The sequence below is a fragment of the Vombatus ursinus genome, unplaced genomic scaffold, assembly GCF_900497805.2.
Source record: "Vombatus ursinus unplaced genomic scaffold, bare-nosed wombat genome assembly UNPS02014932.1, whole genome shotgun sequence".
NCBI lineage: Eukaryota > Metazoa > Chordata > Mammalia > Diprotodontia > Vombatidae > Vombatus > Vombatus ursinus.
In genome coordinates, this window is record NW_020954710.1 from 4,780,047 (window position 1) to 4,846,953 (window position 66,907).

General features: G+C 43.9%; 3 protein-coding genes across 10 annotated transcripts; 1 reads left to right on the forward strand and 2 right to left on the reverse strand.

Annotated features, from left to right (window-relative positions):
• Nucleotides 1-230: 230 nt before the first annotated feature.
• On the forward strand, nt 231-19,125 carry MAD2L2 (mitotic arrest deficient 2 like 2). Of its 2 annotated transcripts, XM_027843875.1 has the most exons (9): nt 231-328; nt 1,666-1,717; nt 1,853-1,971; nt 7,670-7,741; nt 8,835-8,935; nt 9,958-10,052; nt 10,916-10,989; nt 17,847-17,939; nt 18,783-19,125. In XM_027843875.1, exons 2-9 carry the CDS (start codon nt 1,678-1,680, stop codon nt 18,822-18,824), a joined length of 636 nt encoding a protein of 211 aa, XP_027699676.1. In that variant the 5' UTR covers nt 231-328; nt 1,666-1,677; the 3' UTR covers nt 18,825-19,125. The 2 variants fall into 2 exon arrangements, with proteins under 2 accessions (XP_027699676.1, XP_027699674.1); XM_027843873.1 differs by having other exon boundaries at nt 17,847-19,125.
• A 130-nt stretch (nt 19,126-19,255) lies between these two features.
• On the reverse strand, nt 19,256-30,353 carry LOC114029432 (F-box only protein 6-like). Of its 5 annotated transcripts, XM_027843869.1 has the most exons (7): nt 29,778-30,353; nt 29,064-29,131; nt 26,664-26,990; nt 24,133-24,259; nt 22,282-22,377; nt 20,048-20,183; nt 19,256-19,526 (listed from the first exon to the last, which is right to left on the reverse strand). In XM_027843869.1, exons 3-7 carry the CDS (start codon nt 26,920-26,922, stop codon nt 19,341-19,343), a joined length of 804 nt encoding a protein of 267 aa, XP_027699670.1. In that variant the 5' UTR covers nt 26,923-26,990; nt 29,064-29,131; nt 29,778-30,353; the 3' UTR covers nt 19,256-19,340. The 5 variants fall into 5 exon arrangements, with proteins under 5 accessions (XP_027699670.1, XP_027699672.1, XP_027699669.1 ...); XM_027843871.1 differs by lacking the exon at nt 29,064-29,131 and having other exon boundaries at nt 29,823-30,353; XM_027843868.1 differs by lacking the exon at nt 29,064-29,131 and having other exon boundaries at nt 29,778-30,229.
• Nucleotides 30,354-43,319: 12,966 nt separating this feature from the next.
• Nucleotides 43,320-55,611, reverse strand: LOC114029396 (F-box only protein 6-like). 3 transcript variants are annotated; one of them, XM_027843804.1, is made up of 6 exons: nt 55,389-55,611; nt 54,080-54,342; nt 50,580-50,703; nt 44,869-44,964; nt 43,784-43,919; nt 43,320-43,684 (listed from the first exon to the last, which is right to left on the reverse strand). In XM_027843804.1, the coding sequence occupies exons 2-6, from the start codon at nt 54,336-54,338 to the stop codon at nt 43,499-43,501; spliced, it is 801 nt and encodes a 266-aa protein (XP_027699605.1). In that variant the 5' UTR covers nt 54,339-54,342; nt 55,389-55,611; the 3' UTR covers nt 43,320-43,498. The 3 variants fall into 3 exon arrangements, with proteins under 3 accessions (XP_027699605.1, XP_027699604.1, XP_027699606.1); XM_027843803.1 differs by having other exon boundaries at nt 50,580-50,706; nt 55,389-55,601; XM_027843805.1 differs by lacking the exon at nt 55,389-55,611 and adding an exon at nt 55,165-55,229 and having other exon boundaries at nt 50,580-50,706.
• Between the last annotated feature and the right edge of the window lie 11,296 nt (nt 55,612-66,907).

Sequence of the window (66,907 nt, forward strand, 5' to 3'; positions counted from 1 at the left end):
GTAAAGCATCCCCGGCTTCGCGGCTCCTTCCCACCTGGCCAGATGTCGCCAGCATCCCCGCCGCAGGAGGCTCCGCGGAGCGCGAAGGGGAGGGGCGGGGAGAGGCGTTGGCGCGGGCCCGGGATAGGGGCGGAGCCCGCTATCTGGCGGGCGCTAGGACCCGGTGGGAGGCGGTGGGACGTCACCCCGCCGCGCGCCTGGAAGAGCGGGGTTCCGCGCTGGGGCCGCGGGTAGAGAAGGAGCTGGAGGCGAGCCGGAGCCGGAGCCGGAGCCGGAGCCGGAGCCGAGCGTCTGGGTTCGTTCGCCCCGCGCTGAGTGCCAGCAGCCGGTACTGGTCCCCTGGGGTCGAAGGGAGGAGGGGTGCCGGGCGGGTGGGCATTGTATAGCGGAGAGGGGTGCAGGGCGCTGCCCAGCTGCTGCTGCCGCTGCCAGTGTGCCCGCTGTGCCCTGGACCCGCCGCCGGAGCCAGATGTGCACTGTCCGAGCGCGGCAGGGAGGCTAGCAGCCTTTCCCCTTCCCAGATCGCCCTCCTTTCCAGGATGCTTCTCCCCCGCCGCCTCCACGGCAGCTGCATGTTCCGGGGGTCCTCATTTTCAGGCGACCCTTCTAGGGGCGCCCCTTCCTGCCTCCCACCTCCTCCGACCCCCCACCATCCTGGAAATCCCAGGAAGGGAGACGTGGAGACTGAACTTTCCTGGGCCCTCTTCTGCCTGCAGACTTGGGCGTGGGAGGGCCTGGGTCCAGATGACCGGTTTAGGCTTGGCAAACGCGAGCCCCTAGCTACACTCCAGGCGCCTGGAAGAAGGGGGCCATGCTCATTTTACCGTGGGACCCCTCTCCCTCCCCAGAAACCTGGTCACCCGTCCCTACTACCCTCGTGTTTGTTTGGTCCCGCGACTCTGGTCAATTTTTCTTAAACTTCCTGGAGGCTGGAGACGGTTTCATTTCATTTTTTTTGTCTTCTCATCCCCATCCCTTACACAGAATTGGCTTCTGAGGCCTTAGAGTGTGGGAACCTGGAGGGTGAAGGCTAGTCTGCTCACTCATTTATTCAATAAACGTTTATTAAATGCTAACTACGTGTACTAGGTACTGGAGATACCAGAACAAAGGCAAAATGAAACAGTCCCTTCCCTTGAGGAGCTCATATTCTTATAGGATTGTTAGGAATCAAATGAAATAATACATGTGAAGCACTTTGCAAACGTCGCTATATAAACGTTAGCCATTATTATCATTGTTATTATATAGGAATATCATTGCAGCCTAGGCTGTCCTAACGGTGTCTCCAGCTGTTAGGATTCAGGGGAGTAATAGGGATGGTGCTCAGCAGTAGGGTTTTGTAGACTTTCCTTTACCATTTGGAAGAAGGGATCAACAGCAGTCTGAACCCACCAGTCTGGGTGGCAGATAAAGTCTCCGCTGGAAGTATAAGGGCTTCTTGAGTTCTTAATTCAACTTTAATTAATTGTATAAGTTTGATAATTTAATAATAATTTTCTTTATTTATATAAATTTAAATCTGTATAATAATAATAATAATTTAGGGTTCTATTTCTTTACCTATGTGGATCTAAGCACCCCTTTGCCCCTTTGGGTTTGGTGGGCCAGTGGGTACAATTAGGCTGAGCCGTAAGAGACTATGCCTTCTTTCTCCTCTCCCAGGTGGCCAGAAGAATGACCACTCTCACTCGGCAGGACCTTAACTTTGGACAAGGTAAGAGCTCTCAGTTTTTCAGGGGCTCCTGCTGGAGAGCTGACGCCAGGCTGGCTGTGGTGTTGGGGTCACTGGGTGTGAATCTTGCCCGTTGCTCACCCAGAAGCACCTCAGAGCGTGTTTCTCTGTTTCCAGTGGTGGCTGATGTTCTCTGTGAATTCTTGGAAGTGGCTGTGCATCTCATCCTCTATGTCCGAGAGGTTTACCCTATTGGAATCTTCCAGAAGAGAAAGAAATACAATGTGCCTGTCCAGGTAGGGGATAGAGCTGTGAGGATATTTGGCTCTTGGTCAACTCATTTTATGAGGGACATTGTTGATAAACTCACTTGGGTCCAGGGGGAGGAGGGGACGAGGGGACAGGAGAGCATGCCGTATCGGTGTCATTTCAAACACGCTTGCCAGATGTCTATTTTCATAGATCAAAGGATGCCTACGTGGAAGGGGGGTTTTGACTTCTTCTTTTGGCCCCAAAAGATAGAACCAGGTGAAAGTGGCAGAGAGGCAGATTTTGGTTGGATATAAGGAAAATTTTCTAACAGCTGTTGAGAAGCAGGGTGGACTTTTTTAGGGGATAGTGGGTGCCTTGTGACTAGGAAATCGTCAAGTGGAAGCTAGATGCTCACTTTTGGGGGTGTCATAGCTCCACAGCAGGAAGGAGCCCCAGGGATTATGTGATTCAATCCTCTTCGGTTTAGAGGTGAAGAAACTGAGGCCAACAGAGGTGGCATGGCTCTTCTCTTGTATCCCCAGCACTTGTACTGTGCCTGGCAAAAGTAGGTACTTAATAAATGTTTATCGAATTGTCCAAGGTCGGGAAGGTAGTCAATAAACATTTATTAAGCACCTACTTCGTGCCAGGCACTGTACTTAATGCTAGGGATACAAATAAGAACAAGAATGACAGTCCCTACCCTCAACAAGCTTACAGTCAAATGGAAGGGAAGGAAGCCGGCTTAGCTGGGGAAGTTCTGAGTTCAATAAAGGAAGGCTTTGTGAGGAGTTTGCTGCCCCTCCCTCCAGTCCGTGGGGAGGGGCAGCTGTGGTGATGAATGTCCAGGCTGGATTAATTTCCAGGATGATGAGATTTCAGGTGATGAGCTTACCCTGGGGGAGACCTGGTGTTCCAGAAAAGCAGTTGATGGGAAATGAAAAGCGGTCACTGACTGCATTTCCAACGTAGTTTCTCCTGCTCCCTGATTTGATGTCTCTTGGGGAAAATGACATGGATGTAGGAAATACAGAACAAATACAGGATAGCATTTCAGGGGGAAGTATTTAGCAGCGGAGGGATACAGGAAAAGCCTTGCGTCAAGCTCCCACACTTGGAACTGAGCCTTGAAGGTGTTGGTGGGATTAGATCACCTCTGAGCTCCTTCCAAGTCCGTGGTTCCGAAAGGAAGCTTCAAAAGAAATCACTAAACAGTAGCACCTTGCTGGGGACTAGAAGCAGTCTTAAAAAATAACAGCTAGCATTTATGTAGAGCCTACTGTGTTCCAGACGCTGTGCTCAGTGCTTTCCAAATATTATCAGATTTGATTCTCAAAACAACCCTGGGAGGTGGGGACTATTATTATCTTCATTTTGCAATTGATAAAACTGAGGCAAATAGAGGGTGAGACAGGGTCAGATGGCTAGTAAGTATCTGAGGATTTGAACTCAGGTCTTCCTGACTCTAGGCCCAGTAGGATACCTAGCTGCCTTGATCCTGGACTTCCACGGTGGGTTAGAGAGTTCGGGAGATGAGGGAGGCTCCAGGAATCCTCAATGGGTCTTTGGAGAAATATGGTGGGGGTTGGGGGCGGGGGCAGACCTGTGTCTTGGGTTTCTTTGGGATTCCTTCTTGGCACAGGTTTGACTAGCTGCCCTCTTCAGTCTTTCCCACCTCTGAGATTCTTCTAATCTGTGGAAGTTTTTAGAGTCCTGTTCTGAGAAAAGGAATGTCCCAGGTGAGAAAGGAAGAACAGTGAAAGCTGAGCTTCACCCTCTTGTCTTGGAGGGCTTCCTGACTTTTCTCCTGAGCCCTCGAGCCCTGGGAAGCTGACCGCTGGTCCTTCCTTGGCATCTGAGATCCCCAGATCCCTCCATTTTTCCTGACCCACTTAAAAATGAAATCATCCTTCCCCTAATCTCCTCTGAAATTGTTGACTGGGAAAGAAAAAATTTCCTAGATGATCTCAGGGAGAGAAGACAGCTAAGTCAGAGAAGCTACCCAGAAAATTGTTCTTTCATTCATTAAGTCTCCTTGTCTCTGAGTGCCTGGTTGGGCTTTAACCAATCCTAAACCTCCCTTAATGTCGCCTAACCAGATTTGGAATGGGAAAGAGATAGGAAGCGTCCACCCCCTCCAATGCTGGGGCCATAATCAAATCAGCTACTGCTGTGGTCCATGGAAAGAATGTGTCAATCTACTGCTCTTTGTTGGCTCGCTCCACCATAACTTTCCTAACCAAAATGGCCCTCCCTGGTCACTACTCCCTTTTATATGCTCTCTTCCCCTTATTTGATAGGAGCAAACACAACAGTTGTATTTCTTTATCCTTCCTCCCTTCTTCCTCTACCCCCTAACCCCACCCAACTTGGAAAAAAGGTAATAGATGGATAGTGTAAGATCAATCAACATTTATTAGTATTGTTATTATCATGGACCTACTTTGCACCAGGTGCTGGGGATACAGAGGCAAGTAAAAGAATCTTGCCCTCAAAGGGTTTATATTCTTTTTGGGAAAACAAACATGTGTGCATGTATATACAAAATAAATACAGGATAATACTGCAGGGTGATATGGGCAGCTGACATAGGTGGGAGGTGGGGGGAGGTGGCGGGGATAGTACGCAGAGCTCACTGGTCTGGCCTGGAGTCAGGAAGACCTGAGTAAAAACCAGCCTCAGACATTTACTAGCGAGTCACTTTACCCTGTTTGCCTCAGTTTCCTCATCTGTAAAATGAGCTGGAGAAGGAAATGGCAAACCGCTCCAGTATCTCCGCCAAGAAAACCCCAAATGGGGTCATGAAGAGTTGGACACGACTGAAAAACAACTGAACAATATTACAGGGGAATGCACTGGAGACTGAAGGATTCAGGAAAGGCCTCTGGGTTCCCACATAGGGCTTTTTGGCCCTATTCTGATTTTGAGAATCAGGTGAAGCTTGAAGCCCTCAGAGAAGCAGCTGGCATAGGGAGTAGAGAGCTGGCCCTGAGTGCGGTTCCGACCTCTGACACCTACTGGCTGTGTGACCTTAGATGAGTCAAGACTTTAGTGTCAGAGAAGATGAAGGGGCTGATCTGCTTTGGTGGAGGGAGTGCTTTTTTCCCCTTTGAAGAGTGGAAGTCGAGTCTTAAGAAGGATAGAAGATCTTCCCACTTTGCACAGCAGCGAGAAAGCATGGGATCTCCCCTCCTTGATGACAGCGTGGCTTCATTTTGTCTCTCTAATCCCATTTCCTAGCCTATTCCCTGACATGTAATGGATGAAGACATCAAGCCCTGAGTTCAAATCTGGCCTCAGATACTTACTGTCTGTGACTGTGGGCAAGCCACTCACCCTCTGTTTGCCTCAGTTTCTTCAGCAGTAAAGTGGAAATAATAATAGCACCTCCCTCCCAAGGTTGTTGTGAGGATAAAAGAAGATCACATTTGTAAAGCACCATGTAAAGGCTTACTGTTAATAATGAAATGCTGTTCTAGGATGGAGACTGATGTTTTTTGTAGTTGTAATTTTTTTTTTGTTAAATTGAATTAAGTTGGAGCTCAGGTGGTATGAATGGATGAAAAGCATTTATTAAACACTGACTGTGTTTAGTATAAATACAGAATCAAAGAAGCTTAGATTCTAATGGGGGAGACAACATATGGAAGGGTTTTGTTGTTGTTCAGTCTTTTCAGCTGTATCTGACTCTCCCTGACCCCATTTGGGGTTTTCTTGGAAGAGATACTGGAGTGGTTTGCCATTTCCTTTTCCAGTTCATTCTATAGATAAGGAAACTGAGACAAGCAGGGTTAAGTGACTTGCCCAGGATCACAGAGCTAGTAAGTGTCATAGGCTGGATTTGAATTCAGGGCTTCCTGACTCCAGGCCTGGCTCTCTGTGCACTGTGTCACCTAGCTCCCCTTGGAAGGGTTAACATTAAGGGAAAATTGGGCTTATTGGGAGGGTATCCTTGTGAGAGTGGTGGTGTCCCCAGTGGTGAAGGATGGCTAGGCCTTCTTCTAAATATCTCCATTGTCCCCTCATTAAAGATAGAACCTTGAACTGTTCTAGGGTGGTAGCCTTTAAATCTTTTTTTTTTTTTTTTTTTGCTAATGCCACAGTATTCTTTGCCTTCAGGGCATGCGGAAGATTTTTTTTTCTATTTTTAAAAATATATTTTCATTTATTTCATTAAATATTTCCCAATTATGTGTAAAAATATTTTTAACAATCATTTTTCAAAAATTTGCATTCCAAATTCTGTCCCTCCCTCCTGCTGCCTTTCTCCCCTCCTTGAGAAGGCTGATTTGATATCAGTTATGCGTGTGTAGTCTTTCAAACTATATTTCTGTACTAACTGTGTTGTAAAAGAAAACGCAGAGAAAAAAAATATGCTTTAATCTGCATTCAGAGCTCATCAGTTCACTCTCTGGAAGTAGATAGCATTTTTCATCATGGATCCTTTGGAATTGTCTTGCATCATTGTCTTGATCAAAATTGCTAAGTCATTCACAGTTGATCATCTTTACAATGTTGCTGTTACTTTGCACAATGTTCTCCTGGTTCTGCTCACTTCACTCTGCATCAGTTCATGTGAGTCTTCCCAAGTTTTTCTGAAGCCATCCTGCTCATCATTTCTTATGGCACAATAGTATTCCATCACATTCCTATACCAGAACTTATTCAGCTATTCCCCAATTGATGAGTATCTCCTCAATTGCCACAAGGAAAAGTTTTTTAACAGTAATCTATTTTTAATTTTTTTTCCACTTAATAGTATTTTGTTTTTCCAATTACAAGTAAAGATAGTTTTCAACTTTCATTTTTATAAGATGTTGAGATCTGAATTTTTTTTTCTCCCTCCTGAAGATGGCAAGCAATCATGTTAAACATATTTCCACATTGGTCGTGTTGTGAAAGAAGAATCAGAACAGAAGGGAAAAGCTATAAGAAAGAAAAAACAAACAAAAAAAGGGAAAATAGTATGCTTTGATCTGCACTCACACTCCATAGTTCTTTGGATGTGGATAGCATTTTCCACCATGAGTCTACAAAAAAAACCCTCTATAAATATTTTAGTACGTATAGGTCCTTTTCCTTTTCCTTTGATCTCTTTGGAGTACAGACCTGGTGATGGTATTGCTGGGTCAAAGGGTTTGCACAGTTTTATAGCCCTTTGGACATAGTTCCAAATTGCTCTCCATGCTGAAGATTTAAATTGGCAGCTGGGAGGCATGTGATACATACACAAAGTTTTCCCCTCACTAAGAGCTGCCATTTTTGTTTCTTGTGAGTTCAAGGCTCTGTGTGTTCTGAGGTGTCTTGAGCCTATGGGTAATGGGCAAATTGTGTTTTTTTTTTTTTAATTTTGTGAATACTTGACTCACTTTGGTGCATATGCTGGTAAAGTCAAATTTATATAAAAATTATTTACAAATGACCCTTTACCTCTGATTACATGCAACATTTTGTGGCACACCCGACAACATGGCATGCCCATTGATAACCACTGACCCAGGGGAGATGAGGGTGGGGATAGCAGTTCTTGGGCCCCTCCATTCCACCCTTATTCCCTTTCTCTTCTTCCTTGTTTCTTCCTTGGCTCTGTTGCAGTCAGATTGCTTGTGGCTTTAGGGCAGAGATAGTTTTACTCTTTTTTGGTCTCTGTATCCTCAGCATCTGCTCTGTGTGCATAGTCGGAGCTTAATAAATGCTGAGTGATTATCCCAAGGACCTCTTTCTTGGTTCTTCTATGAACAGATGTCCTGCCATCCGGAGCTGAATCAGTACATTCAAGATACCCTACACTGTGTTAAGCCATTGCTGGAGAAGGTGAGTAGTAATGGTGCTGCCCCTGCCCTCCAGATTCCCCAATCCCTCTGGTCCTTTCTCACTGCCTCACTTGTGCTTCTCTGGGGGTCATGGATTCTGGCTGAGCTTTGAGACGGGTCATCTGACTAGATCTAGGGCTGAAGGGTCCTTAGAGATCATCTAGTCCAGCCTCTTCATTTTACAGTCTGATAAACTGAGACCTAGATGGGTTAAAATGGCTTACCCAAATTCACAGAGGTAATAAGTAGCTGAGTGGGGATTTGAACCTGGGTCCTCTGTTTCCTCTTCTCTGAAATGAGACAGTAAATAGTCTCTAATGCCCCCTCTGCCTCTAAAGCTATGATCCTCTGAATCCAGATGCAGCCCAGCTTTTTGTCTCCTGCGCCATATTTCTCTCATGTATTGGTTACATGATATACAGAGGTGCAGGATGGCACAATGATAGAGAGCTGGCCTGACACATACTGGCACGATGGCCTTTGGGCAAACCAGGATTGGTACCTCTTGGTGCCCAGGCAACTCTCTTTGGCAAGGTAAAGAACAGTTGATATCTGCATAGGTGAAGGGAGCTTCCTTACTAGGTGGTATCGAATGAAATCACAAACACACACACACACACACACACACACACACACACACACACACACACAGTCAAAATTCAATGCCCAGATTGCTCTACTGTGTGCCTTCCCCCCACCACCATTATCTTCCATTCACATCGTCTGCACATAGTTGTTCTCTCCCATTGGGAAGCCAAGTCCTGGAGTGCAGGGGCTGGTTTTACTTTTCTTTTTATCCTTAACCCTTAGCATAGTGCCTGGCACATAGAAGGCACTTAATAAATGCTTATTGACTTGATTGTTGACTGACTTCAGGAGTAGAAGGCAGTAAAAGCAGCGGTCTTTGGGCACCGACTGACTTTAGGTGATTTTCGTAACTCTGACCTATGGAGGGACTTGGAGGTTTGTGTTCTGGGTCTCTCTGCCTGCTGTGGGATGCCTGGGAAGGATGTGGGTGCTAAAATGCTGGTTTCTAAATTGTTATGGTTGCTGTGGTTGATGTTGCTGTGGGATGGGATGACCTCTGTTTGCAGAATGATGTGGAAAAGGTCGTGGTGGTGATTTTGGACAAAGAGCACCACCCAGTGGAGAGATTTGTCTTCGAAATCACTCAGCCTCCCCTGCTTTCTATCAGGTAAGCCCAGAACTCTGGGACTTTTGCTGGGAAGATTGCTGGGATAAAGAAGAACGTGGTCTTAGAAGGGAGAACTTAGGAGCTTAGAACACTGTTAAAATGTTAGAGCTAGGTGGGACCCTTAGGACCCAGAATAATAGAACTTAGAGGGATCCTAGCTCAGAAAATGTCAGAGAGGAGGAACCTTAGACTAGAGAATGTCCCAACGTGGGATGTCTGATAGAACCAGAAAGGACCTCATCACAGAGAACATTGGGGTTCTTGACTTGACCCCATGAGCTTATTTTCTAATAATCTGATAACCACATTTCAGTAGAAGTGGCTTTTTTTATAGTCCTATGTGTTTTATTTTTTAGGCATTTAAAAACATGGTTCTGAAAAGGGGTCTGTCCACAGACTTCCTCAGACTGCCAGAGGGCCTGATCTAACCTCCAGATTTTAGGGGTGAAGAACTGAGGCTGAGGAGGGTCAAAGAAGGGCATACCTATGTGTAGCTTGGCATTCTCATAGGATCTTAGGGCTGTATCTAGAAGGGAGCTCAGAGGGATCTAGGACTTCCACTACCCAATTTTACAGAGGAAAAAAAGGCTGGAAGGTAAAGTGATTTATCCAAGGTCACCAGGGAGCAGAGTGAAGATTTGAACCCATGTCTTCAATTCTCCTCCTCTTGTTTTTTGTCCCCATCTAGCAGTATCGTGCTAAAGCCCCATACTGATGTGCTTAGGAGACCCAAAAAATGGGGCAGACTGATGGAGGGGACCCAGAACCCTTCGGTAGACTCCACTTATGTGGCTTTAGTGAAAAGACCACCTGACCTGGGTGTCAGGGATTTTGGGTTCCAGTTTCATCTCTTCAAGTGGCTTCCTGTCTCTGGGCCCTAGTTTCTCCATCTGTAAAAGGAGGAGAATTAACTGAGATGATCTTCCAAGGCTCCAGCCTGACTTTCACTGGGTGGGTGAGGCCTGTTGGTGAAAACTCCCTCCAGCGCACACAGGGGGGTCACCAGCTCCTCTCATTCCCAGCTCAGACTCTCTGCTGTCCCATGTGGAGCAGCTGCTTCGTGCCTTCATCCTGAAGATCAGCGTCTGTGATGCCGTCCTGGACCACAACCCCCCAGGTAGGCCCTGTTGAGGGTTCTGACTCCTGGGCTTTGGGTGTTTGCTGGTTTTTTTCCTGTCTGTTCTCTCCTGGATTGGAGCCCATCCCGTTGGGCATCTGTCCCTGGACCACAGTTCCCAGGTAGGCCCTGTTGAGTGTTCTGACTCCTGGGCTTTGGGTGTTTGCTGGTTTTTTTCCTGTCTGTCCTCTCCTGGATTGGAGCCCGTCCCATTGGGCATCTGTCCTTGCGGATGGGCCTGCAGGGGAGCTTCCTGGAGGCTGTTCCTCAGGCTGAGCTGAATTCCCCCGAATGCTCCTGGGGGTGCACACACCTTGGTCCAGTGCCACACATGCTCCAACCCAGCCCATCACTCTGCCTCTTTCATGAAGCCATTTGTACCCCTCCCATTCTTCAGAGCCTAGCTTCCCCCTTGCCACCTCCTGGAAGTCTTCCAGGATGGACTTATTCCTCCTGGGTTCAATCACACCATCCACTCTCCTTTAGTGTGGCTGTAGTCTATTTCCACTGTGACCATTTCTACTTATATACGTTCATGCAGGGCTCTTTTGTAAAAAGAGACTGTCTTTAAGTCTTTCCACATCTATATTTAGTCTTCATTAGACCAGGGAGTGCCAAAAGGACAGAGGCTTTGAGTGGGCTCAAGTGGGGATGGCCTTGAAGGAAACTGGCCTTGGATATTGGGTCCAGCTGTGCAGGCCCCGGGTCATTTTACTGTGAGTATTCAGAGGCCAGAGCACTATGCTAGAGCTCGACCAGCTGGGGAGGCCAGATGGAAAGGAGACAGGAGCGTGATCAGGCTTCCTCTCAGGAGTACCACCCTTCCCTTCCTGCTTTGATATGTCCCTTCCTCCCTGATGCAGGCTGCACCTTCACTGTCTTGGTCCACACGCGGGAAGCAGCCACACGAAACATGGAGAAGATTCAGGTGATCAAGGTGAGTTCTGGTCTGTGATGGTAATGTCTTGAGGACATCCCGTCTCTAGTTTTGCTTCTGACAGGACTTGCTGTGTGACCTTGGAGCGGTCTGTTTCCCTCCCTCCACCTGATTCCTCACCTGTGAACCACTGAAGTCAGTATGAATGAGTGAATGAAAAAGCATTCATTAAGTGCCTGCTGTGTGCCACGCACTGTGCTGTGTATCCACTGGGGAGACGAATACCTAAGAGAGATAACCTTTAGCCTCTGGGGGATACAACACATTTGGGGATGGAGGCCAGGAAAGGAAGAGGATTGTGGTCTGAGGATCGCAGGGATTCAGAATGGAGCCGTAAGTCAAGACTGTCGTGCCCATTCCAGAAGGTGGTGTTGATGTGATTAGTGTATCCCAAGACAGTGAGAGGGGTTAGGGAAGATGGTGAGACACTTGGGGTGGCTGGACAGGATGAGAAACATGGTTTAGAGCTGCCTGGATATATAGTGGGTTGGCTGAGTTTGGACTACCTTGTGTACTCTGGACAGTCCAGCCTCAGACCAGCAGGTCCAAAGCTGAGTGGATGAACTCCCAGGTAGGAGGGGCATGGTCTCTGGGTACAAGGGGTGGATAACGTAGGGCAAGTGGCAAGCTGCCCAGTGTCTGAAGCACAGTCAGGGACCTGCTAGGTAGATAATGGTGGGTTGGGCGAGTTGACCTTTACTCACCAATCAGGACCACTCAGTACTTCCAGGGTCTGGGATTTTGTGGGGAAGGAAAGGGGCGGTGACTATAGAGTCTGCTGCTTGACTTTGGCAGTCACAATGCTAAGGAGTTGTGCAAGAATCCTAGTGGGATGGGGGGACCATCCTTGGTGAGCTCAGGGAGGGTGGCAGATGAGATTTGAACTAGGTAGATAGGCAGGGATGGGTTGACATCTGTCCCATTGGAGGGATCACAGATACAATGGCATATGGGAGTGGTCCTCTCTCCCCTTCCCAGCTTAGCAGGTGATTCTCTGCCCAAAACAGTCTGTCTGCTCTGTGGCCGGCTGAGTGATGAGCCTCTGTCTCTGGGCCTTTACGGGAATAGGCGGTCCTGTCAGAACCAGCCATTTCTTAAGCCAGTAGGAGACACCCATAAAATGGGAAGGAGAAAAACATCCTTCTGGTATCACAGGGCTGGTGGGAGAAGAGGGGTGTGGGTGCACTTCAAAAGGAAATCTGTGGGATCTAAGCCTAGCCCTTGTTCGAGGTCCAAGCCCTTTCATCCCCCAGCACAGTGCCTGGCACACAGTAGGTGCTTAATAAGTGTTTATTAAATTTTAAAAAATTATTAATGACCCACAGTGTGCAAAAGGTGGGTAGTGGTATGATTGGGGGGGCCACTTGGAAGGATAAAGAGCTTATGGACCCTGTTGACATATGGCTGGGGGAAACTGAGGCCCTGCTTAGAGAGATTATGAGCTCCATGAGGGTCAGATCCATGACTTAATAGAGAGAGAAGAAACAGCTATAAAATTAGTCAACAAGCTTTTATGAAGCACCTACTCTGTAGAGGCGCTCTGCTAGACACAAGGGAAACCAGTCAGAGCATATTAGGAAATAACCGTGACACAAAAAATCTGTGGTAAGTGCACTAGAGCAGAGGTTTCTGAAGTGGGGGGATACAGCCCACCTTGGGGAATGCTGGAACGATCCAAGGGGGCAGTAGCAGCCTCAGGTGCAATTGGGGGGCGTTGAATAAAAATAAGGGGTTGGTGGAAGCATAAGGAAAGAAGAGGTAATAAAATTTTGAAAAACTGTTCATACATGTTTCATCTGTTATGTAACAGTTAAAGTTGTAGTGATTATATTATTTTCCAAATAAACACACAAAATGCAAGTTATAACAGATCAGTGGTCAAGTCTGCTGACAGGTCTTAACGAGCAAGTGTTGACGGGTGAGCATGTTGTATATTGTCGGGAAGTCCAGCCTGCATGGGCAGGAATATGCATGGGTAATAACTTGTTTGCAATATGATACTATATGGTTTCATGATACAATATTGCGTCATCAAAATTTCAATGCAGGAAAAAAAAGCCCATAAATTTATAATAAATTATTAAATTTAAGATGCGTCGTTTTAAAAAAATTATGTATTTTTTGAAATGACACAGATTTCAAAAAAATAGTTAAAGGGTTAAAGAAAGATTTTTGGGAGAGCTAGGTGGTGCAGTGGATGGAGAACCTGCCCTGGAGTCAGGAGGACCTGAGTTCAAATCTGGTCTCAGACCAGACACTTGACACTTATTAGCTGAGTGACCCTGAGCAAGTCACTTAACTCCAATTGCCTCGCCAAAACAAAAAGAAAGAAAGAAAGAAAGATTTCCAGGGGACTCTGAGTAATTTTTTTTTTTTTTTTGGGAAAAGGGGGTGGTAGACCAAATGAGTTGGGGAATCTCTGCACTAGAGAGATGCCACACAAAGTACTCTGTGAAGTTCAGACCTTGGTTTCTCCCTGTGTAAAATCAAGGGGGCTGAACTGGATGGCCTGTGAGGCCCCTTCCAGCTCTAAATCTGTAATCTGAAAGTGAAAACAAAAGGTCTGTGTGTATCAGTCAGTTAATAAGCATTTATTAAGCACCTACTGTATGCCAGGCACTGTGCTAAAAGCTGGGAATACAAAAAGAAGGGGAAAGATAGGACAAAGGATGGGTGAGAATTTAACAAGTGAAAGTGGGGCCAGGAAACATTCTAAACACGTCCAACAGGATTAGCCAAGGCTGGGAGGTAGGGAGGAGACTCCCAGTGGTTTGGTTGGAACATCAAGAAAGGCAGGGACTAATTTGACAATTGGTAAAAAGGCCAGATTGTAAGACTGCCTTGTAAGGGATCTCCCTCTAGGTGCTATGGCTCAAAACAGGAAGGGATTCCCTGGGATTCTTTTTTTTTTTCTTTCTTTAATAAATTTTTATTTCCCCAGTTACATGTACAGTTTTTTAACAATTATTTTAAAAAATTTTAAGTTCCAAATTCCCTCCTTCCTTCCCCTCCTCCCTCTTTAAGAAGACAAGCAGTTTGATTTGATATCAATTATACATGTGAAGTCATGAAAAACACATTTCCATATTAGCCATATTGCCAAAGAAGCACAGACAAAAAATAAAACAAGAAAAATAAAGTTTAAAAAAAATATGCTTCAAACTGCCTTCAGAGTTTATCGGTTTTCGCTCTCTCTCTGGAGAAGGATGGCATTTTTCATCATGGTTTCTTTGGGATTGTCTTGGTGAAGTCTTGCTCAGAACAGCCAAGTCTTTCACAGTCAATCATCTTCACGATACCACTGTTACTATGTGCAACACTCCCTGATTGTGCTCACTTTGGGTGTAGTTCTAAATTGCTCTCCAAAATGGCTACGCTAGTTTATGACTTCATTAACAATGCATTAGTGACTGTTGGTGGAGTTGTGAATTGATCCAACGATTCTGCAGAGCAATTTGGAACTACATCCAAAGGGCAGTCAAACTCTGTGTACCCTCTGATCCACCAATACCACTACTAGGTCTGTATCCCAGAGAGATTAAAAAAAGGGGAGGGAAAAGAAATGCAGGAGAAGGTGGCCTAGCCATTCCAGATCTTAAATTGTATTATAAAGCAGCAGTCATCAAAACTGCTTGCTACTGGCTAAGAAATAGAGTGGTGAATCAGTGGAATAGGTTAAATATGCAAGACACAATAGTCAATGACTATAGTAATCTGTTATTTGATAAACCCAAAGACTCCAGCTTCTGGGATAAGAACCCACTCTTTGAAAAAAACTGCTGGGAAAACTGGAAAAGAGTATGGAAGAAACTAGGCATAGACCAAAATCTCACACCATATGCCAAAATAAAGTCAAAATGGGTTCATGATTTAGATATAAAGGCTGATACTATAAGCAAACTGGGAGAGCAAGGAATAGTTTACCTGTCAGATTTATGGAGAACAGAAGAATTCATGACCAAACAGGAGATAGAGAACTTTATGAAAAGCAAAATGGATAACTTTGATTGCATTAAATTGAAAAGTTTTTGCACAAACAAAGCCAATGCAACCAAGTTTAGAAGGAAAGTAGAAAATTGGGAAAGAATTTTTACAACCAATGTCTCTGTTAAGGGCCTCATTTCTAAAATATATAGAGAATTAAGTCAAATTTATAAGAATACAAGTCATTCCCAATTGATAAATGATCACAGGATATGAACAGGCAGTTCTCAGAGGAAGAAATTAAAGCCATCTATAGTCATATGAAATAATGCTCTAAATCACTATTGATTAGAGAAATGAAAATCGAAACAACTCTGAGGTACCACATCACACCTATCAGATTGGCCAACATGACAAAACAGGAAAATGATAAATGTTGGATATAAGATGTGGGAAAATTGGAACACTAATGTATTGTTGGTGGAGTTGTGAAATGATCCAACTATTTTGGAGAACAATTTGGAACTATGCCCAAAGGGCCATAAAAATGTGCATACCCTTTGACCCAGCAATAGCACTTGTAGGGCTATATCCCAGAGAGATCATACAAATGGGAAAAGGACCCACATGTACAAAAATATTTATAGCAGCTCTTTTTGTAGTGACAAAGAATTGGAAATTGAGAGGATGCCCATCAATTGGGAAATGGCTAAACAAGTTGTGGTATATAAATGTAATGGAATACTATTGTGCTATAAGAAATGATGAGCAAGCAGACTTCAGAAAAACCTGAAAACACTTGTATGGTCTGAGGCTGAGTGAAGTGAGCAGAACCAGAAGAACGTTGTACACAATAACAGCCACATTGTGCGATGACTAATAGTGATAGACTTAACCCTTCTCAGCAATATAGAAATCTAAGATATCTCCAAAGGCCTTGTGATGGAAAATGCTATCCACAAAGAAGAAAGAACTATGAAGTTTGAATGCAGATCAAAGCATACTATTTGCTATTTTTTTTTTTCTGTTGTATTTTGTTTCCTCTTTCTGGTGGTTCCTCCTATTGGTTCTAATTCTTACTTACAACATCACTAATGTGAAAGTATGTTTAATAGGAATGTATATGTATAGCCTATATCAGATTGCGCATTGTCTTGGGGAGGGAAGGGGAGAAAAATTTAAAACTCAAAAGCTTATGGAAGTGATTGTTGATAATTCAAAATAAATTAATAAAAAAAGGGGGGGAAGGGAGGAAGGACCTACTTGTACCAAAATATTTATAGCCCCTCTTTTTGTGGTGGCAAAGAATTGGAAATTGAGGGGTTGCCCATCAATTGGGGAATGGCTGAACAAATTCTGATGTATGATGATAGAATACTATTGTGCTGTAAGAAATGATGAGCAGGACAATTTCAGAAAAACCTGGAAAGACTTACATGATCTGATGCAGAGTGAAGTGAGCAGAACCAGGAGAACATTGTACACAGTAACAACAACATTGTAAGAATAATCAACTATGAATGACTTAGCTCTTCTCAGCAATACAATGATCCACAACAATTCCAAAGGACACATGAAGAAACATGCTATCCACATCCAGAGAAAGAACTGATGGAGTCTGAATGCAGAGCAAAGCATACTATTTTTACTTTTATTTTTTACGTGTTTTTTATTCTTTTGGTGTGTTTCTTCTTTCACAGCATGACTAATATGGAAACGTTATATGTGATTACACATAGATAACCTATATGAAATTGCTTACCATCTTGGAGAGGGAGGGAGGGACAAAAGTGGAACTCAAAATTAAAAAAATAATAATGTTAAAATTTGACTTTACATGTAATTGGAAAAAAAAAGATGAGAGATTAAATGCCCCCAAAAAACCCCAGTACATTAATGTCCCAATTTTTCCATATTCCCTCTAGCATTTGTCATTTTCCTTTCCTGTCATGTTAACCAATTTGAAAGGTGTGGGGTGGTATCTCAGAGTTGTTTTAATTTGCATTTCTCTAATCAGCAGTGATTAGAGCATTTTTTCATGTGACAATTGTTAGCACCCATCTGTTCTTTTGCTTCACTTGGAGGATTTTTTTTGGGGGGGGGGTGGGGGGGGTGTGGGGTGGGAAACCAGAAGGAGGAGGAGAAGAAGGGGAGAGAGAGAGAGAATAGTCATGTAAACAGTAAAATTAAACATAAAATCAACATTAAACATAGAATTAAAATTAACATAGATGTTTTTCTGGAATATGGATTTCTTTCAGAATTCTTTACATAAGGTCAGATTTTTGTAATGTGAGTTTACATAAAGTGAGAACTGTCTGTATAGTGTCTTGGCCTACCCATAAGCAATTAATATTTCTCCAGTTGTTTAGATGTATGAAAAGTGTTTTGTAATTGTGTTCAAATAATCCCTGGGTTTGTCTTGGCAGGTAGACTACCAAGTATTTTATATTATCTGCAGTTATTTTAAATGGAATTTCTTTTTCTATCTCTTGCTGCTGGGTTTTGTTGGTAGTATATAGAAATGCTATTGATTTATGTGGGTTTATTTTATATCCTGTAACTTTACTGAAGTTATTAATTGTTTCAACTAGCTTTTTTAGTTGATTCCCTAGGGTTCTCTATACCATCATCTGCATAGACTGATAGTTTTGTTTTTTCATTGTCTATTCTAATTCCTTCCATTTCTTTTTCTTGTTTTATTGCCATAGCTAGCATTTCTAGTACCATAGTGAATAATAGTGGTGATAATGAACATCCTTGCTTCACCCCTGATCTTACTGGGAAGGTTTCAAGTTTATCCCCTTTATAGATAATGCTTTGTTATTGGTTTTAGATAGATACTGTTTATTATTTTAAGAATGTCATCCAGGGATTCTTAACTAGGGGTTTTCCCTCTTCAACTTGTGGAATTCTGCCCTCTTTGCTCTTAGGACTTCCCCTGGATCTTGGCAGACGAGCAAGATGTGCACATGCATGACCCCCGGCTAATCCCACTGAAGACCATGACCTCAGACATTTTAAAGGTGAAGCTGGGTGGGAAGGACTTAATGGGACCTAGGCATCCCAGTGACTGCTAGGAGACAGATTTCACAATGCTTAGAGAATGCTTATGAGGGGCTTAGTGGCTGTGACCAGCGTAGCCCCAGGAGACCTCCTAAGCTGCCTTTGGTTGAAGGCTTAGGAAGAACCAATCTATTATTTTAAACTCTCCAGGAAGGAATTGGTCTCTCCCGTGCCTTACAGCTATAACCCTGCTAGCCATACCCAGGGCAGAGCCCTGACTCCTAGCAGGGAATCCTGACCCGTCTGATCTTGATTGGCCAAGGGCACTGTGGACAAGCTTCCTCTCACCTAGAGGGTGGGGCAGAGGGCAGAGAGTGGGCAGCCCTTGGCTATTTCCCCATGTCCCCTGATCAGTCACCCACCCCTTGAGTGAGAGCATTTGTCTCAGGTCAGAAAAAGTCCCCACTTGGATCTTTTTGCAGGTTCCTAGAGGCCAACTGTCTAATCCCTACCCCCCAGAAGCATCCCTTCTGTGACATCTTGGGCAAGTGGACTTGTTTGAAGAGTGCCAAGAGAAGCTCATGACTTCCTAAGGCAGCCTGTGCCACTTTTGGATGGCCCCCATTAGGGAATAGGGGTTAGGATGTTTTTCCTGCCACCAAGTCCAAATGTGCTTCTCTGTTACTTCTAACCACTGCTCTCTGGCACCAGATAGAACAATTCTGATCCCTCCTTTGAGCCTCAGTGTTCCCATCTGTGAAATGGGGGTGGTGGTGGTAATAATAATTCTCTGTAAGCTTTAGAGTGCCACAGAAACATGACCTTTAACCATCATCACCACCGGCATGGTTTCCTTCTAACAGATGCAGTTGTACGTGGAGGAGAGGGCTCACAAGAGCAGCTGAAGCAGGACTGGACTTTGGCAGCCACCATGGGCCCCTCTTGGCCTGAAACTGCCTCGCTGGCTCCAAGTGCTCTTACCCCGTCGTCTGACAGACCAGGCAAGTCCAGCATCACCCTTGAGACTGGCTCCCTCGGCCAGCTCTGGTCACAGACCGACCAGCCTTGGATCACTAGGAAGGAATCCCAGGGAGAGGGTGGAGAGAACCTACGACCCTGTTCTCTGCTGTCCTTGGGTCCTTTTGAACACAAGTGGCCATTGTAAATCGGACTGTGGTTTTTGTTTCAATAAAAGACCTGAGGGCAGCGTCCTGTGGATTGTTGCTCAAAGATAGGGAAGCCTCGATTGACCTGGGATTGAGGATGCTTCTGGAAGAGCCTGGACCATTCACCCCTTGACCTCATGCTGTCCTCCTTCCTCAAACCAACTCCAGGCTGTCTGTATGGAAAGTGTTTATTGAAACTCAAAGCTGTGAAAAGTAGGAAGACTCTGTCGCCATTGGTGACATCTGGGTCTGGATCTAGTTGCTACATCTGACTGCGTCGTCTGTAGGACTGGGTTTCTTGGTGACCTCAGGGCCAATGGTGATGCTGCTGTTGGTGACTCGGGAGCCGTACCACCCAGCCCAGAACTGAGTGTCCTTGCCACCATGCTGGAAGCGAATGTGACGAACTCCTGGGGGATAGTTGGAGAATGTGTGGGAGACCTGGGGGAGGACAGAGTTAGTCACTTGGTGAGGGTGGTCCTATGGTTCTTAACCTTGGGTTGACAGGATTGGAGGGAGAGGGGAAGTAGGGGGTGGAGATAGTGTGGGGTAGAAAGGTCTGGGTTATAAGGAGGGATTCTTAACCTTTTTTGGGCCCTAGACCCCTCTTGTGAAGCCTGTGGACCCCTTTCTCAGTCATGTTTTTAAATGCATAAAATAAAACACAGAATTACAAAATAAATCAATTACTTTGAAATATAGTTATTGAAACATACATATAATTTATAAAATGTGTATATTATATTTATAAAATATAGAAATATTTGTTTTAGAAACATAAATAGGTATTTCTATTTATAAATATATATATTCAAAGTTTGTGTGCCCCAGATTAAGAACCCCATCTGTGAAGTATTCTCTGACCAAGCTCCCTCACAGAAGAGGCGAAGTGGGGACAGAGAATTGACAGGGGAAGCTGCCTAGGGCTCCCCTGTAGTCCTGTCCCGTAGTACCGCACTGACCTCTCTCCACTCGCAATCACTCCATTGTTGGATCTCCACCGGTGGGGGCTCAAATGAATCCAGGACGAGGTAGTCCGCTGAGAGTAACTGCACACAGATCTGGTAGCGGCAGCCACAGTCGTATCTGGCAGCAAACCTGAGGGGAGGCAGAAGGGTCAGTCAAGTGTGGGCAGAGAATCCAAGTGTCAGAGTCGGAAGGGACGTCAGAAGTCTGTTGAGTCCATTCCGCACCTGGACTGAAAGGCCTCTTTATAATATCCCTAACAACTGGTCATATGGCTTTCATCTAGGACATTTAATGAGATGACAGTGATTAAAGAGATACAGAGGAAAGTGCACTGGCCTTGGACTAGTGGATCTGGGTTCCAGTTCTGGCTCCAATATTTACAACCTGTGTGACTCTGAGGATCAGTTATTTCACTTCCCTACAGGCCTCAGTTTCCTCATCTGTAAGATGAGGGTTGGACGAGAATCTAGACCCCATGTGGGGTCGAGACCCACAGTTTAAAAAGTGCTAAAGGTGGGGAGGCAGCTAGGTGGCACAGTGGATAGAGCACTGGCCCTGGATTCAGGAGGACCCGAGTTCAAATCTGGCCTCAGACAAGACACTTGACACTTACTAGCTGTGTGACCTTGGACAAGTTACTTAACCCCAATTGCCTAAAAAAAAAAAGTGCTAAAGGGGTCATGAGTGGAAAAAGTTTTAAGAGGCCCTAGATTAGATGACCTTGGAGGTTCTTTCCAGCTCTAAATCTATGCTTCTATGACCTGATGCACCCCCCGTGTTACTTATGGATAGCTCTAGCTATCTTTCTGTTAAACCTTGCTAGCATGGCCTAGAGAGAAGCCCTGCTTGGTTTTCCACTCAAGTGCTTTTTTGGACCATTGATTTAGAGGGGGAAGGGACCATGTAGCTCAGATAGTCTAACATCCTCATTTAGTAAATGTGGAAACTGAGGCTCTTAGAGAGTGACTTGTCCAAGGTCACACAGCTAGTGTCTGAGGTGGATTTGCACATAGGTCTTCCTGAATCTAAGTAAAATTGGATTGGATTGAGTGTGTGTAATCCCGGGCTTTCCCCTGGGATTACAAATTGATCAGCAAGCATTATTAAGCATCTGTTATGTGCCAGGTATGTATTAGGTGATAAAGGTACAAAGACAATCCCCATCCTCGGACAATTTAACAAAGGAAATGATGTATTTGCATATGTATATACAAATACATATAAGATAATTTCATCAGGGAGGCAATGGCAGCTGGGAGGGTCAAGAATGGCCTCATGGAGAAGGTGGTGCTTGAGTTAAGCTTTGAAGGAAGAAACTAAGTGTTTCCAGAGGCAAAAAGTGAGGGAAAGGAAGGTCCCACATGTGCAGGGTCCTATCCACTACCAAGGGTGGGGAACCTGCGGCCTCGAGGCCACGTGTGACCCTCTAGGTACTCAAGTGCGGCTCTTTGACTGAATCCAGACTTCACAGAACAAATCCCCTTCATAAAAGGATTTGTTCTGTAAAACTTGGACTCAGTCAGAAGGCTGCACCCAAGGACCTAGAAGGCCACAGGTGGTCTTGAGGCTGCAGGTTCCCCACCCCTTCGTCTAAGGACAGAGGGTGGGAGAGGGTGTGTCGTGTGGAGAGCAGCAAGATGGCCCAGTTTGGACCATAGAGCTCGTGGATGGGGAGTAATGTGTGATAAATCTAGAAAGGTGGTTTGGAGCCAGTTGTAAAAGGCTTCACCAACAGAGGGGTTTGTATCTGATCCTAGAGGTAATAGAAGTACCTGGTACCACCCTGTGCTTTACCAAGATCAATTTGGCAGCTACTGGGAGGGCACATTGGAGAGAAAGAAGAGAATGGTGGCAAGACTGAGTAGGAGGCTATGGCCAACCTTGGGGGGCCGTGGCCGGTTGTGACGTGAGTGGAAGGCAGGACGGGTTCAAAAGACGTTGGGGAGACAGAGTCTACCGGACTCAGCAACCATTTGGATACGTGGGGGCGGGGAGGCGAGTGAGGCCGCGAACATGGGTGACCACGAGGATGAGGACGGTGCCCTCCATAGGAAGACAGGGAGAAATGAGGACGAAGATGAGTAATGCGTGGTGCGGCTAAGTTGCCGGCCTGGGCCTGGGTCACACTGCCCTCCCTTGCCTTGGTCATAAGGTCATGGTGCAGATGAAGTAGCACCTGGATGGGAGAACGTCCCACCCCATCCTGCTGGCCCCCAGCCCCACTCACCAGTCCTTGATCACAATGTCCGGCCTCACGGTGTCCATCAGCTCTTTCCAATACCCCGCGGCTTTCAGGTCCACCATCTGAGACTTGAGGCAGGTGCTGGGGAGGCGTGAGAAGAAGACACGGTTAGAGCCGGTCAGCTCAGTAGAGAGCTGGACTTCGACCTCATCACCCCAGCGTGCTCAGATACGAGATGTAGAGATGGGAGCTCCTCCTACACCCTCCCAGCATGCCGGCCAGGGGCACCAGGCTCAGAGCAGCCATCACATGTGACGTCCCAGGGCCACCTTGTGACCCCTCCCGCAGCCCCTGGGGCTCTGTCTCTAACAGGAGGATGCATGAGTGATGTAGGGGACTTAAAGTTCACTTCCAGCAAGTCTGGAAAGTAAGGACTTCCCTTGAACATCAATAACTTAGGGATGCTAGGGGGCGCCATAGTGTGCAGAGTGCCAGACCTGGAGTCAGAAGGAAGACTCGTCTTCCTGAGCTCAAATCCAGCCCCAGACACTGACTAGCTGTGTGACCCTGGACAAGTCACTTCACCCTGTTTGCCTCAGTTTTCTCATCTATAAAATGAGCTGGAGAAGGAAATGGCAAACCACTCCAGTATCTTTGCCAAAAAACCCCCAAACAAATCAAAATGGGGTCATGAAGGGTCAGACATGACTGAAAAGGACTGAACAAACAATCAGCAATTTGGCATTCGGTCACTCATTTTTGACCCCTCAACAATCACCTTTCTTCAGAAGGAGGAAATGTGAAAGACAAGCAGAGGACTTGGGTTTGAATCCCTGCCCCCCTGCTTATGACCCAGTGACCTTGGACAAGTCACTGCCTCTCAGTCTGTTCATCTGCAAAATGAGGACATGGGACTGGATGGTCTCACTAGTTCCCTCTGGGATCCTGGGTCCCATGAGTTCTTTGAGGGCAGGGATTGGCTTTTTACCTTTCTTTGCATTCCCGTTAGCACAGAGCCCGGCACATTTGTGGTTCAGTGGTTTCAGTCATGTCTGACTCTTCGTGATCCCATGCAAAGATCCTGGAGTGGTTTACCATTTCTTTCTCCAGCCCATTTTACAGATGAAGAAACTGAGGCAAATAGGGTGAAGTGACTTGTCCAGAGTCACACAGCTCAGAAGTGTCTGAGGCCAGATTTGAACTCAGGTCTTCCTGACTCTAGGCCTGGAGTACTATCCCCTGTGCCACCTAGCTGCCTACCTGGCACATAGTAGGTACTTAATAAATGCTTGTAGATTGACTTTAATCTCTAATCAGTTACTTTATTAGGCATTTATTTGGTGCTAGGCACAGTGCTAAGACCTGGGGGTGCCCTCACATTCTTATGGGAGAATAACCAGGTACGGCCAAGACACAGACACAGACTAGATGGAGGGCAATTTCAGAAGGGAAGCCCTAGCAGCTGAAGGGACTGGGAAAGGCCTTCTACAGAAGGTGGGGGCTTAAGTTGAGTGTGAAGGAAACTAGAAACGTTAATAGGTTGAAGTGAAGATGGAGAGCGTTTCAGGGACAGCCAATGAGTTGGGAGATAAAAGCTAGCTGGCTCAGTGGATAAAGTGCTGGGCCTGGAGTGAGGAAAACCTGTGTTCAAATCCAGCCTCAGATATTTCCTAGGAAGTTACTTAACTACTGTCTGCCTCAGTTTTCTCAACTGTAAAATGGGGATAATAGATCTAATACTTGTAAAGTACTTAGCTCAATGCCTAGCACATAGTAGGTGCTCTACAAATGTTAGCTATAATTATTATTTCTCAGCTGCCCAGGGACCTCCTGGCCCTACTCTCCCTGATCCCTCCCCCTCCACCCAGAGTCCACTCAAGTCAGAATTCCTCTTACTAATAGGAGGTGACAAAGTATTTCTTGACTTTGGGGTCTGGAAACTCTTTCCCATGGGCTCCAGGTGTGTCTTCCACTTTCCAGTTATCTCCTCCATTCTGGTCAATTATCCAAAATTTCAAGCCCTCTAGAAAAAGAATAAGCATAGTCTTGAGTTCCACTGGGGAGGTGGGTGGGTTCGGGGCAGGATGCGGGGCAGGATGTGAGGCGGTTGGAGGAAGTGGGGTGTTTAGAGAAGAGAACGCTTAGGTGGGGTTATGATAGTTGTCTTCAAGATGGTATAGCACTCAAGACACTTACTAGCCATGTGACCTTGGGCAAGTCACTTAACCTCTGTCTAGGAGGCAGCTAGGTGGCTCAGTAGATAGAGGGCTGGGCCTGGGGTCAGGAAGACCTGAGGTCAAATCTGGTCTCAGATACTCACTAGCTGTGTGACGTTGGGCAAGTCACTTAGCCTCTGTTTTCCTTAATCCACTGGAGAAGGAAATGGTAAACCACTCCAGAACCGTTGCCAAGAAAACCCCACAGACAGTATAGTCCACAAGGTCACAAAGAGCTGGACAGAGCTGAACAACATAGCACTCTGCCAGAGGTATAGCAATTAACTGAATGTCCTTAAGAGCGACTGTTTTTGTTGAGGTCAAGATCTGACACGCTTTGGGGTTCCTGTGTTTGTGTAAGAGGCAAGTTTATTTCCCAAACTTTATACTTGTCATCCCATGCATGCCGAGTGCATGATTTCTGTGATTTCTTTGGTATAGGTAACTCTCAAATGAGTAACTTCCTCTCCTTAGGAAAGCGGGCACTTTCTCTGCAATTTGTGGCTTTCATGGCCAGGAGCACCGAGAGGTTGTGATTTGTCCAGGGCCACACAGCCAGTATGCATCAGAGATGAGACCTGAACCCAATTCTGGCCCATTCCCCTTGTTATACCGTGCTGCCTCCACAGGAATGTGGGTCAGGAGAGAAGACTGAATATCTGGGTCTTTAGTAGAAAGGAGTCACTCGGGATTAAAAGGTGAGCAAGGACATTTTCTCACTGAGTTGGGGTAGGACAGCACTCAGCACAGGGCCCTGTTGTACACCCCCCTGATGGAATCCTAATAAAGCTGCCCCCAGCCCCAACATTCTAACTTCCTTATGGGCCCCACTGAAGAGCAGGCGTGTCCTCATTTAACCACCCAATCTGGCTTTGACCACAGTACAGGCCCCCAGACTCAATACAGCCACTGCCCCCAGATCCAATTCACATATTGGAACAGGTGTGTTCTCGTACTCAACCACAATCACATCATCCGTTTAGCCCGAGACAGGACCACAATATCCAACTATCCATCTTGACCAGACAGGACCACAATAGCTAGTCGATCAAAAAGCAGCACAACCAGGATGTTTGACCACCGAACCATAGAAGGGACCCCTCCTCTATTACCTAATCCCTTGACAAATCCCTCCTGCCTTTTTAATATTCATAATTTCGGTTATGTAATTGTGTCCTTACCCTACAGAAATCCATCTTGCTTCCTCTGAAGTCGCTGGTTCCTCTTGGAACCTAGCCCACTTCTGGGGGGCATCAATCCTCAACAAATGCCTGTACTTGGATTCGAGGTGTTCTGACTCTGATTTCTTTGAGATGATGCTGCCACAACACATCATGAAACCTCAACACCACCACCCCGCCCCAACTACCCTCCACCCCCAGGATGAGAGCAGGGAAGGTTACACTTTTGTTTTTGTATTCTCACTGCCTGGCACACTGTAGGTGCTTAATAAATCCTTGGTGATCGATAGGTGCTTAATAAATGTTTTTTTAATTGAATTGGGACTTGGTACATGAGGGCTTTGGTCCTTGCTCTACCATTAATCACTTAGTCTGACCCCTTCATTTTACAGATGAGGAAATTGAGAGATGAGGAAATGGAGGCCCAGAACACTCAGGTGACTTAAGATCATAGGATCCTGGATTTAAGGTTATAAGGGAAATGTGAGGTCGTCTGATCCAACCCCCTTCATGCTACAGATGAGGAAACTGAAGTCCAGAGAGGACCTCAAATGGCAACTGAAGTGCTCTTTACTATTACCTGTATGACCTGCCCCAGGTCCCTCAATGTGGTAAAAGAAAGAACAGAAATTCAAACTCAGGCGCTCTGATTCCAAACGCAGTGTTATTACCACCGTGCCACCCTAGCTCCAAGGGAAGTGACTTGCTCAAGATGACATGGGTGGAAACTGTCAGAGCTGGGATTTCAAGTGGGACTTCTGAGTCTAGAAGCACGGGGCTACCCAGCCCATGTATAGTCTACATGCCTCTGGTATGAGACAGCTTTGATGAGGTGAAGGTGGGGACCCACCTCGGGCACAGGGGACCCACCCTGGGCGCAGGGGACCCACCTCGGGTGCAGGGGACCCACCCTGGGTGCAGGGGACCCACCTCGGGCACAGGGGACCCACCCTGGGCACAGGGGACCCACCTTGGGCACAGGGGACCCACCCTGGGCGCAGGGGACCCACCTCGAGCACAGGGGACCCACCTCGGGCACAGGGGTTTCGGATCAGGTTCCTCCGGAGGCTGCAGAGGAAGTAGAAAACCTTCCAGTCAGCTACTGGTTGGTCCCAGTCCTGGGAGATGAAGCCCTCTCTCTGGCACTTGCGTTTCCACAGGGACACCAGGTCGATGAGGTCCCTCCACAGGCTGCAGACTGGCCGGCAGTGCCTCAGCAGCTCCTGGGCTGGCACCAGGGAGAATAGCTCCAGGAGGACGTTCTCGGGCAGCTCATTGATGGAGGCCATGGCCCTGGCACCAGGGGTGGGGATAGGCAATCATCCACAGCCGGCACAAGCCTAGGAGGAGGCAGGGTCTAAAACAGGGCAGGGAAGAGGGCAGTTAGGAGGATGTCTGACAACGTGGTGAGGGACAAGGAGAGTTTGGGGCTTAAAAGCTGGACTCTATGAAGAACTTTAAAAGCACTTTACACATGCTACATCATTTGATTTTTTCTAAACAGCTACTCAACTCAACTAAGCTATGAGAAGCAACTGGTGAAACAGGAAGATCTCTGGACTGGGACAGTCTTACAGAACAGGTCACCTATTTCGGCAAGGTCTGAGTTCATCACTTCCCCTACTTGATGCATTCCAATGGCTCTCTATTGCTTCCAGGAAATAGAAAGTCCTCTGTTTGGCATTCAAGGCCTTTCATATGTCCTTATATGTAACTGGAAGAAATAAAATACTATTTAAAAGGAAAAACCCCAACAAAGAGCTCCTTCTGATCTTTCCAGTCTTCTCACACTTCACTCCCCTCCAGGATCTCTTACTTGTTGATCCTCAAAAACAATGCTCCATTTACAGACTTTTGCCCTGGCTGTCTGGAAGGCCCTTCCTCCTGGTCTCCATTTATGACTTCTCAGGCCTCTTTTAAGGTTAAGTTTGAATTCTACCTTCTAGAAGAAGTTTCTTGTAGAAGTTCTGAAAAAAATGTCCTAATACCACTTCCCCCCCCCCCCATGCCTTCCTTACTGATTTTACTTTCAATTTACAATGGATATCTCTGTTGTCTCCACCATTAGCAGGGCATCTCCTGAGAGTAGGAACTATATCTGCCTTAGTGCTTAGCACAGTGCCTAGCACATAGTAAGCACTTAGTGATAGGAAGCCAGTCAGCACAGGGTGGGGATAGGGGTGGGGGAAATAAAAGAGCACTGGACTTGGAGTCAGGATGATCTGAGTTCAAATCCAGCCTCAGATATGTGCTAGCTGTGTAACCCCAAGCAAGTCACTTAATCTCTTTCTGCCTCAGTTTGCTCAACTGAAAAATGGAAGGGAATAAGCATATATTGTGTGCCACACACTGTGCTGAGTACTTTTTACAAATATTATCTTGAGTTTGATCCTCATAAGTCTGGGAGATAGATGCTATGCTATTATAGGGTTGTTGTGAGGATCAAATGAGATAATATTTGTAAAAAGTGCTTAGCACAGTGGCTGACATACAGTAGACACTCAATAAATGCCTTTATTAAGTAAATAATGTTAAGTAAATAATATTAACTAAATAAATGTTCATTTCCATTTTATAGTTGAGGACACTGAGGTTAAGTGACTTGCTCAGGACCACCCAGCTGGTAAATATCTGAGGCTGAATTTGAACTCACCCCTTCCTGACTCCAAGGGCAGCTAGGTGATTGCTGGACCTGGAGTCAGGAAGACTCCTCTTCTAAGTTCAAATCTGGCTTCAGACACTAGCAGGGTGACCCTGGGCAAGTCACTTAACCCTGTTTGCCTCAGTTTCCTCATCTGTAAAATAAGTTGGAGAAGGAAATGGTAACCCATTCTAGGATCTTTGCCAAGAAAACCCCACAAAGTCACAAAGAATCTGAATCTGGACATGACTGAATGACAGCTTCCTGATTCCAGGCACAATGCTCTAACCACTTCACCATCAAGTACTTCTGAGAGTGGGGATATTAATAGTACTAGCTTCACAACAGGGTTGTTGCTGAGATTAAATGAGATTGATTACAAAGTGCTTTGCAAACCTTTAAGTGCTATAGAAGATGTCATCACCATCACCATCACCATCACCATCACCATCACCATCACCATCACCACTGGCTGAATCAATGGCTAAGTCATTAACTGACAAGTGAGGCCCTTCCCCGGTCTGGTCCTCACTTTCCTCATCTGTTAAATGAGGACAGATAGATGTTCTCTAAGGCTCCTCCTGACTCCCAGCATCGCTCTTCTAAGCTACCTCCCAGCTCTGACATTCTGTGTTCTGTTCTAAAGACTGTTCCTGTTCTAACGTGTTATTCGGCACTTCTAACAATTAAAAGTAATGCAAGTCAGTTGTCACTTGCTGGGTGATGGAGGGCAGGATGCTTTTCAAAAGGGTTCCCCCTCTCCCTCTCTTCTTGAGTTCTGGCTCGTACTAAAATCGGTCTCCTTTTCCAGTGCCCACGAATAAATCGGAGGGCTGTCGTCACACGCCGCACACGAGCTAGGGCAAAGAGAGGTCCATGAGAGCCAGCCCGGTCACTGTTCCACTGGGCCGCGGTCACTAAGGGGAGGCAATTTCCGTTTCCCTTTCCCTTTCTAGCTGGTCAGTTCCGGCTCTCTGACCACTCCCTATGGACACAGGCTGTGTAGAGGCTGACAGAGCCAGAGGCAAAGAGCTGAGGAACGCAGCGGCCGGGGTGGGGGAGGGGAAATACTAAGTCTTCTCCTCCCCCGCCTCCCTCCCAGCCCCCCTTAGACTCCCCCTGGGCCGGATGCTGGGGATCCCTGGGTTCGGCCCCCTCTGGTTGAGGGGTGGCGCCCGAGCTACAATGCCCCTCACCCCTGCCTCCAGCAGCTATGGTGCGCAGAGACTAGGTCTGGCCAGGACTGGCAAAGCCAAATTCGGCCAGGCTGATAGACTGGCGGTTGCCGCTTGGGTCCTGGCTCCTTGCTACATTTCCCCTTCCCTCGGGAATGGCTGCAAAGCAGCTGACTAGAGGCGTGCCAAGGAGACCGCAAGCTGCTCCCAGACGCTGCGCATCCGTTCCAGAGGGGCCCCCTCGACTCCCTGCTTACGGCTGGAGAGGGGACCCAGGTGTCCCGGCCCCCCTCCCGACTCCTCCTCCGCCTCGTCTTCCCCGGCAGACCTGATCCCAGCCTCTTCCCCTGCCATGCTACGACTAGGCAGAAACCTGGGCGCTCGGGGCCGGGCTGGGCTGGACAGGGCTGGCAGACAGCTCTCCTGGATCCGTCAGCGACTCCGGCTTCGGCAGCTTCCGTAAACACTCAGCCCCGAGCTCCCTGGCCCTCCCCGCAGCAACTGTGCGTTACTGGGCCTTCGCTAGGGATCTGGGAAATGAAGTTTTCAAACCTCTCTCGGCTAAAAGATCTGGGTTGGAATCCTGCCTCTAATCCTGGCTTGGGTGGTTATGAAGAAGTTGCTTCCTTTCTGATGGTAATGATCATAGGATCATAGAAATATGGGTGGATGGGACCTCAGAGGTCTGGTTTTTTTAGTCCGGTCTCCTGTATTTTACACATAACACTCTGTTACAATAATAATCTGTTTTTAAGCCTGGGGGAAATATAATGGTCCCTGTGACTGAAGTAAAATTCAATTAACAAAAAAAGTTTGAGTAATAAAAAAGCAAGTTAGGTTATGTCTTCGGATAGGCCGCCACTGGGAGGGGAAATTGGGGAAAGAGCTCACTGATCTTTTCTTGGGACTTCCCTCAAACTCATTCTTCTGCTCCAGAGATGTCGGAAGAGGCAGATGACTGTCCTTAATATGTCCCTCCTTTGCTATGGGCAGTCCTTCCTTTGCTCCTCAGATGTTTGCTGGAATTTCAGGCTTGCTCCAACCTCTTTTCCAGACCCTCAGAATCTCTCTCTAGTTCTGAGATAATTCCGTTCTTTTATGTGTATTCTTTTTTTTTTTTTTTTTACTAATGCCTTCCTTTTATACTAATTCCAAGTGTTTCACAAAATAGCTTTAACTCGTTTAAGTAAGGAGGTGTTAAAATTCTGTACTGATTGATTAGATTCAATTACCTAACAAAGGTAATTACATTTAAGTGGGTGGGATAATTGTGCAAAGCAGATAAAGAGCTAGTTTCTGCCATACTCTTTTCAGTTTTCCCTGCAGTTTTTGTCAAAGAGTGAGTTCTTATCCCAGAAGCTAGAGTCTTTGGGTTTATCAAATAATAGATTACTATGGTCATTGACTACTGTGTCTTGCATATTTAACCTATTCCACTGATCCACCACTCTATTTCTTAGCCAGTACCAAGCAGTTTTGATGATTGCTGCTTTATAATACAATTTAAGATCTGGAATGGCTAGGCCACCTTCCCCTGCATTTCTTTTCATTAGTTCTCTTGATATTCTGGACCTTTTGTTCTTCCAAATGAATCTTGTTATTATTTTTTCTAACTCTATAAAATAATTTTTTGGTAGTTTGATTGGTACACCACTGAATAAGTAAATTAGCATAGGCAGAATTGTCATTTTTATTATATTAGCTCGGTCTACCCATGAGCAACTGATGTTTTTTCCAATTATTTAGATCTGACTTTATTTGCGTGAAAAGTGTTTTGTAATTGTATTCATAAAGTTCCTGGGTTTGTTTTGGGAGGTAGACTCCTAAGTATTTTATAATGTCTACAGTAAGTTTAAATGGAATTTTTCTTTCTATCTCTTGCTGTTGGACTTTGTTGGTAATATATAGAAATGCCGGTGATTTATGTGGGTTTATTTTATAGCCTGCAACTTTGCTAAAGTTGTTTATTATTTCAAGTAGTTTTTTACTTGATTCTCTGGGATTCTCTAAGTACAACATCATGTTATCTGCAAAGAGTGATAGCTTTGTTTCTTCTTTGCCTATTCTAATACCTTCAATGTCTTTTTCTTCTCTTATTGCTAAAGCTAACATTTCCGGTACGATGTTGAATAACAGTGGTGATAATGGACATCCTGGTTTCACCCCCGGTCTTATTGGAAATGCTTCTAGCTTGTCCCCATTCCATATTATGCTTGCTGAAGGTTTTAGATAGATCCTATTTATTGTTTTAAGGAAGACTCCATTTATACCCATGCTCTCTAGTGTTTTTAATAGGAATGGGTGTTGTATTTTGTCAAAAGCTTTTTCTGAGTCTATTGAGATGATCATGTGGTTTCTGTTAGTTTTGGTGTTGATATGATGAATTATGCTGATAGTTTTCCTTATATTGAACCAGCCCTGCATTCCTGGTATAAATCCTACCTGGTCATAATATATTATTCTTGTGATAAGTTGCTGTAATCTATTTGCTAATATTTTGTTTAAAATTTTTGCATCTATATTCATTAGAGAAATTGGTCTATAATTTTCTTTCTCTGTTTTGACTCTTCCTGGTTTAGGTATCAGCACCATATTTGTATCATAAAAAGAATTTGGTAAGACTCCTTCTTCACCTATTTTACCAAATAGTCTATATAGTATTGGAATTAATTGTTCTTTAAATGTTTGATAGAATTCAAATGTAAATCCATCTGGCCCTGGAGATTTTTTCCTAGGGAGTTCATCAATGACTTGTTCAATTTCTTTTTCTGAGATGGAGTTATTTAAGTATTTTACTTCCTCTTCTGTTAATCTGGGCAATTTATATTTTTGTAAATATGTATCCATTTCACTAAGATTGTTAAATTTGTTGGCATATAGTTGGGCAAAATAATTCCTAATTGTTGTTTTAATTTCCTCTTCCTTGGTGGTAACTTCACCCTTTTCATTCTTGATACTAGCAATTTGGTTTACTTTTTTTTTTTTAAATTAGATTAACCAAAGTTTTATGTATTTTATTGTTTTTTTCATAAAACTCATAAAAATAGCTTAACCCAAATGGCAAAAGAGGTCCAAAAAGCCAATGAGGAGAAGAATGATAGAAAAGGTAAAATTGGCCAAATGGAAAAGGAAGTCCAAAAGATTATTGAAGAAAATACTTCCTTAAAAATCAGAATACAGCAATTGGAAGCCAGTGACTTTATGAGAAATCAAGACACTGTAAAACAAATCCAAAAGAATGAAAAATTAGAAAACAATGTGAAATATCTCACTGGAAAAAAACTGACCTGGAAAATAGATTCAGGAGAGAGAATTTAAAAATTATTGGACTAGCTGAAAGCCATGATCAAAAAAAGAGCCTAGATATCATCTTTCATGAAATTATCAAGGAAAACTGTCCTGATATTTTAGAACCAGAGGGCAAAATAGAAATTGAAAGAATCCACTGATCTCCTCCTGAAAGAGATCCCCAAAGGAAAACTCCTAGGAATATTGTAGCCAAATTCCAGAGTTCCCAGGTCAAGGAGAAAATATTACAAGCATCCAGAAAGAAACAATTCAAGTATTGTGGAAACACAATCAGGATAACACAAGATTTAGCTGCTTCTACATTAAGGGACCCCAGGGCATGGAATATAATATTCTGGAGGGCAAAGGAGATAGGATTACAACCAAGAATCACCTACCCAGCAAAATTGAATATAATCCTGTAGGGGAAAAAATGGTCATTCAGTGAAATAGAGGACTTTCCAGCATTCTTGATGAAAAGACCAGAGCTGAATAGAAAATTTGATTTTCAAATACAAGACTTGATTGGAACATGAAGAGGTAAACAGGAAAGAGAAAATCATAAGAGACTTATTAAGGTGGAACTGTTTACATTCCTGCATGGAAAGATGATATTTGTAACTCATGAGACCTTTGTCAGTATTAGGGTAGTTGGAGGGGAAAAAATTATATGTATGTATATATAGATACAGATAGATAGATAGATAGAGGGCACAGGGTGAGTTGAAGATGAAGGGGTCATATCTGGAGAATAAAATTAAGGAGCGAGAGAGGAATATACAATAAGAAGAAGAAAGGGAGAGGTAGAACAGGGTAAATTATCCCACAAAAAAAAAAAACAGAAAAGAAAAGGCTCTTACAGGGGATGGGAAACAGGGGAAGGTGAGAGGGAATGAGTGAATCTTATTCTCATAGGATTTGACTTAAGGAGGGAATAACATACACACTCAATTGGGTGTGGAAATCTGTCTTACCCTACAGGAAAATAGGGGGGGAAGGGGACAAGAGAGTAGGGGAATGACAGAGAGGAGGGCAGATTTTGAAAGAGAGTAATCAGAAGCAAATACTTCTGAGGAGAGACAGGGTCAAAAGAAAGAATAGAATAAAGGGATGGGTGGGATAGGATTAAGGGAAATAGAGTTAGCTTTTCACAGCATGTCTACTATGGAAGTGTTTTGCATAACTGCAAATATATAACCTATATTTAGTTGCTTGCCTTATCAATGAAGCTGGGTGGGGAGGGAGGGAGAAAATTTGGAACCCAAAGTTTTAAAAACACATGTTGAAAAAAAATGTTTTCACATGCAACTGGGAAATAAGAAATACAGGAAATGGTGTACAGAAATCCATCCTGCCCTACAGGAAAATTGAAGGGGAAGGGGATAAGAGAAGGGGGGGAGAGATAGAAGGGAAGGCAGACTAGCGGAAGGGGTATTCAGAATGCATACCATCTTGGGGTGGGGGGAAGGGCAAGATGGGGTGAAAATTTGGAACTCAAAATCTTATGGAAATAAATGTTGAAAAAAAAATCCTTCTTGAGTTCTTCTAAGAAGGCTTTTTGGGCTTCAGACCAGTTCGTATTCCCTTTTGATGTTGCAGATGTGGGTTTGATGACAATGTTGTCCTCTTTAGAATTTCTGTCTTGATCTTCACTCTTCTCATAATATGAATCTATCAGTATGTTTCTTTTTACTCATGGTGTTTCTTTATTCCCTGGCCTTTAAAGAGATTATGCTCTCCTGCTGAGGAGCAGAGGGCACTGATCCAAGCTTCTTGTGTTGGGAGCCTAGGTCTTGGTCACTGGCTTTGTGTGCTGGGGTCTCTTATGTTGGCAATTGGAGGCTGTAGGGCTCTGCAGCTTACCTGGTGTTGGGCTGGAATCAGCAATGCTGGGACTTTCAGGCAAATCTAGGTTGCCTGCTTTTCCTTTCCTTTAGCTTTGTTCAGCTCCTTTTAGATGATCTCTTGGCAGAGATACTGGAGTGGTTTGCCATTTTCTTCTCCAGATTATTTTTCAGATGAGGAAACTGAGGCAACCAGGGTCAGGTGACTTGCCCAGGGTAACACAGCTAATGCCTGAGGCCAAATTTAAACTCAGGTCTTCATGATTCCAGACCCCCACTGTCTATCCACTGCCCTATCTCGATTCCCCCTAGCTGCCCCCTCTATAAAGCTAGCTTATTTCTTTATTATTATTTATAAAGCAATTTTAAACTCTTAAAAAAGAACAAAACAACAACATCTTGCTTCAAGTCTTCCAAGAATTTTTGCTTGGCTGTGCTTCTTTCTGTTACCCCACCATCTTGCTACCCCCCCTCCCTGCCCCTGCCCCAGCATACACTCTAACTGGGGAGATTATGTGTAAATAACAGACAGGATAGGAACAAAGTAGATCCAAGCTTCTTAACTTTTTTTGTGTGTGTCAATGACCCCCTAGGCAGTCTTACAAAGCCTATGGACCCTTTCTCAGAAAAATGCTTCTAAATGCATAACTCAAATACTTAGGATTACAAAGGAAACCAATTACTTCTAAATACAATGATCACAATATTAAAAACAAACAAAGTTTAACAACCCTAGGTTAAGAACCTCTGGAGGGGGCAGCTAGGTGGCACAGTGGATAGAGCACCGGCCCTGAAGTCAGGAGGACCTGAGTTCAAATCCAACCTCAGACCAAACACTTGACACTTACTAGCTGTGTGACCCTGGGCAAGTCATTTGACCCCAATTACCTAAAAAAACAAACAAACAAACAAACAAAAAAAAGAACCTCTGGAGGAGAGGGAGAAGAAGGTACTAGCAGCTTGGGACAAGTGGGTGAAGAAGATAAGAACATTGAATTTGAGCTGTCTTGAAGGAGGCCAGGGGAATGGATAGGCAGACATGGCCCTTGGGAGAGAGTCATTGCAAAGACGTGGAGAGAGGAGATGGTGTGTCTGGGGTGAGGACCTGCAAGGAAGTCAGTGCTGTTGATCAGTACTGGAAAGGAAGTAAAATGCAAGAAGCCTAGAAAGGTAAAAAGGGAAGAAGTAAGGAAAAGCTTTAAATGCCAAAGGAATTTGTATTTAATTCTGGGGGTACTAGGGAGCCATTGGCATTCATTGAATTATGGAGTCGATTTCTTCCGGGCAGGACCCCTGTGTTGTGATTTGGGGGTCCCAGCACCCCCAAACTCCTAAGCCTCAACAAAAGGAGCTGTGTTGCCTGACTGGCCAGTTCCAGGAGGTCCCCAGTGGGGCAGCTCCTACTGCTACTCAGAAAGGTTGTTGTTTGTCCATCATTCTTGAAGAGGACCATGACATCAGGAAGGTGATGCCATGACATGTAAGTGAATTGGATTTCAGTGAGAAAGGGCTGTGCAAAGTCACCAGAAGAAGTCATCTGGGTCCAGTGGCAAGATATAGATCAGGATGACTGGAGATGGCCCTTGTCAAATAATGCAGAGACATCAACAAAGATGAGGACTGAGAAAAGGCCATTAGATGTGGAATTCAAGAGATCATTGGTAACTTTGGAGAAGGCAGTTTCAGTTGAATGATGAGGTCAGGGCAGACTGCTAACAATTTACAGGAGGGAGAGATGAAGTAGAATTGTAGATGGCTTTCTCAAGTTTATCCAGGAAGAGGAGAGATAAAGGATGATCACTATCAAGGATGACGGGATCAAATGAGTGTCCCACCTCTTCATCTGAGACCACAACAGAGAAGTTAGAAAGGGAAGGTGTCTAACTGACATGAGGCGAAGAGGGGAGCAACCAGTCTCGATTTTTTCTTTTTGATGAAATATGAGGTGAAGTCCTTAGTTATGAGTGTGAGAGAGGGAGTGCTGTGAGAGGCTTGAGGAGAGATGAGATTTGAAACATCTACTGTGGACGACGGGATTACTGTTGTTCAGACATTTCAGTTGTGTCCAACTCTTTTTGACCCCATTTGGGGTTTTCCTGGCAGAGATGCCGGAGTGGTTTGCCATTTCCTTCTCCAGCTCTTTGTACAGATGAGGAAACTGAGGCAAGCAGGGTGAAGTGACTTGCCCAGGCTCACACAGCTAGTAGATATATGAGACCAGATTTGAACTCACGAAGATGAGTCTTCCTGATTCCAAGCCTAGTGTTCTATGCATTATGGCGCCACCTAGCTGCTATGGAAGGTGGGAGAGTGGAATGCAAAGAAGCAGCTAGGTGATGCAATAGGAAGAGTGTTGAACCTGGATTTAGGAGGACCTGAATTCAAAGCCAACCTCAGATACTAGCTCTGTGACCCTGGGAAAATCACTTAACCTGTCTGCCTTAGTTTCCTTATTTGTCAAACAGGGATAATAATAGCCCCTACCTCCCAGGTTGTCATGAAGATCAAATGAGATATTTGTAAAGCATTTCACAGTTTAAAAAAGCTATGTGAATGCTAGTATTATTGAACATATTCTTATTATTATTCTTGATATAGTCAGGGCTGTAGTCAGGGCCCAGTTAAGATAAAAAAAAAAAAGGAAAATATGTAGTGGACCAGTCAGCCCGGTTTTGTGATTCCCTTTAGTTTCATTAATTAGAGCAGTGGGAATAATCCAGAATGGTGTGATGAATGGAAACCCCAAGAAAGAGTTTCTGATAACTAATAATCAATATATTAATTAGACTAGCTAATAGGAAATTGATGGTCAGTAGTTTCCCTTGATATCCAAAGATGCCCAATGGAGAGCCCGAAATTCTCTTGACAAGTGAAAATCAACCCTGAGTGGTGGACATTTAATGAGGAGTCTTTGGGAGTCTTTAGCGCCTCCTGCTGAGAACATGGCTTGATCATGAGACTCAGCTTGCCTCCAGCAATCTGAACAGGTGAATCCATCTCCACCCAGACCACTCTGATTGGTTTTCTCCTTCATGAGCTGGGTCACCCTAAACTCTAATGGAGGGGTACAAGGACAGGGGTTCCTTTCCCCTGGGTAACAACTCACAGGGACGGGATTCTGTTTATACTCTAAACAGAAGTAAGATCTCCTAGTTGGGTGGGGTCCTACTCAAGACAGAAGAGCACATTCCTGGAGGGTTAGGACTAATCTCATTTATCAGTCAAGTCCTTCAGAGACTGACTTTAACAAGAATGAGGAAATTGAGAAGAAAAGCCAAGATACCAATTTAATAATTGGTTATTAACATAATAATAATTTCTCTCAGCTTGGATACAATAAGGTATGACTGGAGATAGAACAAAGAATTTGACAGAAGATAGGGTAGGATTGAGTTGGTTCAACAAGACATGGAGATAGGGATGGGAGAAGAGCATAACCAGTGCAGGAATGATGTCCTGGGAAAAAACTGGAGAGTTTGAGGGACTGGAAATCACTAATTATAAAGATGAAGAACAGTGCTAGGGAGAGATAAAATGATAAAAAAAAAAAAGATATGGTCAGACAAAGCAATTTAAGAGCTCTTGAATACAGAAGTTGAACACTTCGGGGGCATGGCAAGATCAAACCTATGCCCCTCATGGTATGTAGCTGATGTGGAACAGAAGAGAAAGTGGGTCACGGGTATATGGAGGAAATGAGAAGTATGTTGAAATCCCCTAATAGCAGGGCAAGAGTTGGGAAAGAGAAAGAGTCAGATATCGAACTTATTGAGGAAGGACAGGGAAAGTCTTGGGGGTTGGTAGATAATTGCCATTAGGATCTTGAGTGGGTGTAAAATTAGGCACTATGAACTAAAAAGAGGAGATATTGCTGAGTGGTGGTGGAGTCTTGAAGGAGTCATGGGGTGCATTGACCTTAGACATTTTAAAGATGAGTGACACCCTGGGCCCCGCAGCCTATAGTATTCTGACAAGCCCACACCCATCCATTCCTTGGTCTCGCAGTTGGAACTTGGCTTCCAGGAATGAATCTTGAGGTGGAAGGTGATTGGAGGAACCTGGGACCCCATTTTCTCTGGTGCCCCTGGGCTCTTTGGGACCAGAGTGGCTTTACAGGCAAATACGGTTGTGTTTTTACTTCAGTGAAATGGCTGTGTTCTATATATCAATGACCAAGGAAGGGAACTCATCTATAGACTGGAGCAAGAGAGGTGGAGACACAGATGTGGCTGGAAGACTAGGAACCATCCATACCCTGACCTCACTCCCTCCTCCTCCCCCAAACCAACTCTAGGTTGGTTCTTATGGATTTTTTGATTATTGAAAACCAAAATTGGGAAGTTGAAATACGAAAATGTGAAAATATGAAAATGTCTCCAGCTTGGGGTTAGGTTTCTGTTCCCTCTGGCTCCAGCAGGAAGGGCTTCCTCTCTGAGAAAGTCTTAACTCCCAAAAGCTGCTCCCAGTGTTTCTGAGTTCCATCTTTGTGATCTTTTGCAAAGGGTGGTGGTCTTCCCCAGCCTTTCTTGTTTTGGAAAAAACAGTTCTTTTAATTCCTCCTTTTAAAGTTAAATTAAATTTAAAAATTTTAATTTTAATTTAATTTCTCTTTAAAAATTATTTTTGAGTTCCAGATTCTCTCTCCTCCCCCCCCCCCGCCTCCGTCTCCTACCCATTGAGAAGTCGAGAACATGTTTCCCCATTAGCCATGGTGTGTGTAGAGGGGGAAGCAAGAAAAATAGAGAAAAAAATATTCTCCAATCAGCACTGAGAGTCCATCAGTTTTCTCTGGAGGTAGATAGCATTTTTCATCATGAGTCCTTTGGAATTGTCTTAGATCACTGCATTGATCAGAGTTGCTAAGTTTTTCACAGTTGATTTTCATTTACAATATTGCTATTATTGTGTACAATGTTCTGATTCTGTTCACTTCACTTTATATGATTTATAGGTTTATACTTTTCCAGGTTTTTCTGAAATAATCTCCTTCATAATTTCTTAAAGTGCAAAAAGCATTCTATCACATTCATATACAATAACTTGCTCAACCATTCCCCATTTGATGAGTATCCCCTCAGTTTTCAATTCTTTGCTGCTACAAAAAGAGCTGCTGTAAATATTTTTGTACAAATGGATCTTTTTCCCCTTTCTTTGATCTTTTTGGGGTAGAGACCTAGTAGTGGTATTGCTAGGTCAAAGGGTATATGCACAGTTGTATAGTCCTTTGGGCATAGGTCCATTCCATAGCTCCAGAATGGTTGAGCTGATTCATAGCTCCACCAACAATGCATTAGTATACCTGTGTTTTCCACAACCCCTCTAGCATTTATCATTTTTCTTTTCAGTCATTTTGGCCAATTTGATAGGTGTGAAAGGGTCCCTCATGGTTGTTTTAATTTGTAATTCTCTATTAATAATTTAGAGCATTTTTATATGACTACTGATAGTTTTGATTTCTTCTTTTGAAAACTGCCCATTCATGTCCTTCGACCATTTATCAATTGAGGAATGGTTCTTATTTTTATAGACTTGGTTTAGTTCCATATATATGTGAGAAATGAGACCTTTATTAAAAAAAACTTGCTGTAAAATTTCCCTTCCAGTTTCCTGCTTTTCTTCTTATTTTAGCTGTATTGGTTTTGTTTGTGCAAAATAATCTTTTTAGATGGGCGGAGCCAAGATGGCTGAGTGAAAGCAGTGACTTACTTGAGCTCTCCCCCAAACCCCTCCAAATACCTGTTAAAACATGGCTCTAAGCAAATTCTAAAGCAGCAGAACCCACAAAAAGACAGAGTGAAACAAATTTCCAGCCCAAGACAACCTGGACGGTTGATCAGAAATGTATATGTTGATCAGAAATGTATATCACTCTGGGTGGGGAGAGGAGCGCAGTGTGGCATGGGTGCACAGGCAAGGCAGGACGTAGCCAACCTGGAACAGGCCTCAGAGGACTAAATCATGGGCAGCTGTGGCAGTTTACAGACTTCTCAACCCACGAATGCCAAAGACAACTTAGAAGGTCAGTGAGAAAAGTCTGTGACTGTGGTGAGAGAAGGAGCTAGGTCTCAGTCGCAAGTCCTGAGCATGGCCTCTGGGGCAGCGGCTGCCTCCTGAGCTTCCGGCCCACAGACTGAGGGGGAATCAAGTGACTGATCAGAGAGGGATTGGAGGGATCTCTTTGCCAGTGCTGAGGCAGGAATCTCTTGCTCTGCCCATGCTTGGATCTGGGCCACAGTTCTGAGGGGGGGGTTCTAGGGCAAGGAGGAGTGCTAGTGTGGTGGATCTTGTTGTGGCGGTGGAGAGGAAATACCTTGCCCCTTATCATACCACCTTGGAAGAACTGAAAATTTACAGGTCCCTAGAAGTATCTCTGAAATCAGCTGTACAAACCCCCAAAGCTTGGGACAGTACATTCTCCACATTAGAAAAAGACTCTTACCTTAACAAAGAGTTTAAAACTTAAATAATTGTCTGGAATCATGAGTAAGTAGCACAAAAAGAGTTAGACTATATTATCTTACTTTGGTGATAAAGAAGATCAAAACATACAGCCAGAAGAAGACAACAAAGTCAAAGCTCCTACATCCAAAGCCTCCAAGAAAAATATGTATCAGACCCAGGCCTTGGAAGAACTCAAAAGGAATTTTGAGAAGCAAGTAAGAGAAGTAGAGGAAAAACTGGGAAGAGAAATGAGAGTGATGCAAGAAAATCATGAAAAACAAGTCAACAGCTTGCTAAAGGAGACCCCAAAAAATACTGAAGAAAATAATACCTTCAAAAATAGCCTAACCCAAATGGCAAAAGAGGTCAAAAAAGCCAATGAGGAGAAGAATGCCCTAAAAAGCAAAACTGGCCAAATGGAAAAGGAAGTCCAAAAGATTACTGAAGAAAATACTTCCTTAAAAATTAGAATAGAGCAATTGGAAGCTGGTGACTTTATGAGAAATCAAGACACTGTAAAACAAATCCAAAAGAATGAAAAATTAGAAAACAATGTGAAATATCTCATTGGAAAAACAACTGACCTGGAAAATAGATCCAGGAGAGAGAATTTAAAAATTATTGGACTATCTGAAAGCCATGATCAAAAAAAGAGCTTAGACATCATCTTGCAAGAAATAATCAAGGATAACTGCCCTGATATTTTAGAACCAGAGGGCAAAATAGAAATTGAAAGAATCCACTGATCTCCTCCTGAAAGAGATCCCCAAAGGAAAACTCCTAGGAATATTGTAGCCAAATTCCAGAGTTCCCAGGTCAAGGAGAAAATATTGCAAGCAGCCAGAAAGAAACAATTCAAGTATTGTGGAAACACAATCAGGATAACGCAAGATTTAGCAGCTTCTACATTAAGGGACCACAGGGCATGGAATATAATATTCTGGAGGGCAAAGGAGATAGGATTACAACCAAGAATCACCTACCCAGCAAAACTGAGTATAATCCTGCGGGGGAAAAAATGGGCATTCAGTGAAATAAAGGACTTTCCAGAATTCTTGATGAAAAGACAAGAGCTGAATAGAAAATTTGATTTTCAAATACAAGACTCAAGTGGAACATGAAGAAGTAAACAGGAAAGAGAAATCATAAGAGACTTATTAAGGTGGAACTGTTTACATTCCTGCATGGAAAGATGATATTTGTAACTCATGAGACCTTTGTCAGTATTAGGGTAGTTGGAGGGAAAAAATTATATATACGTATATATATATATATATATATATAGATATAGATATAGATATAGATATAGATATAGATAGATAGATAGATAGATAGATAGATAGATAGATAGATAGATAGATAGATAGAGGGCACAGGGTGAGTTGAAGATGAAGGGGTCATATCTGGAGAATAAAATTAAGGGGTGAGAGAGGGTTATACTAGGAGAAGGAGAAAGGGAGAGGTAGAACAGGGTAAATTATCTCACAAAAAACAGAAAAGAAAAGGTTCTTACAGTATGGGGGAAACGGGGGAAGGTGAGAGGGAATAAGTGAATCTTATTCTCATAGGATTTGACTTAAGGAGGGAATAACATACACACTCAGTTGGGTATGGAAATCTGTCTTACCCTACAGGAAAATAGGGGGGAATGGGACAAGAGAGTAGGGGGATGATAGAGAGGAGGGCAGATTGGGAAAGGGGGTAATCAGAAGCAAATACTTCTGAGGAGGGACAGGGTCAAAAGAAAGAATAGAATAAATGGGGGAGGGCAGAATAGGATTAAGGGAAATAGAGTTAGTTTTTCACAGCATGTCTACTATGGAAGTGTTTTGCTTAACTGCACATGTATAACCTATATATATATAGTTGTTTGCTTTTTCAATGAAGGTGGGTGGGGAGGGAGGAAGGGAGAAAATTTGGAACCCAAAGTTTTAAAAACGCATGTTAAAAAAAAAAGTTTTCACATGCAACTGGGAAATAAGAAATACAGGAAATAGGGTACAGAAATCTGTCCTGCCCTACAAGAAAATAAAAGGGGAAGGGGATAAAAGAAGGGGGGGAGAGATAGAAGGGAAGGCAGATTAGGGGAAGCGGTATTTAGAATGCATGCCATCTTGGGGTGGGGGGAGGGGTGAGATGGGGTGAAAAGTTGGAACTCAAAATCTTGTGGAAGTAAATGTTGAAAACTAAAAATAAATAAATTTATTAAGAAAAAATAATCTTTTTAATTTAATACAATAAAAATTATCCATTTTACCTCCCATGCCCTTTTCTTTCTCTTGTTTGATCATGAACTATACCCCTATCCACAGTCAGAGGTTAAGTGACTTGCTCAGGGTCACACAGCTATTCAGTGTCACTCTGAATCAATTCATATTGTCTCTTATCCATCCCTACCTATGGTACAGTAATGTTCCATTATGTTCACGTACCACAACTTGTTTTGCCATTCTTTAATTGATGTCCTTAGTTTTTGCTATCTCCTGAAAGGGTTCTCCTCTTCTGCAGGACTGGGTTTCTTAGTGACCTCAGGGCTGATGATGACACTAGTATTGGTGACACTCGGGCCATACCAGCCAGCCCAGAACTGAGTATCTTTGCCTCCATGCTGGAAGTGGATGTAACGGACTCTTGGGGGGTAATTGGAGAATGTATAGGAGATCTGAGAGAAGTCAGAGGAACTAGTTAGTAAGCAGCATCCTCTCCCCATCCCCACCCCCCTCCCCCAAACCATGTGGCCCCTTCCCAGGGCTTCCCTGACCTCCTTCCATTTGGCACCACTCCATTGCTCGATGTACACAGGAGCTGGTGTGTACTCAGCCAAGACCTCATGGTTATCCGACAACAGCTTCACACAGATACGGTAGGTGCAGCCACAGTCATTTCTGGCAGCAAACCTGTGGGTGGGAGAGCGATAGGGAGAAGGAAATGATAGTGAAGACCAGGAAGGTCCTGGGCATGAAAAGCATGGCTAGGGCTAGTGAACTCTCTGAGCTCCTTAGCCATGTGCCCCCTGGGACTCACAGACTACTCTAAAGTCCATTAGTCAGGAGCCCAGCTGGGCCTCTCCTGCTTCTTCACTCATGACTGCACCAGATTCTAGTATTGAGGACACAGCCACCAAGGTAAATGAAGTTTAACTGAATGCCCCAGTGTAGCAGGGAAGTCTCTTGCCTCAGTAGAGCACACTTATACTCATCATCAAACTCATAGAAACAGGGAAAGAAGCCCTAATCTGCTGCTTAAAGAGATGAGCTCTCCAAAACCCAGATATTTGACACAGGTCTAGTGTTGGGCTTCCCTGGGAAGGAGCTGTCGCATCCTGGTCTGGGAGTAGAGCTGGTCCCCTAGAAAAGGGGTAAGTGCCATCTTTTGGAGGAATGATGACTTGTGAAACACAGCAAGCTGAAAGTCTAGGACCCACAACTTGTCAGCATAGCAGAAAGAGACCAGGAAGTCCTGCTTGGCTTTCATAGGATCATAAGACTAGGGCTGGAAGGACACTTAGGGGTCATCTAGTCCAACCCCCTTGTTTTCACATGAAGAGGAAACAGGTCTGGTCTGAGGACCAGAGTGGTGCAGTGGGTTGCTCAAAATCTAAAATGTAGCAAGTGGTAGAGCATCATTGAAACTGAGGACTATGAGTCTATGTCCGTCCTTCTTTCTATTGCATCTCTAACTTTGTCACTGATATTCTACATGAGCTTGGGTGAGCACTGAATAGGCTTTCAGTTCATCTATCTAAAAAAATAAGAAATGCTATTTCTTCACAAGGTTATCGTGAGGATGAAGTTGTTCATGGATGTGAGAATGCCCTTCCTTCCCCCATGCTCCAGGCCAACTCACCAGTCTTTGATCACAATGTCTGGCTTTACTGTGTCCATCAATTCCTTCCAATACCCTGCGGCTTTCAAGTCCATCCGCTGGGATTTGAGGCAGGTACTGGGGAGACATGAGAGGGTTTTTAGCCCCAGGTCTGCTGAGTAGTGGGCTGTGCCCTTTCTCATTGGGGAAAACATAATTTCTGTATAGGTAATCATTTTATTAATCATGCCAGCAGATAATTAATAAAAGGGTGCAGTGGCACCAAAGTGCAAGAGACCCCTCATGGACCCTTCAATGCTTTTATGCCCTTGGAAGAGTGGGTGGCAATCAACTCTGATTGGTTAACAATGAGATGAATCAATATTATAATGAGAGGTGGGCTTATTCTAATGAGGGGCTGGAGGACTTGACTCTGATCATTCAATCTTGGACAAAGAGACTTATTTCTTATCCAGACCACTCCCACCTAGGGCAATCTAGACAAAAGGGGGTCCACCTTTGCTCAAACCTGGCTGAGTGGAACACAATGGGCCAGAATTCATTTTAGATTAAATTCTTTGTAAGATTCTCCATTTGAGTAGGGCAATAACTCCACCTAGATAAGATGGTCTAGGTGGGGTAAAGTTTTGGGAAAGGTCAGGGATCTCCCCCATAATTTGTTATTTAATACCCATTTCTCTCAGCATGTGATTGATCAGTCCTCAGTCAGACTTAGAGCTGTAATCATCCCTCCCATCCCCATCCCAGCAATAGGCATGACGAATGAAGTCAGTCTCTCTCTCTCTCTCTCTCTCTCTCCCTTCTTCTCATTCTCTGTCTTTCACTCCCCCCTCCCCCACTATCTAAGTCTGTCACTCTGTCCTCATAAGTCTTCAGTAAGGAACCAACTCAAAGAAATTGATCCTGAATCCATTTCTTCTTCCCCTTTGCCTTTTCACAGGTTCCTAGGAACTGTTTAATACAGTAGTTGATCAATACATAGCAGAAACAGTGTAGTATAGTAGATAGGGAGCTAGCCTTGTAGCCAAGAAGACCTTTGTTCCATTCCCTCTTCTGACACACACTGTGTGACCCTGGGCAAGTGCCTTCACCTCTCAGTGCTCTTGACAATTCTTGAAGCCTCTGAGCTGCAGAGAAGGTGCTGATTTGTATTGGAAGAGGGAGTTCCTTATACTGATGAAAGCATAGGTCTGATTCTTATTCCTATTTATGTAGCAATTTACACTGTACCAAACAAACTACATTACCTTCCGCATCTGAGCCTCGAGGTTGGTAGTATGAGTGTTATTATTTCTGTTTTACATATGGAGAAACTGAGGCTCAGATAAGCAAAGTCAGCAAATTGTCCAAGATCACACATTTACTAGGTAAAAGAGGTCAGATTCAAAGCCAGGTCCTTTATCTTAAAATACAGTAATCTTTCTACTCCGCATATAGTGAGGAGTCCTCACAGGTCACCTGAACCATTCTCTTGAATAATGGCTGGTGGTTTGGGGAGCAGAAAAGAGAGATGTGTTGGAAAGTATTCATCAGGCTTCAAGAACTGCCACAGCATAACCCCAGACAAACAGGCAACCTCCAGGGGCCAGACCTCTATGTGCTTCAGCACAGCCCTGGGCAAACAGGCAACTTCTAGGGCCAGATATCCATGTGCTTCAATGTAGCCTTGGGGAAACACAGAAGCAACCCACTGGCCAGACACTAGCATTAGGACCCTGGTTCAGCACCAGGTATGCTGCCAGACCCCTACAGCCTCCAGTAGTACCAGCCACTCCCACCCCACTTCCTCAGCAAAGCACCAGACATGAGAGTCCCCTGTGGGCCTCAAAGCAACATCAGTGCAGCATCAAGTAAACAGCCAGGACCTGCAATCCCTGGCACAAGAAGCCTGAGACAGTGCTACTTCTACCCTGGGAACAGAGCTCAAATTTAAAAGAAAAGAAAGAGGGCAAAAAGGATGAGCAAAAAACAACAAAAAAAGGAATCTGATCATAGAAAGTTATCATAGTAACAGGGAAGATCAAGACACAAAATCAGAAGAGGACAACAATGTCTAAACACTTATGGGCAAAACCCCAAAGAAAAACAAGAAGAGGTCTCAAGCCCAGAAAAAACTTATAGAAGAGCTCAAAAAGGAGCTTAAAAATCATGAGAGAGGTAGAAGAAAAATTGGGAAAAGAAATGAGAGTGATGCAAGAGAATTATGAAAAGAAGAGTCAACAGTTTGGAAAAAGAAAACAACTCCTTAAAAAGTAAAATTGGCCAAATGGAAAAGAAGATACAAAAGCTAACTGAGGAAAATAACTCCTTAAAAGTTATAATTGGGCAAGTGGAAGCTAATGACTCTATGAGACATCAAGAATCAATCAAGCAAATTCAAAAGAATGAAAAATGGAAGAAAATGTAAATTACTTAATTGAAAAAACAATTGACTTGGAAGATAGATCCAGGAGAGACAATGTCAGAATCATTAGACTACCTGAAAGCCATAATCAAAAGGAGGACCTGGACAGCATTTTTCAAGAAATTATCATGGAAAACTGCCCTGATGTCCTGGAACCAGAGGGCAAAATAGCATTGAAAGAATCCATTGATCACCTCAGGAAAAAGATCCCAAAAGAAAAATTCTAAGGAACACTATAGCCAAATTACAGAACTATCAGATCAAGGAAAAAAAATATTGCAAGGGGCCAGAAAGAAACAATTCAAAATATTGGGGAGCCATAATCAGGATTACACAGGACTTAGCAGCTGCAACATTAAAGGTCATAGAACATAATATTCTGGAAGGCACAGGAGCTAGGACCATAACCAAGAATCACTTACCCAGTGAAATTAATATTCAAGGGAAAAAATGGTCATTTAATGAAATACAAGGATTTCAAGCTTTTGTAAGGAGAAGACCAAAATTGAACAAAGAAAATTGATCTCCAATATCAAGACCCGAGAGAAACCTAAAAAGGTAGAAAGGGAAAAGAAAACATAAAGGATTCAATGGAGCTGAACTGTTTACAACCCTACATGGGAAGATGATACTTGTAATTCTTAAAAATTGTATCATTAATAGTACGGCTAGAAGGAATATGCATAGACAGAGGGTGTGGATACAAGGTGAATTTGAGAGAATGACATAAAAAATAACTAAGGAATGAGAAAGAAGAATACACTGGGTGCAGAAGGAAGCAAGAGGTAGAATGGGGTAAATTATTTCACATGAAAGGGTGTGAAAAACCTATTACAGTAGAGGGAAAGATGGGAGGATGGGCAATGGACATTGTTTGAACCTTACTCTTATCAGTATTGGCTCAAAGTGGGAATAATATACATAATCAGTTGACTATAAAAATCTATCTTACCCAACAGAGAAGTAGAAGTGAAGGAGATTAAGTAAAGTGGCGGGGGACTGACAGATGGGAGAGCAGATCAGGGAAAGTGGTAGACAGAAGCAAAACACTGGTGAGGAGGGAAAGGGTGAAAGGAGAGAGAGGACAAACAAGAAGAAAAAGAGGAGGGAGGGAACTACATATGTAGGAATCATAACTGTGAATGTGAATGGGATGAACTCTCCCATAAAATGGAAGTGGATAGCAGAGTGGATCAAAAACCAGAATCCTACAATATGTTTTACAAGAAACACACTTGAAGCAGAGAGAGAGACACACACAGAATAAAGGTAAGAGGCTGGATCAGAATCTATTATACTTCAGCTGAAGTTAAAAAAAAAAAGCAGGGGTAGCCATTCTGATCTCAGACAAATCAAAAGTAAAAACGGACCTAATTAAAAGAGTTAAGGAAGGAAACTACATCTTGCTAAAAGGTACCATAGACAATCAAGTAATATCAATACTAAACGTATATGCACCAACTGGTATAGCATTCAAATTCTTAAAGGAGAAGTTAAGCATTCATACAGGTTCATAATTAGAGATAGACAGTATTACAAAATGTAAAATAGATAATTTGGATTTTATTAAATTAAAAAGCTTTTGCATAAACAAAACCAATGCAACCAAGGTTAAAAGGAAAGCAGAAAGCTGCAAAACAATCTTTACAACAAGTGTCTCTGATAAAGGCTTCATTTCTCAAATATATAGAGAACTGAATTTGCAAGAATAGAAGCCATTCCCTAATTGATAAATGGTCAAATGTAGTTTTCAAATGTACAACTCAAAGCTATCTTTAAGCATATGAAGAAGGGCTCTAAATCACTTTTTTTGTTTGTTTTTTGGTGAGGCAATTGGGGTTAAGTGACTTGCCCAGTCAAACAGTGAGTGTTATGTGTCTGAGGTTGGATTTGAACTCAGGTCCTCCTGACTCCAGGGCTGGTGCTCTATCTACTGTGCCTCCTAGCTGCCCCTCTAAATCACTTTGGATTAGAGAAATGCAAATTAAAACAACTCTGAGGTACCACCTCATACCTATCAGATTGGCTAATATGACAAAAAAAGAAAATGGTAAATGTTGGTGAGAATGTGGGGAAATTGAGACACTCATGCACTGTTGGTGGAGTTGTGAACTGATCCAACCATTCTGGAAAGCAATTTGGAATTATGCCCAAAGGGCAACCAAATTGTATATATCCTTTGATCCAGCAATAACACTACTAGGTCTGTATCCCAAAGAGATCATAAGAAAGGGAAAAGGATTGACATGTGCAAAAATATTTATAGCAGCCCTTTTCATGGTGGCAAAATATTAGAAATTGAGGGGATGCTCATCAATTGGGGAATAGCTGAACAAGCTATGGTATATCAATGTTATGGAATACTACTGTGTAATAAGAAATGATGAGCAGGCAGATTTCAGAAAAACCTGGAAAGACTTGTACAAACTGATGCAAAGTGAAATGAGCAGAACGAGGAAACCGTTGTATGCGGAATCAGCAACATTGTGTCATGATCAACTCTGAAGGACTCAGCTCTTGCCAGCCACACAATGATCCAAGATAAGTACAAAGGACTCATGAAGGAAACTACTATCCACATCCAGATAAACAACTAATGAACTCCGAATGCAGATCAAAGCATACTTTTATCACTTACTTTATTCTTTTTCATGTTTTTCCCCCTTTTCATCTGTTTCTTCTTTCACAACTGTGGCTAATATGGAAATATGTTTTACATGACAGCACATGTAAAACCTGTATCTTGTAAAATCTTGTAAAAATGAATGCTAAAAATTGTCTTGACATATAACTGGGGAAAAAATAAAATACTATTTTAAAAAAAGAGAGGTGTTCCTTCCTATCTATGGGCCTCAGTTTGCTAGTATGTAATATAAAGACAACAGACTGCGTATTCTCTAAGGTCCCTTTCAACATTAAATCCTATAATGCTGAGATTTTTATTTCAGGCTTTGCAAGTCTCCTCTCCAATGTATAAGGCAGGAGGACCTTTGGCTCAGTGTCCAAGCACTTTTCTCAAGCGTGGGGGAACCAGCCAATTCCTTCTGGTCTCTGGTGTTTGGAGGACAGGTCAATTTCAAAGCAATTGACATGCATTCATGAATCCCAGTATGCACCAAGCAATGTTTTGTATTCATCTCCATCTCTTAAAGAAGAGGGAAAATGAGCCTCCAGCTTGAAGAAGTTATGCCTGGAAGGGTTAAGTATTGTTCCTCAGCTTCCCAGAGGACCAACCCCCCACCCCAGCACAGCCTGCCCTGGTCATCCAGGTCCCATTCCTATTCCAATCCCCGCCCCCATTACCCTTTCAAGCCAAAATTCCTCTTACCCATAGGAGGTGACAAAGCATTTCTTGACCTGGGGGTCTGGAAATTCTGTCCCATGGTCTCTAGGTATGTCTTCCACTTTCCATCTATCTCCTCTGTTCTTGTCAATTTTCCAAAATTTGAACCCTTCTAGAAAAAGAGCAAGTCTTTCAGACGTCTGAAATGATGGATCCACCCTCCACAACATTGTCCTTCTTGCCCTTCTCTCTGTCCAGCCACCCCTTAGCTCAGGCCTCATCACCTTGGAAAACCTTTTATGGCAAAAGGAAAAACTGTGCAAGGAAACCTGAAAGTTTCACTTCTTATGACCCAGCAACAAAGTTATGTAATGAATCAGAGAAAAAATGCTCACTGCTACTGCTAAGAGCTAGAATTTTTATAGCGCTTTAAGGTTCATCCCATTGGATCTTCACAACAACCTTGGGGAGTGGATGCTATTATTAGCGTCATTTTATAGATGAGGCAACTGAAGGACAGATAGGTTAAGTGACTTCAGGGTCACACAGGTAGGAAGAGTCTGAAGCAGGATCCCAACTCAGGTCGGTCTTCCTGACATCAGATCCAGCCTGATGGCACTGTACCAACTAGCTGTCCCCAATAATCATCAATTGGCTAGATCAGAACAAAGAAAAATGCAATTGTGGGACTTAGAATAATCAGGCTGGTTTAATCAGGGTTAGGAACCAAAAGAAAAAAAGGGATTAAAAGGAATTAAAAGTAGTTTAAATTAGCACAAAACAAGCTTAAAACCAGGTGGCACAATGCACTTGGCCTGGAGTCAGGAAGACCTGAGTTCAAATTTGCTTCAGATACTTACTAGCTATGTGACCCTGGACAAGTCACTTAACCATTGTTTGCCTCGGTTTCCTCATCTGTAAAATGAGCTGGAGAAGGAAAGGGCAAACCACTGCAGTTTCTTTGTCAAGGAAACCCAAAATGGGATCATGGAGAATAGGACACAACTGAAAAAAGACTTAACAACAACAACATTATGGCATCTGCCAGATATATCATGATGGAAAGATGAAGTGAGCAGCATACATAATGAGTTTCCTTTGTTTTGTTAATATACAGGTTGATTTTATTCAAATGACTAAATATCATACTTAAGAATATATCGTAGTTATAGTAAACATGTTTTCAGGACACGCTGGAACTTGTCTTGCTGCTAAAGCAGATTCCAACTCAGTCACAGAGACACCACAGAATTGTATTCAATATTAATGTGGATTTGATGCTCTTAACTGACTCCTACAAAGACTTTAGATAGTGTCATAAGATAGTTTCTGTTTTGTCTTACCCTAAATTACTTCAGATGAGCCTATCACATAACCAGATAGAATCTGCAAAATTAAGCAGAGCCCACCATGGCCCTGGTGTTAACCGATTCTTATTTCCTGTTCTACCGATCTGCAGATTGAAGCTCGAGATATTAATTATAGTTCTGATGCTAACCCTCTGACTCCTCTCTTGTCTGAAAGAGATCTTTCCTTTTTCCCACCTGTTATTTGATGTGTAAATCATACCTTTCTCTTCTACTTTCCCTAAAATTCCATTATACCCATCCTGCTTATGAAACCAAAACCTATAAAGTTGCTGAAACAAAAAAAAACCCCAAAAAGAATAAAAAACACCCTCGCCTCAAAAAAAAACCCCAAACCAAAAACCAAAGAAACTACAGAAAGACTTTTGTAACTGGATCCTATTTTAACCACCAAAATGGTTGCTGCTGAAAGCTAGGAATGCCAATCCTTTATCCCACCGCAGAAAAACTTTTGTTCCAAAGGAACAAAGTATATATGTGTGTGTGTGTGTGTGTTAGGGATCTCTTAGACAGTCTGGTGAAACCTGTGGACCCCTTCTCAGGAAAATATTTTGTTGTCTACATTCATAATTGAAAGAAATGCTACACTGTAGTTAGAAGTTATAGAAAACTAAAGATGTAATTGTTTTCCTCATCCATGTTCATGAACCCCCTGAAATCTATCCCAAGCCAGGTCCATGGACCCCAGGCTAAGAACTCCTGATCTAGGATAAATCTAATGCTGCCGCTTCAGTCTACAATGTACATGAAGGCTTAGAGACCACTCTCTGAGACAAGTAGAAGAAGCTACAGGGGCCAAATGGAATGTACTTCAGGTGACTGGGTTGGGGGAATTCAGTCATTTCAGTCATGTCCAACTCTTCATGACCCCATTTGGGTTTTCTTGGGCAGAGACACTAGAGTGGTTTGCCATTTCCTTCTCCAGCTCATTGTACAGATGAGGAAAACTGAGGCAAACAGGGTGAAGTGACTTGGCCAGGGTCACACAGTAAGTAAGTGTCTGAGGCCAGATTTGAACCCAGGAAGGTAAGGCTTTCTGACTTCAGGCCTGGCGCTCTATCTACTGTGCCATCTAGAAGCCATGTGGGAGAACTACATTTCACTCACAGGAGAATCCTCTTCTCATTAATGAATGAGGTTATGAAAGAAGCTGAGACACTCCAGTGGGGTAGGGCATCCTCTGAGGTTAAGTATTGCTTGAATGACAAGCAGTTGGGCCATATATGATAACCTCAGTCATCAGTGATGGCCTGACTTGGGAATGGATTCCTTCTTACCTATAGCCATGGACTTATATCTGGAGGTTCTCAGATTGAGAATGAAGTCACCCACAATGCACCTTCCACTCCTACAGCCCTGTTAAGGGGGACAGGGCCCTGACCCAGGATGCTGGGAAGAATGTCAGTGGGATTGAATAGTCAGTCCTTCATGACACGTGGGAGACTAAGCCCCCAGGAGAGCCTAGCTGATTCATGAAAGCTTCTGGAATGATGTCAGAGATGTGACTCAGAATGGGAAACCAATGGACTTTCTGTCCTTCACATATGTAAAGCATTGCTCTCTTAAAATACCGACATTGTGGTTACTGAGTGAAGAAAGATGACATTTGTGAAAGAAAAGTAGCCAGAGATAGTTATGAACACCTGAAAGAAAACTATCACCTCAAATAAATGTATTTAGAGGACCTAATTCAAAGCAGCTCAAAGACACAAAGGTGGGGATGGTTGCAGTGCATCGTGTTCTATCAAGTCATTTGCATGTAACTTTTTAAAAAAATGTTTTGAAGGATATAGCTGAGAATTAAAAACCAAAGAGATCTTTGAGGACTATGGGAAAGCTCTCTCAGTCTGTCTATCTTTGTCTGTCTCTTATAGCATTGTGGGCTTTGAGTTTTTTTAACCTGTGGTAGAGGCAGGAAGCCCTAATACAAGGCATTCTAAGCCATGGGAGAGAAGATAGGGAGAAGCCAGAGACCAGAAGAATAATCAAACTCACAAGCTGCCTGAATAGAGAAGACAGCCTTGGAGACTGCCCTTGCTTTTTGAAAGAAACAGAAGAATGAAGTCAACTAAGAGAATTGCATGAAGTGCTAGAGCTTCCTGGAGGAAGCAGGACCTGCACTGGCTAGAAGGACCCACCCTGGATGCAGGGGACCCACCTCGGACACAGGGGACCCACCTTGAGCACAGGGGTTTCGGATCAGGTTCCTCCGGAGGCTGCAGAGGAAGTAGAAAACCTTCCAGTCAGCTACTGGTTGGTCCCAGTCCTGGGAGATGAAGCCCTCTCTCTGGCACTTGCGTTTCCACAGGGACACCAGGTCGATGAGGTCCCTCCACAGGCTGCAGACTGGCCGGCAGTGCCTCAGCAGCTCCTGGGCTGGCACCAGGGAGAATAGCTCCAGGAGGACGTTCTCGGGCAGCTCATTGATGGTGGCCATGGCCCTGGTGCCAGGGGAGAGGCACATGGTGGTGAGGAGTCTATAATGCCTATACACTGGGCATGGGCCAGGTCTTGGGCCCTTTCTCTTCTCTCTCGATGCTATCTCTTTTGGTGAGCACATCAGATCCAATTATCATCTTTATGGAAAATATTCCCCAGTCTTTACATCTTGCCCCATTCATCTTCTAAATTCTAGTCCCCCATCATCAACTACTTAAGGCACCTCTTCACCAAATAAGCCATAGGCATCTCAAACCCAATGTCCAAAACAGAACTCATTATCTCCTCCCCAAACTCACCCCTCTTCTGAACTTTCTTTTTCAAGGGCATCACTATTATTCTAAGCATCCCAGTTCACAACCCAGGAATCATCCTCAACTCTTCATGCTCCCTCATTCTCTATACTAAAACAAAACAAAACAAAACAACTCCAAATGGGGTCAGGAAGAGTTAGGACACACCGCAACAACTGAAGAACAACAACAAAAAACCCACAACATCTCTCAAATGCACCCTCTTTTCTCCACTCACCAGGCTACCATCCTATGTCACATGCAATTCACCAACCAAAAATCATCTATTAAGAACTCACAATGTGCTGGGTATACAAAAAATGAAAAGGAAATAGTCCTTGTCCTCAAGAAGCTTACATTCTATGGGGGACGTATGAAAAAATACAAAGTAATTTGTTTTGGGACATATAGGAAGCTGGGGGGGGGATCAGCAAAAGTTTGATGTGGAAGGTAGTACTTGAACCTTGATGGATGCTAGGAACCTTAAGGGGTGGAGGTAAGATGAGAGGGCATTCCGGGGATAGGAATTACCTGTGGAAAGACTCGAAGGCTGGAGGGTCATGTGGGAGGAACAAGAAGCTTGTTTGGACTTGACCCTAGAGTGTTTGAAGGGGAGTAGTGCATAAAAAGAAAGGAAGACTGGGCCAGGTTGTAAAAGGCTTTAAAAAGATTAAAAAAATAATTTCTTAAACATTAAAAATTTAAATTAAAAAAATTAAAAAATGGAAATAACAAACATCGCAAAGTACACTTACTTGTGTTATGTTGGTGTTCCTCTGCGCTCAGCAGCAGCTCTTCTACCTGGAAGGATTTCAGAAGTTCTCAAACTTGGCTTTGTCAGATAGGGTGGAGCTAGAACTTTCACACACTAGAGCTTCCTGGGTAGAAGCTGTGGAGGGGTGCCAACTTCTAGAAGGGAGCTTCTGAATGTTCTCTAGACAACGCTTGGTTGGAGAGGTCCGGGTGTGGGTGCTCAGGAGGGAGAGCAAGGAGGAGACAGAGGGAAGCTGGGCCAAGCCCTGGAGACACACATACAAAGATAAAGTCTCTGCTCTAGGCTTCAAACCCAGCTTGCTTTTGATTTGCTAAAAGTACAAAGGGAAATGTGTAGCTAACATTTATTTAGTGCTTGCTATGTGCCAGCGACTGTGCTAAGCACTTTATACTTATCATCTCATTCAAACCTGACAACAACCCTGGGAGGTAGTTGCTATCATGATTCCCATTTTACAGATGAGATAACTGAGGCAAACAGAGGGTAAGTGATTTGCCCAGGGTCACACAGCTAGTATGTGTCTGAGGCCAGATTTGGAGTCAGGTCTTCCTGATTACAGGCCCTGGCACTCTATCCACTGTGCCACCTAGTTGCCTTCCTATGCTGTACATAGATGACCAAGGAGTGGGAGGCCTGGGTGTGTTGAGTAGAGAGATGGTTGTAAAGTTGAGGCCATTTCCTCTCTGACCTTTCCAAACCAACTCTAGATTCTGAGAAATGATAATTTTACTTTTGTTTTTAATGACTAATCATTGAATTAGGCCTAAGGTTTTTTCCCCTTTTCTACTTCTTCGTCCAGAAACCAACCAGTGTGGGAACTCTTAGGCAAAGATTTACCTAGGCCAAGATCTAATCAGATAGTAAGAGAAAATCTAAGTTTGGGCTAATGGGTACATTCCTACTCATTGGGTTTGCTCAGACATGTCTGGGAAGCGGAGATTCTCCCTTTTGCTAAGCAGGTGAGAGGGAAATTGATAAGAGTCTGCAACCAAGATTTGAGTGATCCAAGTCACGTACCCCAAAACTCTCATTGTAATGCAGTCCAGCCTGTCACTGTGATACTCATTTTTCATTCATTGTTAACCAATCAGAGTTGATTGCTACCCCTCAGGAACACCTGCTCTTCAAAGGGCATATAAAGTTTGAGCCCACCACCATGCAGGGTCTTTGGCCTAAGAGAGACAGTCAGATGACCATCCTTTTATAATAAATATGTTGGCTTTATTAAAAAAATGATTAAATTACAGAAGCTATGTCTCTTGGAATTTAAAAAAAAATTTTTTTAAATCATCACAAGGTAAAAAAAGAAAAGAAAAGTAAATAATCTCAAACAACAAAAATAAGGAAATATCTTCAGCCTGAACTTAAACATGGCCTGGAAAAGGTCATCCTTCACCTGCTATCATCTGTGTGCAGGATCATCTGGGGCAGGAGCATGGATGGTCATTCTGGTCAAATGCCGGGAAGAAGAGAACAGGGTGCAAAGATGAGAGGCATTATAGTGAAGTATAGTCTGAGGACCTGTATTCAAATCCTGGTTCTTCTACTTACTCTCTATATGATTTGGGGTAAGTGCCTTCCCCTCTCTGGGCCTCAGTTTCCTCATCTGTAAAATGAGTTGTGTGGTTGTGGTTTGTCCTTCATTCTCGAAGAGGACCATGATGTCAGGGAGATGATGACTTGGAATTGACTTTGATTTGAGTGAGGGAGGGCTCTGCAAAGTCACCAGCCTCACTTTCTTCTCCAGAGCCATCTGGATCCAGTGGCCAGATATTAATCAAGATGACTGGAGATGGCCCAGGATGCAGTAGGAGATGACTGGGTTGTAGTGGATGACCTCTAAGGTCCCTTCCTGCTTTAAATCTTGGATCCTAGGATCCCGTGAGGGACTGACCCCACTCTAGGGCTCCTTGGGTGTGGGGCTTTCAGCCTCACATCAGAACTTCTTGGTCAGGCTTCTGGGGGATCCTTTCTATTTCTCCACCCATGCATAGAGGGTTGTATCAAAGGGTAGTATCCAGACATAGTCACGAGTGTAAACAGTGCTTCAGACACATATCACAGCAAGGAGCTCTTATCCTATACAGTTATCCCTTCCATATCACAACTTTCCCCAACATGGTTTTGATATATCACAGGTTGACATCAGAAATTAAATGGAAAATCTGGAGGAGTTTTACGGAAGCCACACATGACACACAAAGGCCAGCAGATGACACAGAGCCTGTGACCAAATAACCCAAATTTCACAATAAGTTACTGTAAACACCCCATAAAAGAAAAACAAAACATTTAGACTTCTTCTCTGGTATGAAGGGAGGGCCAAATTTTTTTATGAAGATTTTCCAGATTGCTGGGGCACCGTGCCCTTAACCTCCGAGATGTGGAAGGAATAACTGTACTGGTCACTTAAGATTGCCTTGCTTCAGTCCCCTCACCTACAAGATGAGGATGGCGGTACCCATAGTACCCATCTCAAAAGGTTGTTGGAAGGATCATGGAAGTAACGCGCTTTGCAAGCTTTGAATTCATTTTTCTCTCTGTGTCTTTGTCTCTGCTTATCCATATATGTTACACGTATATGAACACAGACACACACACACCCTCCAAGAGATCTGAGATTTCATGGATGGGAGTCTTCCCCTCAATGGGAGCATCCTTGCCAGCCCATTCTTTGTGGCCCTTGTCTGTGTCCTGCTGGAAGATAACCAGAGGGTCCACTCGGTGTGTAGGAGACCCTCCTCAAATTCTCGTGGCTCCTAGTGGATACCAGTGGTATACAGAGCCTATCTCCTATCCCTCATGCTCACCACAAGGCTAGCTTATCTTGTCCCCCAAACGTTTCTTCGGTGACTCGCTTTACTCTAGATCTCTTTCATAATTGATAGGATCATAAATCTAGAGGTGAAAGGGACCCAGAGGCCACTGTGTACAACTTTCTTATTTTCCAGAGCACAGAGCTGAATCCCCGGCAAGTGAGCTAGCTTGCCCCATGTCATACAAGAAGGAGGTGTGTGAGATAAGATTGGAACTCAGATCCTTCTGACTCCAAGTCTGCTGCCCTGTCTGTTACTTCTCCTTTGCCTCTCCTTCTTTGTCGTAGGTCATAGCTTACTCACACCCACCATACGTCTCTGCATTGCCCTCTGGGTGATGTTGTTCTCGTTGTTTAGTTGTTTTCAGTCGTGTTGGACTCTTGCTGACCCCATTTGGGGTTTTCTTGGCAAAGATACTGGAGTGGTTTGCCATTTCCTTCTCCAGTTCATTTTACAGATGAGGAAACTGAGGCAAACTGAGGTCAAGTGACTTGTCCAGGGTCACACAGCTAGTAAGTATCTGAGGTCAGACTTGAACTCAGAAAAAAGAGTCTTCCTGATTTCAGGCCTAGCACTCGATCCACTGTGCCACCTGGCTGTCCCTTCTGGGTGGTACTCATCTTTAATTCAATAGGAAGCCATAGTATTCTGTGTCTCACAGTTGTGTAACACGAAGAGAATACTGGTATTAAAAGATGGGCTGTATTATCATGATTAATTAGAATTGTTATTAATATTTAATTTATTGATATATGTTATTAATATTTAATCAATTACAATACCATCATTAATATAATTGGTTACATTATTATTGATGTTAGTGTTGTATTATTATTGATTGTGCTGGCTGTATTATTATTAAGAATTATGATGCATAGAATTTACATGGCACTTTAAGATTTACAAAGTGCTCTACATGTCTCATCTAATTTGATAATATTTGATATTTTTATTATTGTTATGCCTTTGCTGTATTGCTTTAATAGGTAGAATGGACAAGTCCCATCTCTCAAGTCAGAACAAATGTTTCCCCATCTTGTTTGACATTTGTGGTCTGACTAGTTGACTACCATAGGAAGAGCACAGGAAACTTTGTGTGATCTTTCTGGTCTGAGTTTTAGTTATCCTATTTGAAAAATAGGAGGGGGCAGCTAGGTGGCACAGTGGATAGAGCACCAGCCCTGGAGTCAGCAGGACCTGAGTTCAAATCCTGCCTCAGACACTTAACACTTACTTGCTGTGTGACCCTGGGAAAGTCACTTCACCCCATTGCCCAACCCCCCCCCCCCAAAAACAAAGAAAAATAGGACCAGTACTACCTGCCTTACCTTCTTCATGAGATTATGATGCTGGAAAGATAAAGCATTTATTGAGCACCTACTATGTGCCAGACACTATGCTAAGTGCTGGGGATACAAGAACTAGACGAGACAGTCCTTACTCTCATGGAAATTACATTCTAATGGGGAAAGTAAACACAGAAAGGGGAGCTTTTTGGTCGATCATCTTCCCTCCACCCCAAGCTTAGAATGCCATTAAAAATTGAAGTTTGTCACAGCATAAAAAATTTGGAGGGAAGGACTACTACAAAGAAGAAGAGACAGTCTAGGGTGCATGCAAGGTGAGCATGGCTGGGGTCCCTCATGGAATGAGGGGCCAGGGGAAGGACTCGTCAATGACAAGAGCAGGCCCCAAGTTGGTGGGTCAGCTCCTATGCAGGGACATTGTCCCTACTCAGCCCCCACCTCCCCTCAACAGTCCTTGACCACAACATCTGACTTCACTGTTGTAAGGAAGTTCCTTCCAGTAACTTCTGGCTTTCAGTCTACCAGCTGAGAGTCAAGGGAAGTTCTGTTGGGCCATGAGAAGATTTTCAGTTCCAGATATGCTCACTGTAGAGTTTTCTCTTCCCTTACTGACCCTTGTATACCTGGGAAATTTGGCCCTGGGTTAGGTCAAGAGGTCAAATTTTCCATTCTCCCCAATCACATCCAAATGCCAGTAAAGGACATGGGTTCTAGAACAGTTTAGGGCCTGGCAGTCTCTCTGGCCTCCTGTATTGATTCAGAATTTTCAGAGTTGAAAGGGTCCTCATTGGCCATCTAGGCCAAGCAACACCTGAAAAAGAATATCTAGAACAGATGGGTCAAACATGGGGCCACAAGTGCACGCAAGCAGGTCCTAAATCAGAGGCAGAAAGAACTGGGTTCAAACTCAGTCTCTGACACCTGCTGGCCATTTGACAGGCCAATGAACATCTTAGTACCAACTTACTAAGATTATAAGGTCACTGTCTTGAAACTCCTTCTTACTTACCCCCATCCCCCTTCCCCAACCCAAGATAACTTTATGACATTTTTTTGAATGCTTGGAAAGATGTTGAGGTCTACCATCACCTCTGGGTAACCCAAAGAGTGGTGGAAAGATGAATGGTGAGGAGTGGGCTGCAAGGTATCCCTGGTAAAACGAGAAGAAGGCAAGCATTATAACATTGGAATTCCACAATGACCCTGGATAGTGTTGCTCCTTGCATTTCTCTCTCTCTCTCTTTTTGTAGGACATGCAGACACACAATTTTTTTTTTTTTACTCAAGGCTACAGCACTAGTCTTACTTTATATTATTACTCCAAATGACCTTAGTTCCCCTTCCAGTTTTACTATAACCTCTACAGGGACGATGGCCTCCTGGCTGTTTCTCAAACAAGGCACAGTTATCCCTTCCACAATGTGGCAGTTAGAGGCATAGCATCTCTGTGATCTGGAAAATCCACGTATCAGAGAAGAAATTTTCTGACTTCATGGATTTCCTTCTCTTATTCTTGATGTTATATAATATTATATGTTTATTTTATGCATTTTTAAGTTCCTAAACTTTTTCCATGTAGTCTGCTGGCTTTCACAAGACGCCCCCAAAAATTCCCATTTCATTTTCTATGCTGACCTGGGATGTATCGAAACCCGCAATGGGGAAAGTCATGATGTAGAAGGGATAGCTGTGCCTTATCTCCTGACTCCAGGCATTTTCTTTGGCTGTGCCCCATGCCTGAAATCCTTTCCCACATCATCTCAGACTCTTGGCTTTCCTGGCTTCCTTTGAGTCCCAGCTTCCAAAGGAAGCTTTTCTCCATTTCCCTTGATTCCAGAGCCTTCCCTCTGTTGATTATCCCCAGTTGATTCTCTATATAGCTTGTTTGTACCTATTTGTTTGTCTTCCCCATTAGGCTGAGAATTCCTTAAGGGCAGGGACAGGTTTTGCTGTATTCCCAAAGCCTGGGACATTGTCACATTGTTGGAGTTAAGTCATCGAGTTGTTCTGACTCTTCACAACCCAGGGGACCACAGAGCACCAAAACGTCCACGGAGTTTTCTTGGCAAAGACACTGGAGTGGTTTGCCATTTCCTCCTCCAGCTCATTTTACAGATGAGGAAACTGAGGCAAACAAGGTAAGTAACTTGCCTAAGGTCACATAACTAGTGTCTGAAGTCAGATTTGAACTTAGGTCCTCCTGACTCCAGGCCAGGCACTCTATCCGTTGCACTACCTAGCTGCCCTATTTTGCATATAGTCAAAGTTTAATAAATACTTGTTGAATCAGATTAAATTGAATTACAAGTCTAATGATGAATATTCCCATAGTATGGTAGAGAGAGCATTGGCACTGGAATCAGAACATCAAGATTCCAATCCCATCTCTGATACTATCTATGTGACCTTGGGCAAATTATCCTCCCTGGGCCTTGGTTTCTCCACCTGTAAAATGGAGGGGTTGGATGAGATGGTCTCTGAGGCCCCTTCCAGTTCTAAGTCTATGATCCAGTAAACTATATATGAGGGAGGGACAAAAGAATCTGTTGTATGGTGGGAAGGGCATTACTGATAGGGGGAATCAGGGAAGGCTTCCTGGAGGAAGGGACCCTTGAACTTTACTTTAAAAGTACCCAATAAAGGAATGAGTGAGGCAGTGAGTTCCCAGTCACATGAAGTGTTCAGGCAAGGTCTGGATAACCAACTGTTAAGAAAGCTATAAGAAGGAACTGTTCACAGTGTGGGAGGTTGACATAAGATGAATGCACATCAAAAGACGCTTATGAAACCCAAAGGCTGGGAATGGTTTTACCAGGAAGAAAGGCCCTTTGCAAACAAACCCACCTTGGGCTGGGCTCCAGGAGTGAGAAATGCAGCAAAGTCCAAGAAACAACATGGTTGTGGAGCAGGAAGGGACCTCAGGAACTAGCTAGCCAACTCTCTCATTACACAGAAGAGGAAACTGAGGCTCCAAGAGATTATAACTTGTCCAAGGTCACAAAACTATTAAGCAGTAAAGGTAGGGTTTGAACCCAGGTCTTTTACATGTAGGGCCAGAATGCTTTCTAGTGTCCAACCCTGTCTCCTACAGAACCCCATCCCATCCAGGCAATCAATCGAGAAACATTTATTAAGCATCTACTATGTGCCAGGCACTGTGCTAAGCACTGGGGATTCAAAGAGGCAAAAGACAGTCCCTGCCCTTAAGATGGGGCGGCTAGGTGGCACCATTGTGCACAGAGCACTGGGCTTGGAATTAGGAAGACCCATCTTCCTGAGTACAAATCTGGCCTCAGACCAGACTAGCTGTGTGACCTTGGGCAAGTCACTTAATCCTGTTTGCCTCAGTTTCCTCATCTGTAAGATGATCCGGAGAAGGAAATGGTAAACTGCTCTAGTATCTTTGCCAAGAAAACCTCAAAGGGGTCATGAAGAGTCGTACATGACTGAAAGGACTTAGCAACAAGCCTTCAAGTTGCTTACAGTCTAGCAGGGGAGATAACATGCAAAGATTATATATAGACTACAAGCTACACAGTGGATAAATAGGAGATAATTATCAGAGGGAAGGCAGTGGAATTAAGAGGGATTGGTTTTCTGTACAAGGTGGAATTTTAATTGAGACTTGAAGAAAACCAGGGAGGTCAGTAATCAGAAAGGAGGAGGGAGAGCCTTCCAGGCATGGGGGACAGCCAGAGAAGATGTCCGGAGCTGAGAGGTAGAGGGTCTTGTTTGTGGAACAACCAGAAAACCAGTATCACTGGGCGAGAGAGGATGTGGTGAGGACCAAGGTATAAGAAGGCTGAAAAGGTAGGAGGGGGCTAGGTTATGAAGGGCATTGAATGCCAGAGCATTCTGTATTTGATCCTGGAGGCAATAGGGAGCCATGGGAGTTTATTGAGGGGTGGCAGTGACATGGTCAGACGTTTGTTTTAGTAAAGTCACTTTGGTGGCTGAGTGCAGGATGGGCCAGAGTAGGAAGAGACCCGAGGCAGTCAGACTCCCCCAGCAGCTTTTGCAATAGTCCAGGTGTGAGGTGATGAGAGTCTGGACCAGGGTGGGGACAGTCAGAGGAGAGAAGGGGGTGGCTATTCATCCCACAGGTTCTCTGTATGCTGTAAGCAGGACTGGGAGCCAGCCATCTCTGGAGCCCCAGGTACCTCTGGTCTCTCCTTATCGATGCTAATAGGATGCAGAAACTGGTGTACAGGTAAGCTGAGAGGAGTTGCCTGCAAAGAAATGTGGGTCAAAAGGAGCTATTGAATGTCTGGGCCTTTAGCAGAGAGCAGCCACCTGGGATTACCTAGCCACACCAAGATGAGCAAGGACACTTTCTTACTGAATCTAACCAAGACAGCACTCAGCCCAGGGCCTCTCCCAAGGCAGATGTTTAATAAATATTTGCTAAATTGAATGAATTTGAATCCAGTCCACGAGAATGACAGCTCCTTGTAAGTAGGGGATTTTTCCCTTTATTAGATTGTATCTCCACCACCCAGCACAGGTGCCTGGCTCACAGGAACCACTTAATGATCCTTAATTGGAATTCTGCACATGGGCTCTGTGACCTTGGGCAAAGTCACATAACTTCGCTGGGCCTCAGTTGCCTGATCTGCAAGGAGAGATGATTCTATGGGCCCAACTAAATATCTTATCAGGATCAAATGAAATGTTGGGGGTCATTTATTTTTTTGGTAAGGCAATTGAGTTTAATTGACTTGTCCAGAGTCACACAGCTAGTAAGTATCACGTGTCTGAGGTCACATTTGAACTCAGGTCCTCCCGACTCCAAGGCCAGAGCTCTATCCACTGCACCACCTAGCTGCCCCTAGCTGGGAGTCATTTAAAAGTACAAGATGAGGGGAAACATGAGGCCCATGAGGTCCATGAGGGCAAGGACTGTCTTTTATCTTTCTTGGTATTCCCCAGAGCTTAGCACAGTGCCTAATATAGACCTGTTGCCTTATCGCTCTGCCTGCCACATAGTTGCTTCATAAATATTTGTTGACTGACTATGGGAGGATATTAATTTTTAATGAAAGAGAGAACTTACTCTCAGATGAAGAAATTAAAGCCATCTATAGTCATATGAAAAAATGCTCTAAATCACTATTGATTAGAGAAATGCAAATCAAAACAACTCTGAGGTACCACATCACACCTATCAGATTGGCCAACATGACAAAACAGGAAAATGATAAATGTTGGAGAAGATGTGGGAAAACTGGAACACTAATGCATTGTTGGTGGAGTTGTGAAATGATCCAACCATTTTGGAGAATAATTTGGAACAATGCCCAAAGAGCTATAAAAATGTGCATATCTTTTCACCCAGTAATAGCACTTCTAGGGCAATACCCCAAAGAGATCATACAAAAGGGAAAAGGACCCACATGCACAAAAATATTCATAACAGCTCTTTTTGTGGTGGCAAAGAATTGGAAATTGAGAGGATGCACATCAGCTGAGGAATGGCTGAACAAGTTGTGGTATATGAATGTAATGGGATACTATTGTGCTATAAGAAATGATGAACAGGCTGACTTCAGAAAAACCTGGAAAGACTTGTATGGTCTGATGCTGAGTGAAGTGAGCCGAACCAAGAGAATGTTGTACACAATAACAGCCACATTGTGCGATGACTAATACTGATAAACTTAGCCCTTCCCAGCAATACAAGGATCTAAGACATCTCCAGAGGCCTTGTGATGGAAAATGCTATCCACATGCAAAAAAAGAACTATGGAAGTTGAATTGCTATTTTTTTTCTCTTCTGTTGAGTTTTGTTTCCTCTTTCTGGTGGTTCCTCCTATTGGTTCTAATTCTTACTTACAACATCACTAATATGAAAATATGTTTAATAGGAATGTATATGTGTAGCCTATATCAGATTATGTGCCATCTTGGGGAGGGTGGTGGGGTGGAAGGGGGAGAAAAATTTTAAACTCAAAAGCATATGGAAGTGATTATTGATAAATCAAAATAAATTAATAAAAAAAGAAAAAAAAGAAAAAAGTAAAAGAGAACTTAGTGTAGTGGATACAGGGTAGGCGTTAGAGTCAGGAAGACTTGGGTTCAAATCCTGACCCAGGACACATACTGGCTGTGTGTCCCTGGGCGAGTCACTTCTCAGCATCCCAGGCCACCCTTTAAGGGTGTTGTTGTTTGTCCTTCGTTTTCCAAGAGAACGAATGACATCATGGGTAATCTCTTGACTTGTGCATGAATTGGATTTAAGTGAGGCAGAGCTGGACAAATTTGCCAGCCTTATTCTCTCTGCCAGAGTTATCAAAGTGCAGTGGCAAAACAAAAGCCAGGATGACTGGTGATGGCCCGGGATGCAGTGGATGGCCTAAATAAAGTAAATGGAAACTGAGGCCAAAGATGGGACTTACCCAAAGAGACCCACGTGGCACAGCCAGAATCTAAACCCTCTCCTCTGCCTCCCAAAGCTTGTAATTTTTTTTAAATTTCATTTTTGCAGCTAGAAGGGACATCTCTCAGCTCATGCAGGAGTCCAATGTACAGCCTCCAGTCTCTGACTTAATTCCTCCATTGGCAGGCAGATCACTACCTCACTAGGGCAGCTTCTGCTCCTTCTAGGGAACTAGACCCATTTTCAGAGAGGAAGTTCTTAGGCTGAGCTTCTGTCAATCTCTTTCTTGCTCTCCTAGTCCCCAACACCCTCACTTTGCCTTCTGCAGGCCTGCCTCCCCCATCTACTACTTCCCTGTCTTCTCTAAGGCAGCGTGTGAGATTTGGGGGACAGCCTCTGGCCCCGACATAGATTTAATTTCCAATTTGGGACTCCAACCCATAGATCTGGTCCCTAGTCCCTGGGTGCTGCTTCTCCCATGCTCCCTCCTTCTTTCAGGTAACATCAGTAGCCTGATATAAGCCTGTGGGGTGTGTGTTGTAGCCTGGGGGAGAGGTCATACTGCTTCTACTACCACCCTCTTCTGGACTCTGGCAGAGAATCCGAGTCTACAGGATTTAGAGCTGGGAGGGACCTGAGACCTCATTTGGTGCCTCCCCATTCCGACCTCCCCATTTTTCAGAGGAGAACACTGAAGCCGCCCCCAGGAACCACAGCTGACAGGTTTGACCTCAAACACCTTTTATTTGGCTACTTGCTCCAAAGAGAAGAATCTGAGGAGGAAAACTGATGGCACTTGAGCAGGAAGGTGTGGGGTTCAAAGCAGCAGGAAGGAGCTGGAGGGGGGAATCCTGAGAATGGCAGCTCCGGCCAGGAGCTTCTGATTACTCATTAGTGTAGGCAAGGCTTGGCCCATGGGGGCTACTGGGAATGAGGGCAGGGCAGGGAGGACACCCAAGCCCAGGAGGAGGGACAACCCTTCACCTAAAAGGGGGGGGGG

Coding starts and splice junctions, on each gene's coding strand:
- MAD2L2 (XM_027843873.1), top strand. CDS start 1,678: ATGACCACTCTCACTCGGCAGGACCTTAACTTTGGACAAG. Junction 8,936..9,957: donor CCTCCCCTGCTTTCTATCAG/GTAAGCCCAGAA, acceptor TCTCATTCCCAG/CTCAGACTCTCTGCTGTCCC. Junction 10,053..10,915: donor CCTGGACCACAACCCCCCAG/GTAGGCCCTGTT, acceptor TCCCTGATGCAG/GCTGCACCTTCACTGTCTTG.
- LOC114029432 (XM_027843871.1), bottom strand. CDS start 26,922: ATGGCCTCCATCAATGAGCTGCCCGAGAACGTCCTCCTGGAGCTATTC. Junction 24,260..26,663: donor CCGAAACCCCTGTGCCCGAG/GTGGGTCCCCTG, acceptor TTCTTTTTCTAG/AGGGCTTGAAATTTTGGATA. Junction 19,527..20,047: donor GTGATTGCGAGTGGAGAGAG/GTCAGTGCGGTA, acceptor GTCCTCCCCCAG/GTCTCCCACACATTCTCCAA.
- LOC114029396 (XM_027843803.1), bottom strand. CDS start 54,338: ATGGCCACCATCAATGAGCTGCCCGAGAACGTCCTCCTGGAGCTATTC. Junction 50,707..54,079: donor CCGAAACCCCTGTGCTCAAG/GTGGGTCCCCTG, acceptor CTCTTTTTCTAG/AAGGGTTCAAATTTTGGAAA. Junction 44,965..50,579: donor TGCTTTGTCACCTCCTATGG/GTAAGAGGAATT, acceptor ATGTCTCCCCAG/TACCTGCCTCAAATCCCAGC.